This window comes from Pinus tabuliformis, chromosome 7 (genome assembly GCF_031772625.1).
Source record: "Pinus tabuliformis cultivar Carrire ecotype Pingquan chromosome 7, CPIR1, whole genome shotgun sequence".
NCBI classification, from domain to species: domain Eukaryota; kingdom Viridiplantae; phylum Streptophyta; class Pinopsida; order Pinales; family Pinaceae; genus Pinus; species Pinus tabuliformis.
Genome location: NC_142293.1, coordinates 1,777,526,439 through 1,777,598,527, shown reverse-complemented (window position 1 = coordinate 1,777,598,527; position 72,089 = coordinate 1,777,526,439).

The following is a 72,089-nucleotide window of genomic DNA, read 5'->3' as shown; positions in this document are numbered from 1 at the left end:
GGTTTTTTTCATGTGGTGTGCGGGCTTAGATAGGGTTTCCCACTCTCCCCTTTACTCTTCCTTATTATTATGGAAGGTTTTAGCAATCTGATTAAAAAGGCCCATGAGGAGGGAGAGTTGGGGGGTGTCCGAATTTCGGATATGACCACCCTCTCTCACCTATTGTTTGTAGATGATGTACTTATATTTCTAAAGGGATCCTTTCATGAATCATATTCTTTCAAGAACATATTATCTCTATTTTGAAAAGCTATAGGTATGGAACCAAATTATGAGAAGTCCACAATTATCATTGTGACATGCCTGCAAAATGAGACAAGATTTGCAGCTTAAAAATTTTCCTATGTGAGACAAGATCTGGATGCTGGATTAAAATATCTGGATTTCATATTGAAACTGAATGGATACTGTATAGCAGACTGGGCTTGACTCATTGCAAAAATTGAAAACAGAATCAACATCTGGAAGCAATGTTCACTTTCCAGAGCGGGTTAGCTCACCCGGATAAAATCGGTCCTCGAGGCGATCCCGGTTTACTGGATGTTGCTGGCTTGGATCCCCAAAGGCATCTTAAAAAGGATACAACAATTTTGCTATTGTTTTCTCTGGAGGGGTCAGAAAACAGGGCGGAATTTTTCTTGGGTAAGTTGGGACTGGATTGGAAAACCCAAAAAATTGGGGGGTTGGGGCATAAAAAACCTTCAACTTTTTGCTATGGCACTTGCGGCAAAAATGGGCTGGCACATCGTCAAATCTAGAAGCCTTATTTACTGCAAATATATTCACCCCCTAATATTCATGGTTTGGATCCGTAGTCCTACCAATATCTCAATTGGTGCTTCCATTATCTGGAAGGCGATATCCCAATCCCTTCCCCTCATAAAGAATGGGCTGGCATGGAAAATAGGGAAAGGTGATCAGGTGCGATTAGGCACGGATGCCTGGGGTGGTGTGGGAATGCACACATTCTACCAAGGGACCTATGTAATCACCTCTCCAGAGTTGGAATCACTCATATCGCTCAGATCGCAATTGCTGAACAGGATCAGTGGCTGCCTCAGCGCTGGATGGATCACAGGGCTTTAAACATTCTGGATAGATGGTTCGAGGACTGGAAATGGTACATTGGGGCCCTTGAGGAAGCCAATGTCAAGATAATTGATCAAGAATATGTTCTCCTTTGGGGCTTGGACCCCCATGGTAGATACACCCCGAAAGCTAGATATGCGATCGCAATGGAAACCCAGGAAAATCGCAACATTAGTTGGTGGTGGCGCCACCTCTGGAAATTAAAATCTCCCCCAAAATCCAGACTGTTCATGTGGTGCATACTCATGGAGAAGGCCCCAACTGAGTTAAACCTTATACACAGGGATTTTCACGGGCCATCAAGATGTTGTTTTTGCAAATTGCATGAGGAAGACACAAACCACTTGTTTCTTACATGTCCGGTGACGATACATTTCTGGTCATGTATTACTACTAGTCTGAATCTGCCGACAATTTGGTCTGGACTCAATGTTGGGGATGCTTGGCATAATTGGTGGACTGGGGCACAATCTCACAAAGCCAGGAACTTTCCCCTGATCATTTGTTGGGGTATATGGATCAACCGGAACAGAAATATCTTTCTGGATACCCTGATCAACTGGTACAATTCCTGTATAAAGTTGGTGGCCATTTACAATTTGATCCCAGATGACCCAGACAGAAAACCTCCTCGGGCCATCATTCCAGAATGCATCGACACCAGTTATCCTTGGGGATATTTTGATGGCTCGGCCCAAGCCGAGGGCTGTGGGGGGGGGGCTATATTGCACATCAATAACCTTGTGTCCTACAAAATACAAGTTGGCCTGGATAGGGGCACAAAAAATTATGCAAAACTCAACAATCTAAAACACCTTATCCTATTTGCGAGAGAACTAAATTTCCAAAAGATTCAGATATACAGGGATTCATAGCTTGTTATAAATTGGATAAACGATGTATATCATTGTCACTTGCACACACTCAGAGACATGTTAGATGATATCTTTACTTTAAAATCACAATTTTATTTTATTGCATGCTCAAATATATACAGGGAAAGGAATGAGATCGTTGATCGTCTTTCCAAAGCGGCAGCACAACTGAACAGAGGACAATGGAAATTCAGGAATACAGTGAGGGCATTTTCTACCATTTTTTCCACTAGTTATTCATGGAGATGAATGGACATCTCGCCAAGTGATCTTACAGATCATTCCTTTTTTTTGGGTTTTTGGTTCTATGTTTTTTTGCTACAGTTTTCTATTAACTATTGGGACTGTGACTTAGTATTTTGGTTTATTATGGCGGATATAATACCTGGAGTACTATGATGTAAATTTGTATATAGTTTACTCCCTAAATTTCTGAACTGCTCTTTAGTGAATGCATCTCATATATGCAACATTATACAACATGTAATTTTCTTAATATATTAATGAAAATTGAGCCTTCTTCCTTGGAAAAAAAAAAAAGATATAACTTCAAACTACAAGGGAAATTTTTTAACTTGGTCATTTATGGTCTGATGCTTTCCTTTAAGTTTTGGAAAATAACATAAGTTGGAAAGGGCATTGTAGGAAATTATATATATCTATATATATATATATATATATATATATATATAGATATAGATATATATCTATAAGATATAAAATATGATGGATGTGTATATTAAATACTTTGAGGTGTTTATTGTCCTAATGAGACTTCAAGGGTTGATGGTGTATATAGGTAGAAACAACTAATGATTAGAAATAGGCAGATGACTCAGTAAAGTAACTAAGGAAATGTGACCTATAATATTAAGGCAAACTTGAACTTATGGTAAAATAATGTTGGTAATATATTGACAGAAATGATACATATTTCTGTTGACATGAAAATGGCAGCATGTTACCAGTCAATGTTACCCTAGAAAAGTACTTAAGGAACTTGAATATGAATTTTATAGACACAATTAAGTCTAATCAAATGATTGATTAGAATGAACATATGCTTACAAAAATTAATATGTCAAGACAACTACATTGACATGATGTTTTGAGGCAGCTGATAAGCACATAATATGCAAGGGGGAAGGACCCTGTAGTTGGGGCACATGTGACCCCAAACACCTTAATCAATAATTTGGAGTATAAAAAGGGACGTAAACCTAAGAAGATATTTGTGAAAACTCATAGGTAAGGTATGTCAAAGCAGTACAATGGTAATATTTGATGTAATCTTTGATCTATTGCTAATTGAAAGCATGTTTGTATTACTCTAGGTTGTTCCCTAGAATTTTCATAGTCTAATGGGAAAAAAACATATCATTGGTTGCAAGCCATCATGGGGACAAGGTAAGGAAAATATTCCTTGAACTTATATATATATATATATATATATATATATATATATATATATATATATATATATATATATATATATATATATATATATATATATATATATATATATATATATATATATATATATATGATGATGATGATGATGATGATGATGATGATAACCAGTTTGATTACTTTGTGAGTGGTCTAATAAGATAATTAGCTACTCCAATGTTAGGGAAAAACATGTCAGTTATATTAAAATACTATATTGTTGGACGAGGTGAATAAAGTGTTGTGATTCAATATATGAGAAAATAACTATACTAGAGTAGCATAGTGAGTGTCAAACAATCAACATGCACATGAGCACTAAAGGGGGAAATCCGATGACTGTTCACGAAAGCAAAATTGTGTATAACTTAGATCAACAACATGTAAGACAAGATGATAAAGGGGCCAAAACTAAAAATTAGAATATTGGTTAACATTAAAATGAAATAGCAAAGCAACCCAAGATGGGCATAACTAAGTTACTTGGAAAAAGTAGACAACAATATAGCCATCCTGAATATGGAAAGAAAAGGGAGTTATCCTAAACTCTACTTATGCATGACTAATGCATATGTAACATTTGAATTAACATAGAAGCATAATAGTGCTACCTAGTATGTTAATGCACTAGTTGTAATTCATCATAATAAAGAAAAAAAGACCAATAAATGATTTCTACAATATTATTATAATATAAGTAGTGCAAATGGAATTAGTACTTCCATGATTTGAAATTTACATTGGAACCATGTGATGGGATCCTTGGCAACTGGCATAGCCATTGGGTAATTAAAAGGACTAATTTCTAATTATTGAAGAGCTGCAATGATGTTGCTAAGTCATAGAGTGTAGGTTGCTAACCCTTGTGGTGTTGTGAAGCATGTTGATGACCCTTCTTGGATAGATAAATAACCACTAATAGTGCTTGTAATAGAATTTGAAATGATTATATATATATATATATATATATATATATATATATATATATATATTCTTAAATAATAATTGATGGAAATTAATGACAACCTTGATTATTGTTAATGTAGGTCAAATAAGGCAGAGAGTTCCTGTTCGAAACTTTGTGTATCATCAAGTAAAGAGAAATCATGTTGCATAAGCAAGCTATCACCTAGGTTAAACTAAAGTGAAGGAACTTTAGCTCGGGAAAAGCAACTTGGGAAGATAATTTCATGTGTGAATCATATCCCAACATGTTTTGAAGGGTTAGAAGTAAACACCGAGGACAATGTTTTTCTCAAGAGTGGGAAGATGTAATAGCCCTCAATGAAAAGTGAATATATAATTTACTTTTACTGTAGTGACTTGGTAAACCATGGGCTCTATGGAAAGCCTAGTAGGAAATTTAATTGTTTATATTTATTTTAATTTTATTTAAAAGTCATTTATGGAAAGCCATGGAATTTACCAGGAAAAGACACTAAATGAAAATGTTTTCACTTACTAGACAGTTAGAGGAAAATTACTCCCTTTCCCTAGAGATAAATCATCTATGTTGGGGAAAGAAACCAAGAGGGTATGAGAGGAACCTAAGGAAACTAATAAGGGGGAGAGAAATAAATTAGTACCTTGAACATGATGTTGTTAAGAGAAGGCAGGACGATGCCAATTAGGGTATTCATGATCTGGATGGGGCCAATAGAATCCCTAAGTTAGACTTGTTGAGTCTATGAGTTGTTGGGTTGTGCTTATTAGAGTCTAAGATGCATTTGGACAAACCTTGTTAGGTCTGTATCAAATAATTGTTTTGGAAGAGGAAAACATGCTTGGGGGAAGAATTGGTGGTTGTCATTGTCATTGGTTGGGAGTGGTCTTCTCATATGTACATTTCCTAGCAGCCTGGCCTGAGAAAGATAAGTATATAATTTTTGGTTTCCAAAACTTAAGACACATTTTCTATATTTCTTTCAATGTGAAGCTTTATAAGTTTTTTAATGTCTAGTTATAAAGAAATGGAATGCCTCTTATAGAAAATTTGTGTAATTGTGATTAATGTTGATTGAAGAATTGAAATGTAAAAGGGAAATATTATTGTGTATTATGGAATGGAAGAAATATTTTTTGTTGAAATTGGTTAGTCCTAGTTCAACATATAGAAGTTCGGTAATAGAACAATCCAAATTTTTGTAATAATTTATACCTAAGCATTACAGTAGGGTGAATGGAAAACCCCAAAAAAGATTAGGTCCTGCCTACCCGTTGTAGCACTAGTGATATTTTTTAATAAAATGCAGTAAAGAACCTAACCCAAATTTCATAAAGAAATTTATGTATCAGAAAGAGGTGCAGAAATAGACAATATCTATTATTGAACAAGTATTATGCTAATTAGAAGGGTGGAATGTAAACCGAGAGAAATTGAAACTATAATATAATTGAACCATGTAAATGTTGAGCTAAAACATAATTAGATTTACAGTACCGAAAATAATAATAGAATAATCATATTACACAGAACATACATGGTATAATATAACTCAGATAAGAAATTATAGTGAACATCAAACCCCTGTCGTCCAACCTGATAGATTAACTACAATATACAATTATGTACCTTGATAATAGTTGCAAAAAATAGTGCATGATAAGCAACTTGAAGGGTTATGTGCCTAAAATAAAAACAACAATGAATGTTATGATGAAAACATCTCAGTAAATTCCAAAATAATACATCCCCAACTACAGTCATTCATGTTCCAAAAACCCTAAATAATTGACGTCATATAGTAAAAGGAGGCAGGAAGTACCAGTGTTAATACCCTAGGGTTAGGGTTTATAAGAATATAAAATACATGAATACTTTCATAATGCTTTTTCTGAATGAAATTCATTATATGCAACCGTAACAATTGCATCAAAATAAATTAAGCCATTCAACTATCAATAATAAGGTTCTAGTCCAAACCCCCCATGGGAGGAAATACAATTTTCCTAAAGACAAAAATAAATATCTTTCAATTCTTAGCAATATTGTGGCAAATAAACAAGGGCTACATGCTAGCCGCAACTCTTATAGTAAGAAAATTATCTTCAAAACCCTAAAGTAGTTCACGGCCCAACACTTGTCATTTAACTTGGAAAGAAAATAAGTGAAACTTCGACCAAACAAGGTATTAGTTTGGGAAACATAGAAAAAGAAAATAAACTTGTGTAAGGATTAAAATGCAGAATCATATAAGTCCTAGTAGCCATGAAGACATGAACATTTTCTCTTAAATTGGTATAGGAGAAAAAAACCCTAAACCATACAGAAAATACATAAGGAAGATAAAATTTAATCAATGTAAGGCCTAAATAGATTTGAATTAGGAAATTCGAAGGTGTTAGCACCTAAATCTGCCTTAGGCTGAGGGAAGGCAAAATTCAGGGTAACGACAAACCACGCTCAGTCTGGTAGCTAGCCCTACCAGAACAGGAGAGGGCTCTCTCCGGGTCACACTCAATGAAGAATAAAAAAATAGGGTCTGAGAATGACTTAAATTGGATACTGATTTTAGGCTAGTAAATAGATATGAAAAAGGTGATTTTTTGAATGACTGAATTTTCTGGGTTGTGTGGGACCAAAGGACCGCATGAGCTGGGAAATTAAATTGAAGACACAGAATAGTTCGTGAGGCAAGATAGGCAGGAAGTTTAGCAATCAGATTTAAATAATATGGAGTGGAAAGACTGCTGAGAAAGCTGAGAAGGGCATACGCATGAATCCTTTTCAGACAGAAGAAGAAACACAAAGGATGAATGTTTTCCAAGGCAGAGCAATAAATTTGGATTCTACCTTTCCTACTTAAAAAACATTCAACTGGAAATGAATATGAATGAACTGCAAAACATTACAAGTTACATATGAAACAGAGAAGAAACATATTTCTAAAACTCACACCACAGGAATCTCATAAATCAGAGCTGCATCATTTTTCATTAATCTCCAGGCCAAGCTGTACAATGAATAGCTAAGTTTTTTCTCCACACTATTCCCAGAAACTCCAACCCTTTACAAATGATTTTTCAATACAATAAATAACCTCAGAAGTGGGAAAGAAAATCGCTGAATATAGGGAGTCGTTTAATCATCATTAGTGAACTAAAGCTGAAGAGCCAACCGTTTGCCAGCGTTACATTTTCCACCCAAACGACCGATGGAGAGGTTTGGGGACTCAAAACTTGCCCAAATTTCTTGGCCAAGCACCATCAGTCATGATTTTTCATGCCAAATCCAAAAATGTAAATTTTTTGCAATTTAGAGCTCCCTAGCATAAGCGCGCACCACGTGCGTGGTGCATAGAGAAGTGGCGCGGTGCACTAGGCTTGAGGCGCGGCGCATAGAGCCTGTGCGTAGCAGTTTTTGCAGGTGACTTTTGGATGCCTTCCCTGTGTCCAAATTGGGCACAGGATAGCTCGTTCGAAATGTATTTGAGTCTACTTTCCAACCCAACTTGAATTTTTCAATTTGGAGTTCATTTTCCCTGTCAAAAATCAAATCTCCCAAGACTAGTAAAAGTGTGCCAAATGAGGCTGCCTCAAGGCAGAGTGTTGTTGCAGTCAACTTTTGAAGGTGTTCCTCAACTCCAAATTGAGCTCATGATAGCTCATTGGAAAGCTATTTGTGTCTAGTTATCATTTTATTCATCAAGAAAGTAATTTGGCTAGCCAAGCTATGAGAAAACTTTATTTTCCCAAGGTCACTTTAGAGGTGCATCAATTCTCCTGAGGCAATTGTATTTTTGACATTTATCTAAAACCATGACACCTGTGTAAAAAGTGAAGGAGGGTTTTCTTCCTTGGCATATTTTGGACAAAAACCTCTCTCATTTTCCCAAAATTCATCTTCTATTGCTCATAAACATCATTTGAGTGAATTATTGAGCCTTCCTCTCGCCTGCAAGTATTATTGAAGCACTTTGAGAACAACAATTTGCAAACCTTAGACCTAATGACCAAGTTGACTCTTTGCTTTATCAAGCGATAAAAAAAATACTGTAAATGATTTCAAGACAGTCTTAATGAACTTTAATAAACAGAGCTGAGCCAGCAGGATATGGCATAAGGGATAAATGAGTGACCAGGTCCTTCCGTCAGAATATGGCATGCTCCTAAATGGAATGCAGGTGATCAAGCAGAATGGGACACCTAAAAATGAAATGCAAAAAGATTTTTGATCTCTGAGGAGGACTGACAAGACCGACTCTAACATTGGCTCCAATGGGGGATGGTAGCTCCCTGGAGGTGCCAAGAACTGCAGATCTTTGGGAGAGCAGACAGTGCCTTCGTCCATTGGGCTATGGAGTCCATTATTCCGACAAACCAACATGACTCAATTTATTGACTGAAACTTGACTCAAACTGACTCAATGCAAACTGAAATGACTGAAAAACTTGACTCTAACAAACTAACTCAAAATACCAAGACCTGAACTTAAAACTTAAAGCTTGGTGGTAGTACATGACCACCTGTGTTTCTTACAAGACAATATATCCTCAAACTATATCAAAATTCCAATGTAACCAATCAAGAAGATGGCTTCTTGACTGATTCTTCCAATCAGATCTTCTGGTCAACAGTAGATACTTGTAACTGGGTCTCCAAAAAGCTAATTGACCATGATCTCCTTCATCACTGAATACTGCCATAATCACCTTCACTGCTGACTGCAACAGATTTGCCATTGGATCATGAAAAACATGAAGATTTGCTATTGCCACCTCCTGCTGAGAAAACAAGATGTCTTTTTCTTTTGATTATGATTTTCCTTCATAATGTACTTCAGAAAAAGTATGGTCCTGGTCCTCAAAAAATTCTGAACAAGTAGATGAGCAGATTTCCTCTTCAAAGAACACTTCAAAACATGAGACATATGAGGAAGAATCTGAAAGAGAATCCCAAATGATCTGATCTTCTGAAGTCTGAATATATGGTAGGTCATCTTCATATGATATGACAGCCAGATTCTCATTACATTCATCAATCATGAGAAAAGAAACTTCAGATGTTTCGTGAAACTCAAGCATGACATTTCTATCATCTACCAACGATTCATCCAGAGAAACTTTTTCAATTACTTGAACAAAGCTCTCACCTTGTTGTTCATGAGCGGACTGGATTACCTCTTTATGAAGACTGTGTTCTGATGACATGAGAACATTTGGATTCATAACTCTGTTTTCTTCATTCCAGGTGATTTTAACAGCAGAATTCTCTTTCATGGGAATTAGTACAAGGTTTTCTTGGTCATCACAATCTGAATTTGAAACTTGACTTCCCTGCATGCTGTCTTCTTCTATGGACAGATCTGAAACGACACTTTTTCTTTCATCATTTTCAGCCATATAGACCTCTTCAACCTGCTGATCTATAAAGCTGCTTACAGGATTGTCATCCTTTTCAGAAGAGGAAGAAGTTCCGCCCTCACCTTCTTGACCATGTGCACACTGCAGATCTGTGTTAACTTGAGCTGTAACATGACCGTGCAAGAGTTGATCTCTCTCGTCTTCTGATAGAGGAGATAATACTTTTTGTTTTCTCTTGCTCAAGTAGCGATTGTCTTCATTAATTTCTAGTGAAGGAGTGTACAAAGTTTCCTCATACTGCTGATCCATTTCATGTAATTCTTGTTGACTGTCAAGATGCAAAATTCCTTCATCTTCCACCGTACTAAAATCTTGATTCTGCTGCAAATTTTCATGATCGTCTTTATGCTGCTGAAGTGGTTTTTCATACAATGCTTCCATGATTTCTCTGTCCATTAAGTCATCACGCCCATAAAAATTCTCAAGATCTTCAATAAAACTATGAACATGGCTACAACAGTCTTGAACTAAAGCCAAGGATGGATACGATTCTTTATACCTTTCAAATAATATTTTATGAAAATATTTTAAACAATGAATAAAAGCAGGTGGCAAACTTTCATACCAAGATCGGGCTTCGTCTTCTAGAGTAGCCATAAACATTTTCATCAAACAGTCTTCAAGAAAATTGATCTTTAATTTATGCACATGAATGTGAAATTTCACCAGATGAAGAGCAGCGTCATTACCTTCCACATTTCTGAACATAGGCAAATTCTGAAGCCAATCCACCTTGGGCATTTTATTCGGGAAACCTGGGATGTGATCTCGGCTCATGGGAGCGTATCTTCTTGCAATCCGTTCCATCTTGAAAATCTCAAAGCTACTGATCTCTCTGCAGTGGAGTCACCATGAAGGATTGATTGTTGGATTCTTCAGTGAATGGAGTCGCCAGGTGAATGATTTCAGCCTTCTTATGTCTGATCGTTGTTCACCATCAACCATCAGATCTGAACTTGATAGATGTACTGGGGCAAGACAATCTTCAAGCAAACCATTTTCTTCCCTAGTGGAGTTGCCACTATGTTAGCACCTAAATCTGCCTTAGGCTGAAGGAAGGCAAAATTTAGGGTAACCACAAACCACGCTCAGTCTGGTAGATAGCCCTACCAGAACAGGAGAGGGCTCTCTCTGGGTCACACTTAGTGAAGAATAAACAAATAGGGTCTGAGAATGACTTAAATTGGATACTGATTTTAGGCTAGTAAATAGATATGAAAAAGGTGATTTTTTGAATGACTGAATTTTCTAGGCTGTGTGGGACCAAAGGACCGCATGAGCTGGGAAATTAAATCGAAGACACATAATAGTTTGTGAGGCAAGATAGGTAGGAAGTTTAGCAATCAGATTTAAATAATATGGAGTGGAAAGACTGCTGAGAAAGCTGAGAAGGGCATACGCATGAATCCTTTTCAGATAGAAGAAGAAACACAGAGGATGAATGTTTTCCAAGGCAGAGCAATAAATTTGGATTCTACCTTTCCTACTTAAAAAACATTCAACTGGAAATGAATATGAATGAACGGAAAAACATTACAAGTTACATATGAAACAGAGAAGAAACATATTGCTAAAACTCACGCCACAGGAATCTCATAAATCAAAGCTGCATCATTTTTCATTAATCTCCAGGCCAAGCTGTACAATGAATAGCTGAGTTTTTTCTCCACGCTATTCCCAGAAACTCCAACCCTTTACAAATGATTTTTCAATACAATAAATAACCTCAGAAGTGGGAAAGCAAATCGCTGAAGATAGGGAGTCGTTTAATCATCATTAGTGAATTGAAGCTGAAGAGCCAACCATTTGCCAGCGTTGCATATTCCACCCAAACGACTGATGGAGGGGTTTGGGGACTCAAAACTTGCCCAAATTTCTTGGCCAAGCACCATCAGTCATGATTTTTCATGCCAAATCCAAAAATATAATTTTTTTTGCAATTTAGAGCTCCCTAGCATAAGCGTGCGTCATGTGCGTGGCGCATAGAGAAGTGGCGCGGCGCACTGGGCTTGAGACGTGGCGCATAGAGCCTGTGTGTAGCAGTTTTTGCAAGACACTTTTGGAGGCCTTCCCGGTGTCCAAATTGGGCACAAGATAGCTCGTTGGAAAGGTATTTGAGTCTACGTTCCAACCCAACTATAATTTTTCAATTTTGAGTTCATTTTCCCTGTCAAAAATCAAATATCCCAAGACTGGTCAAAATGTGCCAAATGAGGCTGCCTCAAGGCAGAGTGTTGTTGCAGTCAACTTTTGAAGGTGTTCCTCAACTCCAAATTGAGCTCATGATAGCTCATTGGAAATATCTTTGTGTCTAGTTATCATTTTACTCATCAATAAAGTCATTTGGCTAACCAAGCTAGGAAAAAACTTGATTTTCCCAAGTTCACTTTAGAGGTGCACCAATTCTCCCGAGGCAATTGTATTTTTGACATTTCTCTAAAACCATGACACTTGTGTAAAAAGTGAAGGAGGTTTTTCTTCCTTGGCATATTTTGGACAAAAACATCTCTCATTTTTCCAAAATTCATCTTCTCTTGCTCAGAAACATCATTTGAGTGAATTATTGAGCCTTCCTCTGGCCTGCAAGTATTATTGAAGCACTTTGAGAACAACAATTTGCAAACCTTAGACCTAATGACCAAGTTGACTCTTTGCTTTATCAAGCAATAAAAAAAAGACTGTAAATGATTTCAAGACAGTCTTAATGAACATTAATAAACAGAGCTAAGCCAACAGGATATGGCATAAGGGATAAATATGTGACCAAGTCCTTCCGTCAGAATATGGCATGCTCCTAAATGGAATGCAGGTGATCAAGTAGAATGGGACACCTAAAAATGAAATGAAAAAAGAGTTTTTATCTCTGAGGAGGACTGACAAGACCGACTCTAACAGAAGGAATACCAGAATTAGGGTTTTTGCTACCTGGATACAACCTTTTTCTGTGTGTATAGGCCTCAAGCTACAAGAGACAAAAAGAAAATTAAAATTGTGAACCTTAAAAGTATCCAACCCTATTAAATTACTTAGCATGAATTACAGTAAGAGCTAACTAAACATAATTAAAAATGCTACCTTCTCTTCCCTAGATGATTGAAGCTTCAAGACCCCACCCTTGAGAAACCCTCAAGCGAGACCGCTCCTACCATAGTTTCAAATTTGGGGTTGATGTCCAGTAAACTAGAGGAAATTGTCAAGTTATTTCTGTAAAATAAATGAAGTTCAAATTAGTACAGGAATACCTAAGGGATTTAGTGTACTTGGGATTGACAAAGGATGATATACCACAGAAACCCCAAGCCAGTTAGGGTTTGTTGCAGATCTTTTCTAATAGACAGAAGCATGTAAATGAATGACAAGAAGGACAGGAAAAGGGCATAGTTACCCTTAACTTATTTGCTAAGCTTAGGACTGTCATATCTAAACTTTGACAAATCAATGGTGACATTTTTTTACAGGTGTACAAATCACCAGGTCTCGGGAAACAAGGCTATGCATGAAAACTAGCCTTCAAGAGAGTTCTACATTCCCAAGCATGAGTTATACAACCACCTCATCAGATAATACGATAGGTAGGGTTATAAAAAAACTTACGTATAAATTACAGACATGTCATGTCAAATGTTTAAGGGTCAAGCTTTATACATAGTCGAGACAATGACATATAACATTTTGGGATTGCGACCCAAGAGACCCATTCATATGCATAGAGAACAAAGAAACCAAAATCAAATTACTATATAATAAAATTACATCATAATCACAAAATTAAGAAAAGTCTAAGTTTGCTAAACAAAGTAAGGTTTAATCCTAACCTGTTATAGTTATGGTAATCTCTGATGTGCAAATTGGTAACAATAACAATAGTTAGTATTATAGAAAGTTAATTTTTTTATGGTGTGTGGATGTTACAATTTATATATAAATAAGAAAAAAATATTTAAAAGAATTAAAAAATAATAGAAAATTATTTATATAACTTTCAAATATATATATATATATATATAACACAATAAAACAAAGTATGCATCATTTATAATAATTTCATTTATTAAATAGGAAAAACTTAAAACATCATACCACTTCTTACTATTATCATAAGATATTTATTGAAATGATAATTCTCTATAATATATGTTATTTGGTTTGTTTAAATTTAATATACAACAACTTTACAACTCACATTTCATTATACATAATCCATTTTGTTTTCAATGTATTATATACATTAATGTAACACATCCATTCCTAATTCCCACCAATGCACAAAGTATAAGGAGGTGGTTACTATGCTGACTCAATATTTCGATCTTTTTTTACTTATTGAAAACCTTAAATATATAACATAGCTGTGTTACCCTCGTCAAGACAATTCCAATGATATAATTTTCGTCCAATCCGACCTCCGGATTGAAATTTATGACCATTTAAATCTTAGCAAGTTAGTACTGTCACCCCATCATTCTTCTATGTGGCACCCACATGATTGTCGTAGTTGGCCTCCTCACCACCACCTAGAAATATTTTATTAGCTACCAACACCTTCACATTGGCCACGTATACCCTGTCATGGATTATTACCCTCTTATATATATATAGATATATCCTTCATCATCCTCCATCCAACAATGCACGTTAAATGGCATGATCATTGGTGGTTGATGTAGCACCTTCTCAGAAGAGACCACCCTAGAATAAAGTGCTTGGAAGAAACACTAAGAGACAAAGTTATGAAATTATCGAGATTTTGAGGTTTTGATTTCCACGTCACCTTGAAGATAATTGACCTCATAAGAAACCTATCTTAGAGAAAAATCTTTTCTCAAAGAAAACTCATCTCGAACATTTCTCCGAGAGACCATGCTCCAATTTGGCAAGGTCGAGATTCTATCGACAAGTGACGGAAACTACATCTGCAAACTAACGAGAATACCTTTTGTCTTGGGTATTTGACGAGTTAGGGCATGCTGATAGAGTCTAAAGCAAGACAGATTGTGGGAACCCCATTTTCATCTCAAAACAAAATCTCAAAGGAAACTTTTCAGTCTCTGAACTGTTAGGATATTCTAACACATAGGAAATAGTTAAGCATAACTTGGTCTAGTGTAGAGTTAGGTAAAGTGTGTTTCTTTACTATGTACTTTTGTAATTTACAATCCGATGGTCACAATATGTTCTAGACATGAAGTGATCTGACGGCTTATTCTCTCCTCGGTATCACCGACACTTGATCCGTGGCTTAACACCCGATTGGTCCATGATCTCTATTTAAAGAGCATGGAGGGTCATTTGTAGGGTAACCGTTCATGAGAGAAGCTTATGTAAATTTTCATTTTTTTATTAATAAATTTCCTAAAGTGGCTGCGTTGGCTCAGGCCATGGACTGTTTCCCTCTGTGGACGATGAACCACACTGGTTGGTTCGAAACGTGTCGACAAAAGATTGATTATGTGATTTTGCCGAAGATTATCTAAACAACGGTTTTAACCATGTCAATAATAATGGTATATTGATCTGTGATCTATTTGTGAGCGATGTCCTTTAGTGTTATGTCTTAGGAACTTACCCTATAAATTCCTACATGGTATTAGAGCTATTTGAGGGCTGCATCCATTGGTGATCCAAATCGGAAGCCTGTACAATTGAATCCGACTGTCGTTTCCTAGATCTATTGTTTCTAATTGCTTTTGGGCTGAGAGGACTACTCTATTGTGTTAGGAGCATTTGTTCTAGTGAGGAACCCATTTCATTTCACGTGAAAAGGTTTCTGGTAGCCCTAGCTACGTCATTTTTAAGATCTGGAGGTATACATTTTTTTTTGCAGTTTTAGCTATTCATCTCTCTATTTATTTCGGTTCATTTAGCTCTCTATTTTTTATTACTAGATCTATACCTTTCATTTCTATGTATGCTCTTTTCCTCGCGACTCTGTGCGATCTGGGAAAATCAGAAACAAAAAGGAAGGATTTTTCTCATGCGTATGCTCTTTTGTGCCACGCCTTAGTGTGATCTTGGAAAATCAGAAACATTGAGGAAAATATTTAGTTTCCCGTGAAAGCTAACTTCAAGCCATAAGGTTTGTTTGTTTTTTTTTGCATGTTCGTGTTGGGTTGTGCTGTCTTTTTTTGCAGGCAAAAAGAGAATTTCCAAGTAAGCACGCACCCCAAAGCTTCAGTGACTAAAAAAAAAAAAAAACCCTCTTCCTCTTTTCCAAAAATTACTAACTTTTTAAACTAGCTCACTTGGTCCAAAGTTACTTTATGAATAGAGGTCTTGGGTTCAAGTCTTTCTTTTTGTTGAGCTACTTTTTAAAAAGCACATGTAACTTATGTTTTAAATTTACTTTATCTAAAAGTGTTCTCACCGATTATGAAAAATAAGTCACTTATATTTCTAAAGTATCTTTATCTTTTATTTCAGTTGCAATTTAGTGGGTAGCTCATAAAGTACTATTGTAAAAGTGACTTTCACTTATTCATAAAAGTGAGTCACATAAATCTTTTTTTAAAGTGAGATAATTAAATTAAGTTTGGAAAATGGGGAGGGGGGATTTTTTTTTTAAATATAACATTATCATTTATTTCCGCACATTCACGCATTTTGTCGGCATCTTCAACAACTTTTCTTCAAAAAGCCATAACTTCTTCATCTGGAAGTCGTTTTTAGAGCCGATTTTTTTTAATTAGCCTAATTTTTTGAGGTCTTTCCATTAGAACACTTAGTTTCAGCATCTACAACTTCAATTTCTGTTAAATGGAAAGCCCATGCCAAGTTATTCTTGACAGCACCAACTACTTCCAATAGTGGTCCTACATTGTGGATTTACTTAGAAGTGAAGGTATTTACAGAATAGCCTCAGGCCAAGAAACTAAACCTAAAGATGAAGATAAGGCAACCAAATGGGAAAATAGGTAAGATCAAGCACGTGGGTTAATAGGGATGTATATTTCTCCAGACGTTAGATTCAGTATTGCAAAACTTGATACCCCTAATGAAGCAATGAAACAACTTACTAAAGTTTTTGGAATTAAAAATGAGATTAGAGCCCATCAACTCAAAAATGAGTTGCTTACGTTGGAGCCCAATAATTTTTCTTCCATTGAAGGTTTTTTGTCCAAGTTCAAGACCCTTAGACTTCTCTTGGAAAGAGTTAAGTTAATAAAGAAGATGGTAGCCTTATCTATTCCATTCTTACTAAGTTGGGACCAGCGTACTCTGTGTTTGTTTCCACTTTCCATTCTACCAGAGAAGCATTTATTTCTCAAGGACAAGACTATAAGTCCCCCTCTTTTGATGCCTTTTGTGATTCTTTAACAAGAGAACAAGAAAAAATCTTACATCTTGGTCTTCTTAATCTTGGAAACTCTTCTAAGAAAACCTTAGCTGCCCAACAGCAACCAAATTCAAAGAATCCTAAGAAGAAATATCCTAAAAAAAATGGTCCTAAACCAAACAAGGGTCCTAAGAAATTTCAATCTCAAAATGAAAAATCATTTCAACAAAATGATAAGTAAAATAAAAACAAAGGGAAGAAGACTGATAGACATTACCACTTTTGTAATCAAGATGGCCACTTAGAATCCAAATGCTTTAAGAATATGGAAGCCTTGGAAGCAGTAATGAAGAAGCATAACATCCATTTGGAGCACTCTTCAAATTCAACTTCATCTTCAGGAATATAACTTTTTGCATGTGGTTGTCAAACATCTCGGTCTGGTTATGCACTAAATGTATCTTCTTCTTCTCATTTTCATGAGTGGCTCATTGATTCTGGAGCTTCTTATCACATGGACAAAAACAAAGCCATGTTTTCTTCAGTAAATGATTGTAACACCAAAAATATATATGTTGGTGATGATAGATCTCTTAGTGTTGTAGGGATTGGAACTGTTCATCTAGACAATGGTCAATTTAATGATGTATTATGTGTTCCAACCTTATCCTGCAACCATCTATATGTATATCAGATAACTCATTCAGGTGAAGGTAAAATTGTTGAATTTTCACCTCATGATGTTGTAATTAAGGACCTAAGAGATCCTAGACATATTTTAGCTACTGGAATTCCTGACGATTCTACAAGGTTGTATAAGTTTAACAACTTTGGGTCATCAAATCTTCCCTTGGTATTTGTTGCTCATATGATGAAGTGAGAAAACTTTGGCATGAGCGATTTGGTCACTTAAACTATCGCTCCATTCAGAATCTATGTAAAGAAAATATGGTGACAGGTCTTCTAATGATATCTTGTGGAGATGGTGGTTGTTCTGGATGTGTACTTAGAAAACATCATCGGGATAGTTTTGAAAAACATGCCTCTTGGAATGCCTCAGCCCCTTTACAGCTTGTGCATAGTGATTTATGTGGTCCACTTCCAATTGTTTCATTCTCTAGCTACAAGTATTTCTTAACTTTCATTGATGATTTCTCCAGACGCACTTGGGTATACTTCTTAAAACTCAAGAGTGAAGTATTGAACATGTTCTTGGCCTTTAAAGCCTTCGTTGAAAAACAATCTGGACATCAAATTCTTAAGCTAAGATCTGATAATGGCGGAGAATATGTTAACAACAAATTCATCAACTTTTTCACTGAGAATGAAATTCAAATGCAACATACTATTCCATATACTCCACAACAAAATGATGTAGCTGAAAGGAAGAATTGCACCTTAAAGGAAATGACTAATTGTATGCTTCAATCTAAAGGACTTAGTCTTAATTTTTGGGCAGAAGCAATTAACTGTGCAAATTACATAGTAAATCACAATCCTACTAAGGTTTTAAGGAATATCACTCCAGAAGAAGCATGGAGCTCAATTAAACTAGATGTAAGTCACTTTCATGTTTTTCGAAGTGAAGCATGGGCCCATATTCCAGATGAGAAACATAAAGCTTTAGAACCTAAGAGTGAAAAATATATTTGTGTTGGATATTCTGAAGATGTCAAAGGATATAAACTTATTCCACTTAAGTCCAAAAATGTTATCATTAGAAGAGATGTAAAGTTTGCTGAAAATATATTGGCCTACTAGCATAGTTCGATGGATGTGCCACCTCTCTCTATCCCTTCTACTTCTGAAAATATTTCTTCTTCAGATGATGATAGCGAGGATGACAATCCTCCCTCACCTTCTTAGGATCCTCCTTCAGCTCCTCAACTTCCAAAATGGGTTTGTGCTACTCGGGATGCAGCAGGTGCTCTTTCCGGTGATCCTACAGATCAGCAACGTACACGTTCTCAGTTTGATAGAGCCTCTTCTTTACTGGCTCAAGCTTCAATGAATTATGATCTTGACACCTTTGCAAAAGCTTCAGGCAATCCAGATTGGGACACAACTATGAATGAAGAATATAGTTCATTATTTGCAAATGATACATGGGATCTTGTTCATCTTCCAAAGGGACGAAAACTTGTTAGATGCAAATGAGTTTACAGAACCAAGTATGGACCAGATGGGAAAGTTAATAAACGTAAAGCTCATCTTGTTGCTAAGGGTTTTTCACAAGTTGAAGGCATTGACTATACTGAACCTTCTCCCCTATTGGAAAAATGAAATCTATCCGCCTTGTTCTTTCCCTTGTTGCCTCTTTCAAATGGGAAGTCCATCAGATAGATGTTAAATCTACCTTCTTGCATGGGGACTTGCATGAAGAAATCTATATGGAACAACCTACTAGCTTTATACAAATAGACTCCAGCCTTGTATGTTGGCTTAAGAAATCCCTTTATGGTCTCAAGCAAGCCCCTCGGGCTTGGTATGCCAAAATGGATAGCTTTCTTTTAGATACTGGATTTTCTAGGTGTCATTCTGACAATATTGTCTACACCAAGAAAGTGGGCAAGTCTCTTATCATTCTTGTTCTTTATGTTGATGATCTTATCCTTACTAGTAGTGATCCCAACCTTATAAACCATGTGAAGTCCAGCCTTAAAAAGAAGTTTGAAATGACAGACTTAGGACACTTGCACTATTTTCTTGCTCTTCAAGTCTTGCAATCCAAGGAAGCTATTTCCCTTTCCCAGTCCAAGTATGTATGTGATATTTTACACCATTTTCATATGGAAGACTATAAGCCAACCCCTTCTCCCTTTCAGTCTAGAGCCAAACTTTTAGTCACTTGTACTTTCCCTGAATTTAATTCTACCTTATACTGTCAACTTGTAGGAAAAATTTTGTATTTGACCTATACTCGTCGTGACCTTTCCTTTGTTGTTGGCCTTATTGCTCGGTTTATGCAAAACCCACTGGAAAGTCATTGGAAATAAGCTAAAAGAATACTTCGTTATGTTCAGTTTGGGATTCATTATAGTACAGAAGCATCTCCTCTCTTGGTTGGTTTCACTGATTCTGATTGGGTTGATGACCCTGATGATAGAAAGTCCACTACCGGTTATGTATTCACTCTTGGTTGTGGACCTATTACATGGGTTTGCAAGAAACAAAGTGCCATCCCTCTTTCTTCAGCAGAAGCAGAGTATCGTGGCACTGTAGAAACTTGTAAGGAAGCCCTATGGCTTTGTCAGATCCTGTCAGAGTTTGGTTTTCAGTAGCAGCGTCGAACTACACTTTGGTGTGATAATCAAAGTGCCATTCAACTATGCAAAGATCCAGTCCAACATCAACACAACAAACACATTGAACTACACATGCACTTCATCATAAAGCTAATTCATGACCATGTTCTTGAAGTGCAATATTGTTCAACAGATGATCAAGTTGCAAACATATTTATAAAGGTTATCACAGAGGCTAAGTTTACTAAACTTCAATTTATGGTTGGAGTTCAGGAAGTTGTCACTAAGGGGGGATAGGCTCTAATGCCTCCTTCCTTCTCCTATTATGTCATATTTGTACATCCTTCAATCCTATCCCAAGTTGTTCTTAAGGCAGGATGTTAGGATATTCCGACACATAGGAAATAGTTAAGTATAACTTGGTCTAGTGTAGAGTTAGGTAAAGTGTGTTTCTTTACTATGTACTTTTGTAACTTACAATCCGACGGTCACGATATATTCTAGACATGAAGTGATCTGACGGTTCATTCTCTCCTTGGTATTACTGACACTTGATCTGTGGCTTAACACCCGATTGGTCCATGATCTCTATTTAAAGATCATGGAGGTTCATTTGTAGGGTAACCATTCATGAGAGAAGCTTATGTAAATTTTCATTATTTTATTAATAATTTGCCTGAAGTGGCCGTGTTGGCTCAAGCCGTGCACTGTTTCCCTCTTTGAGGGTTTTAACCACGTCAAGAATACTAGTGTATTGATCTGTGATCTGTTTGTGAGAAATGTCCTTTGGTGTTCTGTTTGAGGAACTTACCCTGAAAATTCCTACATGAACAACCTCTTGGAGGTTTTGTCTTAGAAGAAACCAAATGGAGACACCCATGTCTTGATTTCCAAAACATCGAGATCTAAGCTTCCAAGATCTCAATCACTAGTGATGGATCATATGAGCTAGAATCTTAAAGGTGTCGAGGTTAATACCAAAAGTAATATTCCTGCATAATTTAACCATTGCATCTATAGAGGCTTAATATATCCCTAGGCTACAGTGGTTTTGCAAACGTTTTGAGCTTGCTCCAAGACTTGGCCCTTCGCCCTTAAGGTTTTATATGGCCCGTTGAGGAGCTATCTCTCTGAAGCTTTCAACGGTACTCTATACATCCCCTTCAACATTTGTATATATATGTATGTATGTATGCATGTATGTATGTGTAACTTATGCTATCCTTCTTGAGCTTATCAATAATGAAGCAATGTCAACATAATGAATAAGACAAGGATTTTTCATTCAATTCCAATGAGCACATTGAGCAATTATCCAACCATAGAAAATCAAAGATCAGTAAGCATATTAGGTTAATATTAATTGAAAAATATCCAGTCCAATTTATCTCAGAGATATCTTGATCTCTCGAGCTAACAAATAACATGTAATAAACCCATGCCAACAAACAAGAAACCATATAGTGCCCAAAGTCCTATAGGAAATCAACATCTCACATGTGAACAAGAAGGCTCATTCTAGATCTGACTTACAGGCACAACCACATATTGGAGCATCAACCTAACATCATAACAGGCCTATAGCCAACACAACACTCATGTAATTGATAAATGTAAGTGCTAGTGCTCCTCAATCATTAGTATGATAATAGCCCTTTGTAATTAACAAAGGAAATATGGTAATAACATCTATAATTTATGTTCTTATTCTTCCTCCTGCACACATCCATTTAGTAAGGAAATTATTTGTATTTTTACATTCTTTAGCATCAACCTATACATTTACCATTCAATAAGATACACAAGAATTCATCATTCCCTTACACTACATGAAATCACAGTCCATACATTCAAATAGAATTTAAATAATGCAGTAAGCATTCATACATAATCCACTTGAAGATAGAGTATAAGAAACACTTATCTTATAATTTGAGGAGGTTGATGATTGAGATTGGGACTTCAACTCTCCACCCAACCACACACAACTACAGCCAATTCTCACTTGCAATTGTCACCCTTGAGTTAGATTCTAGAGACTAAGGTAGCTTTCTCAAGGGATTGAATAACAATTGTTGGTTGAAATAGGGGCTCTAGATATCCCCCCACCTCCTTCTACTAACCAAATTGAATTCATCTAAACACACAGGAAATCAAGAGGCTTGTTACCTCCACCCTCTAGTTGTTCAATAACCAGTACACTTTAGGGATTCTAGAGGCTTCACCTCCATCGTGAAAACTTGTAACACAGTGGTTCCACCCACTAAAGGGAATCCAAAACCCACTACCAAAACCAAATGGAACCAAGCAAAGGATACTCCATAACTTCCCTCACTAGGAATCCAAGGGCTCAATCTCTACCCTGAGTTGTCAAGGGGCTCTAGAGAAAGCCATTTCCAACCTCGAGCCCCCCAGGTGTCCTATGATTTACCCTCACCTAGAGGAAATTACTCGCATAATCTTGTTGCTCAACCGAAATATGAGTGGGTTCTCTAAGAGCTTTAAAAGAATCAAGAAATATCCATGTTATTGTGATTGTCTCCACACTGTTGTAGAGGTCACCATTACTTTTTGGACCAATGTATGCACATGGTCTCCTCTCATCTATCTAGGAAGTGTGTTTTATTTGTCATTCGTGTTGTATATCATCCTTCCAGTGATGTGAATTCTCTTTTTGTTCACCATGTTCCTAAATGGATGTTGTTTTTTTTCTAGTGGTCGTGCCTCCCCCTATGTGTGGTTCTTCTCCTCATTTTTCTAGTTTCCCGCACTAGCTATCACTCAATAATTTTTTTCCTTTTTATGTCTTGTTAATTTTCCAAGCAAGCATGGTCTGCATCTTTTTCGTGTCGCTCCATTTAATTCAGACGACCAGCTTATTTAAGAACATAACAACCAACCTTTAATGTTTGTTAACACAATCCATATTTTTCCTACAACAAGAAACCTAAGAATCCCCAACAAGTAACCATCCTCACTCTTTGGAATATGTGTCCCTTTACTCAACCCATTTTCTAATTTAAAAATCAAAATACATGAAATATCTACATTGCATTCATAAGATGAAAAATAATTGAGGGCTATAAAAAACCCCTCTCCCTTGGGGGAACACCATCCTTGGTGTTATTTTTGCATATAAAACATAGAACATGCTAAAAAAAAAATTGTCTATGGAGATTTATTTACACAATTCTTTACAACATTTACAATGTTCTATGTATTTTCTTCAACCATCGAACAAAATCTATGATAAACATCAATTTATAATTCATCCATACCCTAGTGGTCCTTCTGAAGCAATATTTTGATGTTTTATATGTGTTTAATCCAACTTGGACTTGTTATTTTCCTTGGAGTGTTGTGTGGCTCCACTATCCATTGCTACAATCCTTGCACTCCTTATTCCTTCAGTGAACAGTTACCGACTCATTATTTTTGGGCACACTCTCAATATGTTGTTGGCTCCGATCAGTGGTGCTAATGACCAAAAGCAAATTTATTCCCCGTCATTTGCTTCTTTACTTCCTAGTTCCTTAGGGAATCTAGTTACACCCCCCTTCCATGCAGTCACTCACCTTCCAAGTTCAGGCATCCCCTTCTCTTCTTCCCAGTTCCTTAGGCGATCCATTCCCTCGAAAGGTTTCCTTGCATTGGAAGGGTCCCTCAACCAAGCCATATCCCTACCTCAAGGACATCATATTGGTCATAGCGTGCATTTATGGAAATGCATTGGCACAATTGGCACTAGTGTCCCACAATGGCCTTGTCCCAGAAATATTTTCACCAACATACTGCTACATGTTTTTCATTCCTTCAATTTTGTTGCTATTAACCTTGTAGCCAATTCCAACCACCCAAACTAGGAAATATTCAATGCTTTCCTACATCAAAGCACATAAATTTCCATTACATTCACCATAAGGAATGATAATAAATTCATATTATACCTCATTGGTAACTTATCAGTGAGGTTACATTTTCCATTCTACTTTGGTTCCTACTATAACAAGTCAAATTAACGCATATATCAAATCATCATGTAGAAAAATATCACAATTGTTTAGCTTAAAACCCAAACTTCATAAATCATAACCTTAAGATTATGTTCATAATTTAGAAATTCAAAACTAAATGAAATATTGATACTTATCTTAATATTTTCTAAGTTGCTTTTTTTACCATCAACGGAAAGGTTTTCAGACCCAACAAGCACCAAATGGCCTTCTCTCTTCTCGTAAACACACTCAATTGGTTGCCAAACTTGGAAAGAACCCATTTTCTTCTCTTCTCTTTGACCTCGTACACACATTGGCTCGGTTGCCAAACTGACTAGCACCTACTGCCTTCCCTTCTCTTTGACTTCCATTTGCTAGATTGATTACCATAAAAGTAAGGGTATTGATCCTGGTGTATATTGGTGGCCACCCGCCTATTCCACTTCGAACTCCAACATTGTTTCCTTTCATTTTTCTATTTTTTAATACAATTTCCTAGTTCAATAGTCTTATATTTTTGGCATTTTTCAGGCTTTGAACTTCCAAAACCATTTTGAGGCCCTAAATGGTGCTTTTTGGGGAAATGGGAAAATGGGAGGCTTTGACTAACATTTTCAGTCAAAAATTATTTTCCTCAGAAAAACGTTTCTAACAAGATTTTGTGTGCACCAAACATATTTCACATGCCAATGCTATGATCCTAGGAAGTTAACATTCCAACTAACCACATCATGGCCCATACCTTTTGGCAGTTCATCTCCTAGGGTTAGGTTTTTGGATGCTTAGGGTTTCTAACTATTTATTCATGATTAAAAGGCCTTTGAGCCTCATTTTATGATAGTTAAGAAGGCATGTATCCATCACATCTCTTCTCATAGATAAGCTACCACCACCTCAACTAGTTATTTTCCATTCTATATGTAAACAACTTTCAACGTTTTCTATTTATTAACTGAATTTATGTTTCATTGTATCTCTAAATTTTTGTTTAAATATATATTACATTTCATTCCTTCATAAATCTAGATCAGTGTTATCAAAATGGTTATCTCTTTATCTGTTTTTTTGTGCATGTCCCTAATGAGGTCGGGGTATAAGGAGTTCGAACTTGAATTGGTTGAGCCCTTTCAAGATTGGCCTCGCTGACCTTGATGACCTCCCATGGTGGAAGTAAAGAAACATGAGGGAGCAGGAGATATTTTCAAAAAAATCTCGAAGAATACCTCGAGCGACAAAGGAACGAGATGATGGATAACTTTTCCCAGATCCTTTGGTGGATACCAGTGGGAAAAGTAGTTTCATCTAACGGTCACTTTGGAGGCGTGAACCCCTTATGGTACAAGTCAAATTTGAAATTCCTATATTTGAAGGCCAGGTAGATGCAGGTGATCTCAATAGATGGTTAAATATGTTGGAAGCATATTTCTTGGTCTATAATTTTTCTGATAGGGCAAATATTACATTTTCAATCCTTAAGGACAACCCCATGTCAAGGACTAGTGGGAAACATATTATGGGAAAAGGGATGAGGAGGAATCCTCCCTATTGTAAACCAAACCCACTTGGGATTGTTTCTAAGATGTCATTAAGGAAAAATATTATCCTGTTGGGAGCTATGAAGACAAGTACATTAATGGTCCACATTACGATAGGAAAGGGACCAATAAGCATCAGAGCCCACAAATATCTTCCATACCCTATGCACAAAGATAGGCATCAAGGAATCTAAGCAAAATATGGTATTCAAGTATCATGGTTGTCTACACAAATTAATCGAGGAAGAAATGGAGTTCCTATCCTTCTCCTCGCTTGGCCCAACATAACGATATGTTTTCAAGATCAAGCAGAAATTTAAACAAAAGAAGTGAGACATTGGATCTACAAATATGAAGGGGAGAAATGGCACCTCAAAGCCATAGAACAAAGGACATATCCAAGGTGGAATGACCCAAGAAAACCCATCAAAGGTACAAGCAAAGAATAGCAATGGGAAGACAAAGAATGACGCAATAAAGTGGTGTGAGTTCCACAAGATCCCCACTCATAACACAAATGAGTGTTGGGAAAAGAAGTCACTAGTGGCTGAGCTAAAATATTTAGGTTCAAATGCATGTTTCGACTCTTAGCCAGAAGCTAACAAGGGAAAATAGATCATTGATTCAGATCCTAGTGCCACTATTTCCACCATCAAGGTCAAGAAGATCGTGCTTGAAGATCCAGAGGAGGGTCAGTGTCTCTTTGTCTCACAAATCTAAGTGAAGGGTTCTTTGTTGCAGTGCATTGTCGATAGTGAGAGTCAAAAGAACCTCATCACAATAGAGGTCATTGAACATTTGGTCATGCTAACAATACCACACCTACAATGATACACCATAAGGTGGATCCACCAAGTGTGAGATTTTTGCATCAACTAGCAGTGTCACCTTCGTTACAATCTCAAGCCTTTCATGGATGAGGTACTATGTGATTTTTCTCAGCTTGAAGTTTGATATGTTTTATGAGGCCAACCATATGTGTTGAAATGTCATGCTGTATATGAGTCTAGACCTCATATTGATATTATTACTTTGGGAAAAAACCTGTATAGGATATGGGAGGTAGCCTTGCCTACCTCCATTTATTTGATATTAGATAAGTAATGGAGTAAGGTCATCTCCTAGACCGATAAAAAAAATTCGTCCTAATTCACTCTCAATGTAAGGGGAAGATTGTGGTCAAATCCATGGCCCCCAGAAAGGGTTCCTCCGCGCAACAAAAGAAATTTGATAAGGTCATGGAAGAGTACAGGGACATCTTCTCCTCAACCACATGGATATCTTTGCACTGTTAGGTTAAGCATTCGATCAATATGACTCTCAAAGCACCTCTACCTAATGGTTCGATCTACCAGCTCTCTCTGCTAGAAAACGAGGAAATCAAGGAAGATCTAGGATTTGCTACAAAAATGGCACACCTAACCAAGTTCCTCACCTTATGGAAGCCCAATTGTACTCGCGCAGAAGAAATATGTGACTTGGAGACTCTGGATTAATTATCAGGCACTGAATAAAATCATTGTAAGGAATAGATACCTGATTCCACTGATTGATGACCTTCTTGACCAACTAAAATGGGCTAAGTACTTCAACAAGTTTTATTTGAAGTTTATATATCATCAAGTTCCAATAGAATCCACATATGTATGGAAGAAAAGCTTCAAGTCAAAGGATGGTCTCTTTGAGTGGTTGGTCATGACCTTCGGGTTAACAAATTCCCCTGCAAGTTTTACGAGGCTAATGGATGGTATATTCTAAAACTTCACCAACTCCTTCATCATTGTATATCTAGATGATATCCTCTTCTTCAATAAGAGTTGGGTAGAGCATTTGCAACATATTTGGTAGACCCTTCAAACCCTGTGGAAACACAAAATATGTGTGAACTTGGAGAAACACTCCTTTGGCATGGATCAAGTCTAATATCTGGGCTACATAATTAATGAAAAAGGCATGCATGTGGATCCAACTAATATCTGTTATGAAACCATCTCACAAAATAGAAGAAAAGATAGATGAATGCCTTCAAAATCAGCCTCTTCGAGGGGGAAGCCTCCTTTACATTACACAAATGAACAATTCTTGGATGATAGAAATGACAAGACCTCCTTTCTATATATATAGGAGTCTAAGGGGTCATAATATAATTAGAGCCGACATAACAATAATAATGTAAGGGCAAAATAATAACAATAGTGGGCTTCTATAGGGCATAATAATAACAGTATGGGGACTACATGAGCACAAAAATATAATAAGGGGGTTATACTAATAACAATAAGGGGTTACACTAGTAGTATAGGGACCTAACATGCCCTTCTCCTTCAAAAAGTGTTGTCCTCAACACTTGAGTAGTTCTTGATGCTTCTGTATAAAATGCTAATCCTCCCATGTGGAATCTTTAGCGGGTAAGTTCTTCCACTTGATGAGATACTCTGAAATTGATCAATTGCGTAGCTATCGGGTTCTTGTTTCTATGACTACTCCAGGGTCCAACATGATTTTTCCTTCATATTGGAACTATATCCAAATCATTCAGGATTGGCTATCCCCAACAACTCTAACACATCTTCACAACTTACTGGGCCTTGGTAATTTCCATGAAAGATTCATGTTGGGGTTCTCTCATATCACTTGGCAACTTATTCAAGTTACAAAGGGTGGAGTGAAAGAAAAAATGATTTGGTGTGAGTCACAACAAAAGGCATTCATTGAGATAAAGCACCTTTTCTCTTCACTAGTCCTCACATTACCAAACCTGCAACAACCATTTAAGGTTGAGACAGATGCCTCTAATTATGTTATTGGTTTAGTTGTCACTGAATAAGGACATTGAGTGGCCTATCACAACTCTCTAATACTATTCATAAATACCCCACCTACTATAAGGATATGTATTCAATCATGCAAGCTTTCCGATATTGAAAAATTACATTTTCGGGAAGGAGACGATCATCCACATAGATAATTGACCTCTTTAGTTTATGCAGACATGAGGAAAGTTGCAGAATGATAACCATAAGAAATGGTCCACATATATGCAAAAATTCCATTTGAACATCAAATATAAGAAGGGTAGCACTAATAACATTACAGATTGCCTCAGTCAACCCCTAATTGTGGTGTTGACCACTGTTCCAGACACGAGGAATGTTGTAGAATGATAACCATAAGAAATGGTCCACATATACGTGAAAATTCCATTTGAACATTAAATATAAGAAGGGTAGCACTAATAACATTGCATATTGCCTCATTCAACGCCCAAATGTGGTGTTGACCATTGTTCTCAACTATTATGGGTAGGAGACTTTTGTATGGTCACAACTATACAAAAATGGTCCATAATTCACCACCACATACCAGATGTTGATGGATGGCAATAAAGTTATAGAATTCCACCTCCAAGATGCATTACTATGCTACCTATGACACCTTGTTTTCCCTTCAAGTGAGAGTTCCAAGCCATGGGAGGTGCACAACAATCAGGTTGCAGGACACCTTGGTGTGGAGAAGATAGTGGCAGTACTACAAAATTATTTTTTATTTTCCAAAACTATGACAGGATGTTGGAAAATATGTAAGATCCTACACCACTTGTGTCATCACCAAGCCAACCATTAAGAAGCAAGGCTTGTACATTCATTTTCCTACTCCTAGTTAGCCTTGGGAATCCATCTCCATGGACTATATTTCTAGCCTTCCTTCTACCAACAATGTTAATGAATATGTAATAGATTTTCCAAGATGACCATATTGGCTTCCAACAAGAAGAGCATCACAGCTGAAGGCACTGCTAAAGTATTCTTTGAATGAGTGTGGATACATTTTGGGATCCCACAGACCATTATATCATATCAGGGTAACATGTTCCTAAGCACATTCTAGTCAAGCCTTTGGTCATTGTTTGGCACCAAGCTCACTAAGTGAACTACATTCCACCCTAGACTACTGGCCAGACAGAGGTTGTCAACAAGACAATAGTGCACATACTACACATGTACAACTCTAAGAATCGATGAACATGGGATGAGAGTCTTACCTATGTGTAGCATAGCTATAACAAAGCTCTCCATAACTCGACTAGCCACAACCCTTTCTAACTGGTCTTTGGATTTCAACCATTGTGTCCCATTGATGTTGCAATACCTCTTGTAACTACATACTAGGGAAAATCTGCACATGTTTAGTTCAAAGATGATAAAGCCACCAAGTTTCTTGAACAATTTTGACCACATCCACTAGTAGGTTCATGATATCTTGGATAAGTCTAATGAAAATAACAAACAACGTCATGATCAACATTGGGTGCCATATAAGTTTCAAGTGGGTGACAATGTTTGGTTGCATTTGCCGAAGGAACGCCTTGCCAGAGCCCATTAGAAGCTTTGATCCTCTTATATTGGCCTTAAACCATCACCAAGGTTATGGATGACAATGATTTTGAGCTAGGTATCCCCCCATATCTTGGTCTGCACCTAGTATTCAATGTGGACTGCCTTCGACCATACTTTCCACCATTCTTGGACACATCAAACATTTTTGAGTAGCTAGAACCAATAGAGTTCAACCTATATTGCATTGAATAGGCCATAGCTAATTAGTTCATGGACACATAAATTAAGAACACACGCCAACAGAGGATCCATCTATATCAGGTTTTTAAAGCCCACTAACTCTTGCACCACAACAAGTGGTTCTATAGGGACCAAGTTTAACAGATGTGTCTCCACCTCATGAAGGAACTCAATGCAATGTGTAACATTGCTTCCTAAGGGGGAGGACTGATCCAAATTGATATTGGTGATCACCCACCTATTCCACTTCTATCCCCATCACTCTTTCCTTCAATTTTCCTAGTTTCCAGTAGAGTTTCCTATTTTGACAATTTTCTATTTTTGGTAGTTTTTTAGGTCCTAATCTTCCAGAGCCATTTGGGGGCCTTAAACTGTGTTTTTTGGGGAAACAAGAAAACACAAGCATTGACTCCCTTTAGTAGTCGAAATGTTTTGTTCTCGGATAGACCTATCTAACGGGCTATCACGCAGACCAAACAAAGATCGTATGCCAAAGTTATGACCCAGTGAAGTTGAAGCTCCATCTAACCACATTGAGGCACATACCATTTAATGCTTCATCTCCTATGATTAAGTTTTTGGATGTTTAGGGTTTCTCACTATTTCTTCATGATGAAAAGGCTTCGAGCATCATTTTAACATAGTTCAAAAGGCATGTAGTCGTCATATATATTCTCAGATATAAACTACCATTGCATTAGCTAGTTTGCTTCCACACTATGATCAATATATATATATATATATATATATATATATATATATATATATATATATATATATATATATATATATATATATATATATAAGCCCATTCACTACCCCACGAGAATGGGCACTACTAAACCAGGTAGTCTTCTGTCGACATAATACTATAATCAAATAAGCTCATTTTCTACCCATGAGCATGGCACTACCAAACTAGGTAGTATTCTATCAACACAATACTATCATCGAGAATCCAGAGCTAATCCCCCTCCACTTGACATTGTACACAACATAAGGGCCAGGTAGTCCCATACCTGTCTATCCCAACACATTCTACAACACATACACATATACATGTGGTACAATACAACATATACACATATACAACACAAAATATACACATGGCGGTAACACAAAATGCATAACACTATAACCAATTGGAAGCCCACAATCTCATATCATTGAGAATCCATAGACTATACTATCGCTATTCATATAAATCAAGGATCTAAAGCACACAAGGCCTCCACCAAATATCGGAATATAGAGGACCTTGTTCCTTCACCTAAATGTTACATTTTTCCATTCTTGGCCCAGCATGTCACATATCACACTACTTTAATTTTGCTTATATATCCCACAATATTCCATGTCCATGGTATTAACATGGGTATAGTATGAAAATCATAATCACATGATATTAAAATGATAACCAACTCAGGCTACTTTTTTGGAATGGATTCCTCACATAATCATGAATCACAACATTCCATCCATTCATATGCTAATTTCATAAGCATAATCAATCATTGTTTCAAAATAATGATATAGAAAATAACCTATCAATCATAACATCATCATATACATTTATTCAATCATCAACATGATCATGAACACAACACAATCACATTTGTCCACAAATTAAAGGTTAAGAGAACTTCCTTTATCCATGCAAAGAACACATAGCATTGAGAACAAAAATTCCCAACTAGGCCAATGTGTTTTTTTACCTCAAGCCCATTTATTTTACCTTTCCTTTCTGCTACAATCAACATTGTCAATTGGTATCATTTCTGCTACAATGAAAAACATTTTCATGAAATTCATATTTCTTGTTGACATTGTTCACACCCAGGAACATCATTCCAACAAAATTTCTGACAATGGCCTTTCCTACCTACTTTCCCAACAATATTCCATGTTTCTTTGCAACCCATTAATTAACCTCACCTGTTACTCAAATTAGCTTCCTTGTTACCTTTTCCATGGTTGTATTGTCAATGTCCATTTATTCCTATGGACCCAACCAGCCCAACTGGCTGCCATATTTTCCTTCTTGCATTCAGCTACCCTTTATTCATGCATTGGGCTTCATTGAGGTCTTATATTTTTTGTTGGGTTCCACTCAACTCTTCTTGAGATCCGTTAGTTTCATATTTCCCCAACAATTTCATAAGACCCCCAAAACACAAAAGGCATGAAAAAAAGAAAATGAAGGAACCATAGAAGTCCAAACAACAATACAAAACTGTAAACAAAGTGGCATGGTGATGAACCAATCAAAAATAAAAAATTAAATATCAGACATAAAATCAATAGAAGAAAACAAGACGTTGAATTTTCAACGACCACAACCGCTCAATCCCATGAGTTATAGTTTTTTCAATATTTTATGAATAAAAGCCTTAGTCTTATCCTCCTTTAAGATTTCATGGAAACCCTTTTAAACCTGTTATTCCCCTCCAATTTCTCTTAGGAGGATTCCTTCAATACTTATCAGAGGGTCTTGAGGGAAATCCCACCTCCTATTCCTTCTCTTGCAACATTAGACTTTGCTTTCTCAAATGCTTGAGAGCTCTTGCAAGCTACTCTTCCATTGTTGTGCTAAATCTTCCATTATGTTACCATGTACACATAATTGTTGGTACATTAGTAAATATAAACAATCATACCAGTTACTGTTATGTAAAAAATTAGTTAAATTAGGTTATTATTTAATTTTCAGTTAAATTAGATGAAAGGGAACGATCATAAGATCATGCCCTTTCCCCAAAGGGTGTCCATGGCGATATATAAGCCAGGCACCCGCAATTGTAATATCATCATCTGTAATTTCATCTTTTAATAAAATATTTATACATATTTTCTGCGTATCAGAAGTTTTTTTACTTCATCTGGTATCAGAGCAGGTCGATTCTCTAGCTGTACATCCGCTGACTCTGTTGTCCGCTGTATAGACCGTATTGCTCCGCTGCTCCTGTCCGCTGGCCATCCGCACATATTCATCACTGTTCCGCTGTCCGCCATTTCGCTGCATTGTATCGTGCCACAACACGTCCATCTCTGCCCACCGTAGCTTCCACAACCCATGCTATTCAAGCATCATAGTCTGCAGTCTTCGGCACCTGTACGCAGTCTACAGCACACCCTGCCCCTGTTCTGCCATCCGCTATCCGTCGCATCTGCAGAGTGCATCCGATCCAAATCTGGTACGCACGCTGAAAATTGCCCAGGTTCTGCGGTAATATCCGCTGGAGGCATTGGTCGTAACGCTTGGGGTGAATGTAACATATATCATATATAACATATGTCATATCATATATCATATATAACATATATTATATATCATACATTTAAATATTACATATATAATTAAACGTTTATATATATATATATATATATATATATATATATATATATATATAAAGTTAATTTAATTAATTAAAATAATTTTAATTAATTAAAAAGTTATATATATATATATATATATATATATATATATATATATATATATATAATTTAATTAATTAAATTTATTTTAATTAATTAAAAGTTATATGTATAAAATTTATTTTAGCTAATTTTTTTTAAAAAAAAGAGAGAAAAAATAATTTAGCTGGCAAATATATATACACCCCCGCAAACCCGCTCAATGTCAACAATGACAATGGCAGATTTCCAAAAAAAATTGTTGGATGCGGAGCATAAGATAAATAACAACCACGACGAGGTCAATAAAAGACTAAATGAATTCGAGATCAAGCTTGGGGAGCAAGCTGATGAAATAAAAAATCTTCACGATACGACAAATCGAATAGAAATAAATATGGAAAATTACCATGTCCAGACAGAAGCAGGGATCAGAGAGGTCTTAACAATGCTGAAAATTCTATGTAAAAGGTCGAATTGTACACCCGAACAACTACTAAAAGAAGGTGAAGAGAATCAAGAACACATCTCGTCAGATTCAACTAAGTCCACAGACTCTCATGACAAAGTTGAATCCCCAAAAAAATCAGTGACACCCCACCAAGAAGCGAGTAACACAGCCTTTACAAACAAGCAACTCTAGGATAACTTTACCAATCAACACCCTTTTTCGCTCAACCAGTAGCAACATACCAGCGAAGGGCAAAGGTCAAGATGCCTAAATTTGATGGAAACGAAAAAAACAATGTTGCATGAATAAATGAAGCAGAAGAATACTTTGAGATATATGACATCACTGACGATGATGAAAAGCTCATACATGCATCCATGAAAATGGAGGGAGAAGCATATAACTGGTATATGTGGTGGAAAAAGACAACACATGTCATTAGCTGGAGGAAATTTAAAGATGCGTTCTTCAAAAGATTCCAAGGTGTAAAGGAAGAAGAGTTCTTTTCAAAACTCATCAAACTACGACAAAAAGGAAGTGTGGACGAATACACTCAAGAATGGGAGACCTTAGTAACACAAGTACCTGGGTTATCAGGATCTCGTCTAATTCAATCATACATCTCGGGACTCAAAACCCATTTACAAGCAGAACTTGAGATGCATGACATTACATCTATAGAAGTAGCAAGACGAAAAGCAAAAACAACCGAAAAGAAATCCGAACCAATATTTTGGTCAAAAGCGGAAAAAGCTTATGCAAGACGAAGGATACCCCAGTATGTGGACTCAAATAATACAAGATATGTTCCACCACATCGTCGTGAAGATGAAAAATCTAATTTGGAAATGCAAAGGATAAAAGAGGGTAAATGTAAACGGTATGGTGAGAAGTGGGACCCCAAACATAGATGTGCTAAAGGAAAAGAACCAAAGGACCTATATAATTTTGAAGCAACCAATGATTCAAACAATGAAGATTATGACATAGAAGACACAGAAGACGCCCCAGAATTCTCGCCAGAATTAGATGATGGAAGTATTCCACAAGTGTCATTATCAGCTATGATAGGTATATCACAACCTCAGACTTTAAAGTTAAAAGGACACATAAAGAAGAACAACGTAGTGCTTCTCGTCGACTCTGGAAGCACACACAATTTTTTAGATGCAACCGTGGCAAGGAGACTCAATATTTTTTCATTCCCCTTACCAAACATGAAAGTGATGGTAGCTAATGGTAAGAAGATTGAAAAGGTAGGGAAATGCCATAAGGTCAATTTGGAGATTCAAGACTTTAATCTAGAGTCTCCATTCTTCACAGTACCGTTAGGAGGAGTAGATGTAGTCTTAGGTATCCAATGGTTACGAACTTTAGGTACTTATGCCGCCAACCATCAAGTACAATTTATAAAATTCAAATGGGGAGGTCAGAAGTACAAGCTACACGGATTCCAAGCACCCGAAAATCAAGTTGTATCATCATCTCAGATGATGAAGCTGAGTCGAAGAAGAGCACCTGCTTATGCAATACAATGTCACCAATTAGAAATGTTATCTGCAAATATGACCAGAGAAGAGTCACCAGAGATACAAGATCTGATTCGGAAGCATGAAAAAGTATTTCAAGACCTGCCTATGAAGATGCCACCTAATAGGGAAATTGAGCATACAATAGAAGTCAAGGTAAGATCAGACTCCGTCAACATCAAGCCATACCGATATTTGCATCACCAAAAAACGGAAATTGAGAGATTGATCCAAGACCTTTTAAAGTGTGGGACCTTGATCATCTTGGAATATATAATCAAGTGGAAGGACTTACCGAAGAAGACGCTTCTTGGGAGAATGAAGCATTTTGTCAACAACATCTGTCATTGCGTATGCTTTGAGGACAAAGCATTCTTTCGGGAGGAAGGCAATGTTATGTAAAAAATTAGTTAAATTAGGTTATTAGTTAATTTTCAGTTAAATTAGATGAAAGGGCACGATGATAAGATCATTCCCTTTCCCAAAAGGGTGTCCATGGCGATATATAAGCCAGGCACCCGCAATTGTAATATCATCATCTGTAATTTCATCTTTTAATAAAATATTTATACATATTTTCTACATATCAGAAGTTTTTTTACTTCAGTTACCTTGCCCTGTTGTACCTATTACATTGCCCTGCAATTGCATGCATGTATCAATTTACATATTAGTCACATGTCTCAAAATCAAGGACATAAATACGCATATTTTATATCTCAACATAAATGATCAAAAACTATAGTTGTTACATGCACATGAAAATATTAGCTCATTTATAACCATGCTTTCAGAAGATTTAAATTCTTTGTCAATTTCAACTATAATTGGAAGCCAGTTACCATGCCAAAAACAACATCATAAATTTCACAATCTCTGTATCGAGACGAAAAAAAGAAATTTAAATTTAGCCTTTATACCAAGGCTATTAATCAAAGCATCGAAAATTATCAGCCCTACTTATTATCATCCTATTAATTTAACTCCAACAAGTATCTTGTAAAGTTTACCAACATACACAATAATATTTTCCACCATGCCCTCATTATCTAAGTTATATGACTTAGTGAGGGAAATATCATCATGTGAATGTTCTATGTGCCTCATAAGTCAAGATGGACTCTAATACTATAGTCTCACTCTCTAGAAAAGCTACAATTCCTTGATCTACAAGCTATACACAATACGCTTGCCTTTGAACTCGTCCAACCTAGGTATTGAACATTGATTCTCCCTCCCAAAGTGAGATAACATCCCTTACATGCTTCAGCTATCCATTATTATATGTTGCATCCCACTCCTTAAACAAGGAATAAATTACTACGAAGAACTAACCTTCATAAGGTAAAACCATAACATAAACTTATGAAAAACAATCAAACTTAGCTGAGGTTCTTGGCCCCTTACAACATATAGACCATGGGATCTCCACATCCCAAACAACATATAATGCATATGCCTATCATTCACTCAGTTAGGTTGTGTTATGCAGAATGCAAATCCACCAGTGATTTCCCCAAATCCCTTATATCACATAGTCATTCTCATGCATGCAAGATCACATAACTCAATCAATAGTGATGGTATTCTACAAATAACCATACTCACCACCTTGTAGGAAATACAATAATATTAAAGAAAATGGAAAGTCTTCGAGGTCGCAACCACTATCTATCTAGACCTTCAAGATGCTAGCCAATAAGCACATGCATTTCCAAGGGATTTATCAAAATAACATGTTGAACATCATCGCAATTAGTATGTCATTCAGACTAAGTCGTGAGTAGGATATCATCGTACTCACATCTAGTTATCCCACTTAGAGTATAGATCCACCCTAGATTTAGGGATTCATGCATTAATACCATGCCACATAATTAAATCACGAAATTAATCAACTCAGACCAACTTTTAACACCTAAACATTAGCTTACTTAATATTCTAAAAATGATTATGAGACCCACTTATGGGAATTTTGTTGTTACTTTCCAATGATAGATCCCATCTAGTATGATTGTTGAACCTGGATGCTTTAATACCACTATGTAACAAACCCCCTCCTAATTCCCACCAAAACATAGGTTATAAAGAGGTGGTTACTATGTTGACCCAAGATCCATGGTAGCATTATAGAAATGGGGTCTAAAAATTTTGAATTTTTTTGACATATTCAAAACATTAAAAATATAACGTAGTTGCACTTGTCTCATCGAGATGATTCCAGTGATATAAATGTTGTCCCAATCTGACCTTTAGATTGAAAGATATGACCACTTAAAGCTTAGTAAACGAGAAGTGCCATGTCATCAATCTTCCATGTGGACGCCCATGTGATCCCCAAGTTGCGCCCACGTGGTTACCTTAGTCATTCTCCTCACCACCACCTAGAAATGTTGTATTAGCTTCCAACCCATTCATACTAGCCACGTATAACTCATTGGGGGTTATTACCTGCTTATATGTATATATATATATCTATATATATATATATATATATATATATATATATATATATATATATATATATATATATATATATATATATATATATATATATATATATCTTCCTCCACTGTGTTGCATCTAATTGTCCATGTTAAATGACATGACCGATGGTGGTTGATCAATAACACAACCTCTTTTTGGAGGAGACCACCTCGAAATAAACCCCTTGTAAGAAACTCTTGGAGACTAAGTTATGAAATCACTGATATTTTGAGGTTACAATGTCCACGTCACCCCAGAGAAAACCAACCTCGGAAGAAACCTATCTCAAAGAAAAAACATTTTCTCGAAGAAAACTCATCTAATACATTTCTCTGAGAGACCATGCTCCAATTCGCCAAGACTTAGATTTTCCCTGCAAGTGATGGAAGGTGCATCTATTACTTAATAGTGATAATTTATATCTCAGGTGTTTGACGAGTCATGGCACAATGACAAATTCTAAAGCACAATAGATGATGGGAAACCCTTTTCCATCTCGGAACAAACTCTCGAAGGAAACTTTCCCATCTTGGAATAAACTCTCAGAGGGTTTGTCTTAGAAGAAACAAAAGGGAGATTCCCATGTCTTGGGTTCCAAAACACTGAGATCCGAGATTCTGAGATCTCTATCACTAGTGATGGGTCATATGAGCTAAATTCTTAAATTTATCGGGGGTAATACTAGTGGGACTACACCTGCATAAGTTAATCATTTTGTTTATAGAGGCTTAGTCTACACCTTAGCTACATTGGTTCTTCGAATGTTTTGAGCCTACTCAAAATCTCGACTCGTCACCCTTAAGGTTTTATATGGACCACTAAGGAGCTATATCTCCAAAGTTTTCAATGGTACTCTGTCAGCACCATTCACACCCGCGCGCCCCCCCCCCCCCTCTCTCTATTATGTATATATGCCTTACTCTATCTTTCCTAGGCTTAGAAATAATGAAATAATGTCGACATAATGAACAAGATACAAACTTGTCCATTCAATTTCAATTAGGTCATTGAGAAATTATTGACCCATAGCAACTCATAGGTAAGTCAACCTCTTAGGTTAACAATAATTGGCAGAGATCTAATCCATTTTACTCAGAGATATCTTGATCTCTCTGACTAATAAATAACATGTAATAAACCCATGCCAGCAAATAGGAAGCCATGCAATGCCTAAATTCCTGTAGGAAATCATCATTCCATCAACATATCACAAGTAAACTGGAAGGATCATTCCAAATTTGACTTACAGGAACTACCACACCTTGGAGAATCAACCTAACATCATCACAGGCATGTATCCAACACAAAATTTATGTAATTCATAAATGCAAGAGTAGGTGCCCCTCAATCATTAGTATGATAATATCTTGTTGTAATTAATAGGTGAAATAAGGTAATCACATCTATAATTTATGTACTTATTCTCCCTCCTACACACAACTATTTAGTAGGGAAATTCTTTATATTTGACATTTATTAGCATATGCCTATACATTTACCATTCAACAGGATACATAGGACATCATCATTCCATTACACTGTGAGAAATCACAGTCCATACTTTCAAATAGGATTTAAATAACATAGTAAACAATCATGTATAATCGAATTGCACATAGAGTATAAGAAACACTTATCTTATAATTTGGAGAAGTTGGTGAGTGAGATTGGGACTTCAACCCTCCACCCAACCATAGACAACTGTGACCAATTCTCACTTTCAGTTGCCACCCCTAAGAAGCTTGATTCTAGAGACCGTGGTAACTTTCTCAAGGGATTGAATACCAACTTCTAATTGAAATAGGGGCTCTAAATATCCTCCCGCATACACCCACCAAGAAAATAGAAGTAAACTAAACACATCGTGAATTGAGAGTCATGTTTCCTCCACCCTCAAGCTCTTCAACAACGAGTATACTTTAAGGAGTCTAGAGGCTTCACCTCCACCCTGAAAATCTATAATACAATGGTTACCCATTGAAGGGAATCTAGAAGACATTGCCAAAACCAAGTGGAACCAAGCGTAGGAGACTCTATAACTTCCCTCACTATGAATATAGGGCTCAATCTCTTCCCCAAGCTATCAAGGGACTCTAAAGAACAAAATCTCTATCGTCCAGCCCCCAAGAGCATCATGAGATTTACCCTCACCTAGAGTAAATTCCTCGCGTACTCATGTTTCTCAATTGAAATATGAATAGCTTCTCTGAGAACTATAAAATGATTGGGACCTCTCTACGCTACTGTGAACCTATCCACACTACTATAAAGGTCACCATTACTTTTCAGACTAAGGTATGCACACTGTCTCCACTCTCCTATCTAGGAAGTGTGTTTTCCTTGTAGTTCTTGTTGTCTATCCTTCGTCTTTTGATGTGAATTATCTTCTTGTTCACCATGTTCCTAAATGTGTGCTATTCTTTCTTTTCTTTTATTTATTTATTTATTTTAATTTAATTTTATGTTATTTATTTATTTATTTATTATTATTATTATTATTTAATTATTTAATTTTTAATTTTATTTATTTATTTATTTTTTATTTATTTATTTATTTTTTTTCCCGGTGATCATGCCTCCCCCTATGTGTGGTATTTTCTCCTCATTTTTCCAAGTACCTGTGCTGCCCATAACTCATTAATTTTTGTCCTTTTTCTTTCTTGATAATTTTCAAGCAATTATGGTTTGCTCCTTTTCCCTTTGCCCCATTTAATTTAGAAAACCGACTTATTTAAAACCAGCCTAGATCCATCTTAACTCCAGATCTATTAAGCACCAAGAGGGATCAAATCTCTCAAGGTGCAAATCTCTTTTTTGAGTGCAAAACTTGAGGAAAGGTTTGCACCTCAAGATATTTGATCCCTCTTGACACTTGATAGATCTGGAGTTAAGATGGATCTAAGCTAGTTTCAGTCGTGTGCATCCAAAGAAAATATGATTAATTTTATCAAAAATATATAAAATCATCTGATATTAATATAATCATTTTAAATATGCTAAATATGTCTCAAATTAATCTGGTCATTTTAATTTTAAACTTGCTTAGTTACCAACATCTACACTGAAATCAATGCATCTAGTGCAAGTAATAAAATAGGATTATAAACCAACATCTACACTGAAATCAATGCATCTAGTGCAAGCAATCAAATAGGATTAGAAATCACCATCTACAATGAAATCAATGCATTTAGTGCAAGCAATAAAATAGGATTAGAAATCATCTACATTGAAATCAATGCATCTAGTACAAGCAATAAAATATTATTAGAAATCAACATCTCCATAGAAATCATTGCATCTAGTGCAAGCAATCAAATGGGATTAGAAATCACCATCTACATTGAAATCAATGCATTTAGTGAAAGTAATCAAATAGGATTAGAAATCATCTACATTGAAATCAATGCATCTAGTGCAAGCAATCAAATATCATTAGAAATAAACATCTACACTAAAATCAATGCATTTAGTGAAAGCAATGAAATAGGATTAGAAAGCACCATCTAAATCAAAATCAATGCATCTAGTGCAATAAATCTTCTTCCCTCTCTCCCCCCTCCATCTATATCTATATCTCCCTCCATCTCTCCTTCTTTGTCTCTCTATTTCAACCCCCCAAACACACCCACTCTCTCACTCCATATCTATCAATCTCTTTGTCCCTCCCTTTCTCTCTCTCCATCTCTCTCTTCTTCCCTTTCTTCAATTTCCATCTATATCTATATCTATATCTCCCTTTGTCTCTCTATATCACCCCCAAAACATACACTCTCTTCCTCCAATATACCTATATATCCCTCTCTCCTCCTCTCCCTCTCTTTCTCTCTCTTCACCTTCTCTCCCTCTCCCCTTCTTCTAACTCTCTTCCCTCTTGTTGTCCTCTTTCCCTCTCTCTCTCCACCTTTATCTCTCTAATTCTTTCTTCTTACCTCCCTCTCTCCCCTTCCAATTCCATCTTTATTTACCTCCCTCTCTCCATTCTCTCTCTCTCTCTCTCTCTCTCCAACTATGTCACTATACCCCTCCCACTCTCCTTCTCTCTCCTTCCCTCCCCCCCTTCTCTCTATCTCTCTTTATTTGTCTCTTTATCTCACCCCTAAACATACACTCTCTCTCTCCATCTCTCCATTGCAACTCCCTCTCTCCACTTCTCACTCTCTGTGTCTTTCTTCTTTCTGTCTCCTCCTCTCTTGCAAGTCCTCTCTCTCCCTTTCTCTCCTACCTTCCTCTCTCTTCCCCCATCTCTCTCTCTCTCTCTCTCTTCCCCCATCTCTCTTTCTCTCTCTCTCTCTCTCTCTCTCTCTCTCTCTCTCTTCCCTCCAATCCTCTCACTATCTCCCTCCCTCTCTCCTTCTCTCTCTCCCCCCTCCATATTTGTGTCTCTCTCTCCCTCTCTTACCCTTCTCTACCTCTCACACTCATCTCCCCATCTCTCTCTTTATTCCTCCTCTCCCCTATCCTTAAGTTTATCTTCATTTCTCTCTTGTCACTCCTTATCTCTCCACCTTTATCACTCTATGTCTCTGTTCTTCCCTCTCATATATATCTAGAGTTAATATATATCATGATATATTATAATATAACAAATTTAATATTGTATTAATCCAAAGTTATTAAATTTAATAATATTAATATTATAATATATTAATATGAATAATAGATTTAATAATAATAATAATAATAATAATAATAATAATAATCTTTTAATATTAATATTAGGGTTAATAATATTTTTTTTGCATGGTATTAATAATAATTTGGCCCATAGGTTTCACCTAAATAAAACCTCTTTTTTGAGTGTTAGTAAGTATAAAGAGGTTTATGGAGTAAATATAAAAATAGGTTTTATTTATTTACCATACCTCTTTTATAAATATGGTATTTGGCCCATGGTATTATTAATTATTTGTCCCATGGTATTTGGCCCATAGGCTTCACTTAAATAAAACATATTTTTTTATTTTTTGTAAATATAAAGAGGTTTATGGAATAAATATAAAAGAATATTTATTTTATTTACCATACCTTGGGAGTAAATATTTAAAATAAATAAATAAATAAATATATATATATATATATATATATATATATATATATATATATATATATATATATATATATATATATTTATTTATTTATTTATTTACCATACATATTTTTGGAGTGTTCGTAAACCTCTTTATATTTTAAATGTATATTGTGTTTATACATACTAATAATTAGATTGATTTTTAAATAGGGTACATTAGATTAAAAATGTTTTGTGTAGGTTTTTACGTGACTTCCAGGGCTTACACCCGATAACCCAGTAACCAAGACTTCCCGGGATGTCACCGCACTTAACTGTGGGGTTTTTAGCACAATCAAGCCCACTTGGCTTGCTACCCCATTTGCAAAACCTTAGCAAGTAGTGTGCCTCATGAACCATTCAAGTAGAGTTCCCTTCACTCTTTTGATGGGAATTGAATTCCAAAAAATGATATCCAATATAATGCACTGCTAAAACCCCTCAATACTTAAAAACCTTAATATTATTGTACATATTTTGAAATTAACTATCTCATTGATTTCTTTTTCATTAAGGTTTCAATACTTTTGGAGTTAAATTTTAAAATAATTTTTGCACATATTTTGAAATTAACTATCTCATCAATTTCTTCTTCATCGGCGTTTCCGTTAAAGTTAATGGAGAAATGTATTCTTGGAGAGAGTCACTTCATTAGTTACATGTGAGACTTAGATTAGGAATTTGTTCCTATTTTCTAGGTGGTTGTTCTAACCTCCTTATTTGCTTGTATTCTATTTATTCATGATGGTTAATGGTACATTTGTAGAGCATTCTAGGAGAGGCAGTCTTCAAGTGAAGCCCTCACTGGAGAGCTGCTCAGTTTATTGAATATATTATCTGTCTTCAATTTTTAACATGGTACCAAAGCTCTAGGGGTGAGTGAGGTAAAGCCAGAGTGCTTTGGTGATTAAGTTTGGTGATAGAGATTGAGTGTGGCCCTTAGTGGCAAATTTTTTCTTGGTGGCAGAGAAAGTATGGAGAATTTTTTTTTCTCTGCTTGATCAACACTCATTTTGGCTCAAGAAATGTGTTTTTAGGTGTTGTTAAACGCCCTTCCTGGAGAGAAAGTCGTGTTTTTTGGCTTTCCCTTAGTGTGATTTTCTTCAGTGTGTGCCATCAACATTGATTTGCATTGAAAAACTATGTTTCACTGTCCATGTAGAGTTTGACCAAATTTTTGGCTACGTGGGGATTGAACCTACTGAATGGTGTTGCGTTAACCTTGGATCTACTGTGACCAAGTTGAAGGTCGCATGTGCGGGCATTGCAGTAGTGGCATGGAGATCATGCATCTGACTGCATGGATCTAGAGCGAAGTGGCTGAGAGTGCCCACTCACAGTATGCAGTGGTGATAGCTTGATTCAATGGCGGCATGGTGGATCCATTTGTGTGGTGTGGAGGCTGCTGGGAGGCCGAGCCGTGGAGCAATGGAGGTGGAGATCGTGTGGCTAGAGTGAAGGGACTGGAACCAACTGCCTTCGTGAAGTCGGAATGAACGGTTGGTTTTGGTTCCAGTTCCAACATTTTTTATTCCATTTTCTATGCATATTTTTCATGTTTAATTCCATCAGGGCCGCTACACTAGTTTCTCTATTATCATTGTTTTTTCACTGTTAAAGCCAAAATGGAAACTTCTTTGTGGTGAATGCCAACTGGGGAGACTCTTGTGGTGAACTCCTTTGTTTTCTTAGCGTATGTGGGGGTCAGAGTGAAGGAACTAGTTCGGAACTGCGACACGGAGAGGATCTGTACATGATTCTATGATGTGCTTGGGTGATCAGGATTAGTGAGTCTAGTGTTTGTCGTGGCATTGATCGAGGAGGAAAAGAGCCCACCTGTGTTGTGTGTGTGGCAGTCAGCATGAGATTTGACAATGGTGTTGACATTGTTGAGGAAGATATCAATCATTAGAGTTGTGCGACGGGAAGCCAAGTGCGGCTTGTTTGGCTCATAAGCCTATGTGGCTCAATTAATCAAGGCACCTATGGGGAGGAGTGACTGCAAGTGGTAATATTTCTCCTTTGAATATTGTTAAAGGGGTTTTAAATATCTTTGAGAGAAAAGTGTTTGGGGTGCATTCAAAAAAGGGGTTACATTTTTTTTAAGAGAAAATTCTGGGGTTGTATTTTTTTTTTTTAATTTATATTTTTCAATAGAGAGCACCCATTTTTTTTAGATTTCTCCTTGGATCCAGAGACAGATCCATGTTTTAATTGTTGGAGGTCAAATTTTTTATTTTTTGAGGGAGAACTGTCAAGATGAATCACCAGATAGCAAAGGCATATATGAATGAGAGAAATAAGCTCGGTGGATCCAATTACTCTAATTGCAAATTTAAGTTGCAGACCTTGTTGGAGGGGAAAAATGCATGGGTGATTGCAAGTGTTGATGAGTTGAAGCCAACCCTAGCTACAGGTAGAACAACAACAATAATCCAGGACTGGGAAAAGAGGGAGAACAAAGCAAAAGTGTTGTTAAAATTTTCAGTGAAAGACTGTATTATCTCTCACATCCATGAATTTAAATCAGGAAACGACATCTAGAAAACCCTCAAGGACCTATACAAGATCAACAATAGAAATCGCTTGTTGTTTTTGAAAAGAAAGATTCTCTCCATTAAAATGGAGGAGAATGAATCAGTGGTTGCATTCATCTCTCGAATCAAGGACCTCAGAGATAAGTTGGGCGACATAGGAGAGATAGCGTCAAACATTGAACTCATCGCGATCACCATGAATGGTATGACTAATGACTGTCAGATGTTTATCACAGGCTTGAATGCGAGAGAGAAAGCCCCCAATTTTGAAGAATTGATAGGGATCTTGATGCAAGAGGAAGAGAGGTGGATGACTCTAAAACCCCAGAGTTTAGATCTTGCTTTAATGGCGAAGAAGAAGCCCTTCAGAGGGAAGTCAAATGCAGGACAGAAAGGTGGAAGTACAACACAAAGAAAACAACCTCAAGGTATGTCCTCAAACAAAAGTGATTCAGGACCCAAATGTTTTTATGGTGGTAGAGTTGGTCACATAGCTAAAAACTACCAGAGGAATAATTTTGATGAAGGTCGCCATAGACATAAGAAGCATGCAGGACACTTTGCTGATGAAGATCAGAATTAGAATCTCAAATTGTTTGTATATGATTATGTTTTCTTTACTGAGGATGATGAAGCAGGAACTTGGTTTGTTGACTCAGGAGCTTCCACTTACATGATAGCTAACAGACATTGGTTTGAGAATTTTAAAGAAACCAATAGTGGTGCAAATATCTACCTTGGTGTTGCAGAGGGTACCAAATCAAGGGGTATGGTAATGTTCTTGTCATTTTCCTTATGGAAATATTAGACATATTCAAAAAGTAATGTATGTACCTGGAATAAAAAAGAATCCAATCTTTGTTTCTATGATAACATGTCAGAACCTTAAGGTAGAGTTTTTTAAGTCTCATTGTGTTATTAAAGATATGTTGGGTCGTATGAAGCCAAATTCAACAGGTATTCATGTGGGATGATTGTATAAGCTGAATGTAAGAAGCACACCACACAAAGCCTTGGCCTCATTAGTTATGACTGCAAAAGACTTATGGCATCAAAGATTTGATCATATCAATTTTAATGACCTGTTGCTACTTCAAAAATGAGGTATGGTCAATGGTCTTCCTGCTTTAAATAATGTTCATGTTGATTGTGAATCATGTGCTCTTGGGTATATGCATAGGGATGAGTTTCCTACAAATGTAGATAGAAAGAAGAGAGATATACTAGAGCTTGTGCAAATTGATTTGTGTGGGTCAACGCAAAGGAGGTCATTGGGAGGTGCCTATTATTTCCTATTATTTGTTGATGATTGCACATGATTTACTTGGGTATATTTTCTCAGAAAAAAGAGCCATACTTCTAAATATTTTAAAGAGTTCAGAAGAATGATTGAAAAATAGACAAGAAAGTTCATCAAAATTCTCTGCTCGGATCAAGGGGGAGAATACAAGAAGGGTTGTTTCATCAAATATTGCAAGGACCACAAGATAGTTCAGTAGTTCACAGTACCCCACACTCCTCAACAGAACGGGGTTGCAGAGAGGAATAACAGAACCCTTGTGGAGAATGCTTGAAACGTGTTAAAAGGTAAACAAATACTACAGTGTATTTGAAGAATATGATTCCAACAAAAAGCCTTGATTTTAAAACTCCATTCAAAGCTTTATTAGGTTTTAAGGCTGCAATTAATCATTTAAGAGTTTTTGGCTCCAAATCTTTTGCTCATGTTTGAAAAGAGGATAGGAAGAAACTTGATTCAAAGGCCATTAAATGCATTTTTGTTGGGTACTGCACAAAGTTTAAAGCTTATAAATTGTTTAATCCCTCTACTCATAAAGTGTTTACAAGTAGAGATGTAATATTCCATGAGCAGGTTGATGATGGAAACCATGATAGAAGCAATGAAAAATGCCACATGCCTTTGCTGATGGAAGATGGAAGCGATGAAAAGGACAACCATGAGTAGCAACAGCAACAGAAAAAGGAAGATGTGGAAGGTACAGATGCAGGTAGCAGGTAAATTCCACCAAGGGATGATCATAACAGATTTGAAGCCAGTCCACCACTTAGGAGATCAGGTAGGCAAATTCAGTTGCCAACAAGCTATAGGGATCATGATCTTATAACTAGTATGTTAAATGTTGTTGAACCCTCTAATTATAAAGAAGCAAGTCAATATAGTGAATGGAGGGCAGCCATGGAAGAGGAATATGATTAATACCTAAAAACAAAACCTGGGATCTAATTGAACTACTTGAAGGAAAACAACCAATAGGTTGTAAATGGTTATACAAGCCTAAATTGAAAGCAGATGGGAGCATAGACAAATATAAAGCTAGGTTTGTTGCAAAGGGGTACTCACAGTAAGAAGGCATGGACTATGAGGAAACCTTTGCCCCTACAGCTAAATTAAACACAATTATAATGTTAATTGTTTTAGCTACCAAACATCATTGGATGATATACCAGCTAGATGTGAAATCTACATTCTTAAATGGGGAATTAAAAGAAGAAGAGTATTTAATGCGACTTGAAGGGTTTGCTAAATAGGGGGAGGAACAGTTAGTCTGTAGATTGAAGAAAGCATTATATGGATTAAAACAAGCACCTGAGTCTTGGTATGATAAAACTTGATTATTTTTCCCTACAACATAATTACAAAAGAATCAAGAATGACCCTAATTTGTACACTATGTTTGATGAAAAGGGGCAAATTGTTTTGATTTCTTTATATGTAGATGGTCTTATCATTATAGGATATGTTGATGTACTCATTAAAGAAATATAAGAGTGTCTGTCACAGGTTTTTGAGATGAAAGACCTCAGAAAGTTACACTATTGTTTGGGTCTTGAAGTCTGGAGGGATTTTGGCTAGACTTTTCTATCTCAGGGAAAGTATGTTAAGAGTTTATTGAAAAAGTTTAGAATGGATCAGTGCAAAGCAACATCAGTGCATTTATAATAGAATATCAAACTTCATGATAATGGTGGTTCTAAGGAGGTCGATGCAACACTATATAGACAACTGGTTGGGAGGCTAATTTACTTGACTACAACTAGGCCGGATTTGGCTTTTGTAGTCAATGTATTGAGACAATTCATGGTAAAGCCTCTTGAGAATCGTTGGCATGCAAAGAATGACATCTTAAGTTATCTTCAAGGAATGTTAGACTTTGGTATTAAATATACTGATTCGTTTGATGTTAGATTGACAAGTTTCTTAGACTCAGATTGGGCCAGAAATCTAGATGGTCAACAATCCATAACAAGATATGCATTCAACATTAGGTCTGGGGTCATTGCATGGAGCACTAAGAAGCAGAACATTGTATCCTTGTCTTTAGCAAAAGTAGAGTATCAAGTAATGTGCACAGCAACATGTGAGGTAGTTCGTTTGAGAAGACTTCTCTAGGATGTTGGAGGAGAACAAAAATATGCAACTATTATCAGATGTGATAGCCAAAGCTCAATCAAACTTGCAAATAATCCAGTGTTTCATAAAAACACAAAGCATATTGATATGCAGTTTCACTTTGTTAGGGAGAAGGTTCAGTCAAAGGAAATCCATATTGAATATTGTAGTACTTGTGATAATGTTGCAGATATTTTTACTAAGCCTCTTGGAAGAATTAAATTTGATTTATTTAGGGAGATGTTAGGAGTGCTAGTGAACCCTTTCTCCATTAAGAAGGAGAGTTAAAGTTTATGGATAAATGTATTCTTGAGAGATTTAGTTCATTAGTTATGTGTGAGACTTAGATTAGGAATTTGTACTTCCGATTTTCTAGGTGGTTGTTCTAACCTCCCTATTTGCTTGTATTCTATTTATTCATGATGATTAAAGATACATTTATAAAGCATTCTATCATAGGCAGTCTCCAGGTGAAGCTCTCACCTGAGCTGCTCAATTTATTGAATATATTATTTGTCTTCAGCTTTTAACATTACAATATATTTGAAATTATATTTTATTTTCATTTAAGATTATGAATAGTGTGAAAATGTAATTGTAATCACAAGTTATTGTTTTTGCATATTTTTGTACACTATTCATAGTTATATTATTTAATTTAGGACACTTATATCTTTTTTGCAATTGAATTTCCATGGCATAATGATTCTATTTTAAGCTAAGCTCAATCCTTAGTGAAATTGATATTAATTTTATAGATAAAACTTGAGATTGTGATGAATTTAAGGTCTTTTGAATCAAATTATTCATTTTTTTGTCAGCATGGAATGATAAATCTTATTATGGATGGATTGGAGGCATATATATATATATATATATATATATATATATATATATATATATATATATATATATATATATATATATATATATATATATATATATATATATTCTCCTCAAATTTGGTTTCATCAATTAGACCCTTTCAATTAATACATTTGGGGTAGAAATCTCAAAAATCAATGCTAAGAGGATTTATATGGCAATTTTCTAATTCATGCTTATTAATTCAACTTTTTATAACAATAAAAATCGAGACAAAACCCCCCCTATAATATCCTACAAAAATATATTCACAGTTTGAGGAATGAAGCTAATATTCACTTACTATGAGACTTTAATGATAGAATCAAAACTAACCAAGCTATTGTTCTAAGAAATTATTTCAGGGCCTAATATTTTATGGAAAGATGAGAACTTTTTATTAGCTAGTAGATACAAAAGAAACATTATAGTCCTAATTGAGAATTATTTGATAACTATTTAATCAAGTATTATCATTCTCAAGGCCTTATAATTTTCAATGTTGTAATGAAGTGGCCAGAGTCCAACCAAATGACTTGTATTCATGGGCTCAGTAGTAGTGTCAATGATTATGTAATATCTTATATACCTATTTCCAACCAAATAGTTAATTTTGACCTCTTATATCAACATGAGCTTAACTTTGATTATAGTCCTGTAAACCTAACTCTAAACTTTGTCATGCATAAAATTATTATACAAGAAAATTTTGCTCATCAAAAGCACTGACTCTTTTTATAAAGATAAATATAATCTCTTCTTAAAATATGTAAATTGGGATTTAAACATCCTAACTCATAATGAGAACATAAAAGCCCTATATCTTAGTTTTACTTCAACTCTTTATATTTCTATTAACAAATTGTCTATTGAGGTGTCATATAAAAAGAATAATAAAACTACCAACACTCGGAATAATCATGAATGTAATTAGTAGAAAAGTCATTGGGGATGCATTTAATGAATCTTTAATACTTTATATGATAAATAAATACAAATCCCTTATTAAAAGGAAGAAAAGTACTATGTAAATAGAAAACAAGAGAACTAGTGCACTTTTTCAGATTCGATCTTATGAAGTTCAAAAGGAAAATAATAATTTTTAAAATAAAATAAAATAATGTAATTCATTGGAGTGAATGAATTCCTCCCTTAAGAATCTGTATGAATCACCTAACACCATGGACACCATTTCAAACATCCATATTGAGGGTGAAATATTTTCTCTAAAAGCAATAGAGCTTGTGGTTAAGCAATTTACCACTGGGAAAGCTAAGGACATTCAAGGCCACTACACTAAAATGTTTGAAACAAATATATATCCATGTTAAGAATGGAACTAGCAAGCGTCAAGGGGGGTCAAATCTCTATAGGTGCAAACCCTTTTAGAGTGCGAAATAATTTAAAAAAAAATGCATTCCGCACATCCATTGACAGATCTTAATAAATCGTTAGTGGTTCTCTCTCTCTATATATAATTTTTCATTTTTTATATTTTTTGTTATTAATATAGTTTTAAGTATATGTCAATATATTTAATATTGCATATTAAAATATTTTATTGATGTCTCACATTGAATTTTTTTATTATTAATAATATTTTTAAATGTCACATATTAATTTTATATTAAGAATTGAATGAATTACACATCTCCCTTGTATTATTCTTATTAAAAAGTACTTATATCTTTAATTTTAAACTTGTCTACAGGTGGTAGCACAATTGGAAAAAAACATGTTGGCAAGCCCTTGTATATCCAAGTGATTGGAAATGATTGGACATCAAAATATTTTATTTATGATTGAGGGTACTATATATATATATATATATATATATATATATATAGATATAGATATAGATATAGATATAGATATAGATATAGATATAGATATAGATATATATATATATATATATATATATATATATATATATATATATATATATATATATAGATATATATATATATATATATATATATATATATATATATAAACTTTCAATTACTTTTTCTCTTTGAAAATTGAATATTTTACTATATTCAATAGCTTATTTAAAGCCATTGTTGAAATATTTTTGAAAATTATAAGATTTAAACATCTTACCATGAGTGATTTTTTTTACCATATTGAATTGTACTATTTATGATTGAGGGTGAGTAAAATATTTTTACCACATTGAGTTCTAATATCAACAATAAATTGAGTGATTATTGATGTTTTATAATGCTTTTAATTGAAATTGACTAAACATGCATATTAATTTTTGTCTTTTATTATAGGTGACATTATTTTTCTATTGAGAGAATATTTTATTTTTATTTTAAGAGAGACAATTATCAACTCCACATAAAATCACACATCCTCCTCATACTGGACTATAGAATGTGCCTCTCAATCCAATCAATGTGTTTATCCTCATCCTTCACATTCATAAGCTCTGAAATTTAGTAGTGAAGTAGGGATTTCGTAAACCATTGATGCAAAGGTTGACATTACCTAATTTTACCTATGGGGATAAAAAACTTCCTTTTAGTTATAGAACCATTATGATTAGATTCATTTAGCCTTATGATATACTACAATAAGGTTGTATGAAAACTTTATTTCCAAGTTTCTGACCACTGAGAACCAGTTGGAAGGAATTAACTACAATATTGGAGTCTAGCAAGGGTGTTCATTGTCCCCTACCCTTTTTGGTATATTCATTGATAATTTAAAAGAGTGTTTAGTCATCACTCTTCTTCTTTATGATGAAGATAAAGTTATTTTGAAAATGAGTCCTTTTGAATTTGGCAGGAAACTAAGAATCTTCCAAGGATTATATTAACTAATAATCTTCCAAGGATTATATTCCAAGATGGATATGATTATTAATGTTGACAAAACAAAAGTCATGACAATTGAATCCAAAAAGATCACATATGATATTTTTTCATATGAAAAAAATAACTTGTAGAAAGTGCCTCCCTAAAAATATATATGAATTGATATCAACCACAAGCTCAATTGGAATTAATGAATTGAGAAGAGATTTAATTAAGAGTGGAAATCTTATTATGGACTTGAAAATCATTATAAATAAGGATACCTTTCATTATGGGATTAAAGAAACCCCTCTTTGAGACTCACACTACTTCTATTATGTTAAATGGATGTGAGGTTTGGGGGTGCATTATCTCTAAAGGGTCATGGATAAATATAGAACAATTCCAAAAGTAATTCATAACTTGTAACCTCCAAATTAAAGGAAACTCACCATATCCTATCCTCATCATCGAATAAAGCATTTTCCCTATTGATAACGTGGTTATTACCAAGTATCTAATGCATATGAAGAGGTTAAACCACATGGTTAACAAGAGGTTTCTTAAAATTTCTTCATCCTATACCAAAACCAAATTTGTCTTAAGTGAGGATGGGATAGGATGTAACCTCCAAATTAAAGGATTCACCATATCGTATCCTCAACATCGAAGCAATAATTTTCCCTATTGATAACGTGGTTATTACCAAGTATCTAATGCATACAAAGAGGTTAAACCACATGGTTAACAAGAGGATTCTTAAAATTTCTCCATCCTCTACCAAAACCATATTTGGCTTAAGTGAGGTTGGGATAGGATGTTCGATGTTAGCAAGACCATTGCGAGATAAAGGAAAAGACCATTTTGAAAACTAAGGAAAATACTAAAAATATTATTAGCACGAATTCTAAAAATAAATTGTGCTCTCATAAGGAGTTAGAGGATAAATGGAAATTAAAATATTATAAGGAGGCCATAAACCCAAATATTGAAAAAGTTTATCTCTTTCTTGGCTAGTATAAAGAATAAAGTAAAAATAGCTAAAATAAGATCAAATTTTCATGAGCTCCATAATGAAACTTAGCTCTAAATTTCAAAATATTTTTCCACACTACCAACCTTCTTCATCGTAGCAAAACTATGGTGATATTGGAACACCAATGTTAATGGTTTTCAAGCATAGAAATAAGATCCTAAACAAGTCCAAGTAATATATTACCTTTGATAAACCATTTTTTGTTTGAGGATGTCAATATTATCTTCATCATTGTTAGTTCCTACCAAGGCAAGAGTGAACATTATTAGTTCATTGACCAATGCAACCTATAATGTTTAACTTTGAAAATTAAATATTTATTTATCAATATTGTTAAGAAAATTGTTTTTCAAATGTTTAATTGGACCATGACATGAAGGTCTTATTGCAACCTTTGCAAAAGATAATGAAATGTGGATAATGTGGATAACTTCCTCACATATTTTATGGCATAATTTATAGATATGGTTGCAATATTCATGCACTAATTTTAAATATTTGTGTAGTGATCTTTTATTTTTAAGCTTTGAAGGAAGGAAATTACATATTTTCCATCACTTACTCCCTCCCATAATTTAACCAGATATTTGCATAAAGAATGAATAGGAAAAATATGTAAATATACCATAAGTTACTTCTCACCATTATTTATGTTTTCCTTAGCACTTATGTCGAAGTAAAATTTAAAATGTGTAGACTTACTAGTGTTTACTATCCATCAACATTTATGCAATTCCATAGGCCTCAGCTAAGCAATTATCTATCCACTTCACATCTCAATTCATTAGTTCCTCCCAAAGCAAGACTATAGGATTCCATTTGCCTACTAACATTATTAATTTAGCTACATTGACCAATGAAGATTATAATTTTTGAGGCAATTTTTCTCATAAAATAATTTTTAACTTGAGTAGCAGGGACTAAGCTGCCCTCCAACACTTTATTTCACTTGAATAGTAACATAATTCATTGTTAATGCCCAATTTTGTTTAAATAATTTAAATATATGAATTGTTTAGTTTTATTAAATGTGTTTTCACATGGTAAAAGAGTATTTGTGAAAAGAAGTTACTTAAGATGTTTAATAGTACTATTTATAATGGTTAATACCATGTGTTTTCTCTTAAAAAGTCAGATAATAAAATCCATAGGGATAAAGTACATACATGTTTATATATTTTCTTAACCAATATATACATTCAAATACTAAATCATAAGGCAACGAACTTGGAATGATTTGACCTCAGATTAATCAATATGGATTGTCTTCGAGCTGCGAGTGTTATGCAAAAGATTAGCCAACCCTAGGGTTTGGAAACCTGCACAAACCCTGACATTACAAGAGGAGCGGATGAAACGACAGATAGCCGATAGTAGGAAAAGACATGCAAGTTGCAGATGGCAGGGGAGAGATCCCCTCCTACTGGAATATAACAACTGGAGAGTCAAGTGGGAAAGCCAACAAACAACCAAGTTTCCAAGAAGCGAAAGGCCCAATAATGGCCCTGTCCTCAGAACGAGATGGCAGGAAAGAAGTAGAGGGGAGTGTCTGCCATGTGCAACAGAGAAAACCAGATTCGTAATACGTCTTAACAAACTGGAGAGATACCGTAAGTACATGAAGGACCAAACGATGATATGAAGGACCTGATCAAATGGATCCAACAAAAATGGAAACCAAAATGCCATGTAGAACTCAAGCTGGGATCCAGAGGTTTTTAAACATGTAATCTTCTCAAACCTGTAAGATAAGGAAAGAGTTTTTTAAAATGGTCCGTATTTTCATTATAATGTAGGATTGTTCATGAAATATTAGGAAGAATGCTACAACCCTGATAAAGAGAAATTATGGGTAGCCCTTCTCTGGGTACGACTCTTTGGTCTTCCAATGGATTTCTGGGATTCAAAAATACTAGAAGGAATAGGAAATTCAATAGGAGGATTTGTCAAAATCTCAGAAACCACAAGAAGGGGACGCTATACCTCATATACTAGAATATGCATGTATATCAATATTTCAGAGCCCATCCCTGAATCAATAGAGCTGGAATATCATGAAGAAATCAGGCAACAGACCTTAGACTATGAGCATATCTTGTTCTGATGATGATGGTGCCATGAATATGGCCACTTATTCAAAGAATGCTCGTTGAACCAAGAAGAATGGCTAGATCTAAAAGAGAATCAAATGAAACCCCCACAGGAGGTGAATGAGGGGTTCCAAGAGGTCAAGCACAAAATGAAGACCCTGAAAGGACATAAAAACCCAGGAAACAACAACCAAAAGAAACAGACCAGTAAAAATAGATATGAGGTATTGCAAGAAGAAGAAGAAATAGAAAATGAGACAAAAATAATGGATTATCAGGAAAAAGAAAAAGAAAGTGGCCCGAGCAAATAAAAAACAACCCCAAAGAGGAAATCACAAATAGATATGACAGAAAAAGAAGAGCGGGAACAAACCGATCTCACCATAATGAAACTAGATACAGTCAGGGGGGAGGATTTAAGTATGAAAGAGGAAGTTTTGAAAAAATTGTTAAATGAATGGAGGAATTTGGATGAAATATTCATCCCAGAGGACCAAAAGAAACTATACAAGGAAACCTTTCAGCAATATAAGGCTAACCAAGGACAAAGACAAGTAGAGATAGTAGGGAACTGGGCATGCAACAAGAAAATTCATAGGAACAACAAAATAGAAGTAAAGAAGGGAAGAAAAGAGGGAGGAGAAATCTACAGGAGTCAATCCAAATAATGGGAGAGATATTGGTAAACACTGGAAGGGTAGTACCACTATCAGCGGTATTCCAACAACTTAATAAAGTTACCCAATGATATTACTATCATGGAATGTAAGGAGCCTTAACAGCCGAGGAAAACAAAGATACCTATAGGATTGGTTGGGAAAGGAAAAGCCTGAAATAGTTCTCCTCTAGGAAACAAAGATAACATGAGCGAAATTAGAGGAGATCCTACAGAAAATGAAACCAAGATATGAAGTAGTAGCATTAGATGCGAAAGGAAGTGCAGGGGGCATAGCCATCCTATGGAACCCGACAGAGGTAAAGGAAGAATACTAGATAGGAATGCAGATAATCCTTACAGGTTGCTTTCGAAATATAGGGACTAAAGAATGGATCATAATATCAGCAGTATATGGGTCGCATACTCCTACAGAGAAGGAAAACTTTATACAAAGCATAAGGACACTAAGCCAAATGCATGATGAAAAACTTTGGTTGATAGCAGGGGATTTCAATTTGATAACCTCTATGGAGGGAAAAAAGGAGGGTTAAGAAGAGAAAAACCTAAAACGGAACAATTTAGGGATCTGCAAGAAGAGATCCACCTTGTAGTTATCCCTACCATTAATGGAACTTACACTTGGAATACCCGAAGAGGAGGAAACTGCCAAATTGCGTCACGGTTAGATAGTTTCTTGGCAACTGAAAACTTAATAAGTTGTTGGCAGTGATGGACCCGCCAACATTTAGGGGATCACCCCGGTATGAAGCCCAAACTAGACCTCACACCATTTATGTGGGAATCCCATCTAGGATGATGGTTTGATTGCCATTATCTTAATGATTTGCCTCAACTCTTGCTTGTCAACATAGGAGAGTGGTCTGCTTTGTCTTCAAGAAGTGAGGTTGCCATGCCTGGTGACTGTAAGTGTCACTTGTGTCAATGGTTCTCTCACTATAGAGGGAGAGGGTTAGAGTGAGTCCCAAGTCGGTTGAGAGAAGTCCAAACTCTGTTAGGAACACACAGCACAACAGGACATGCATAGCTTATGGCGGAACAGTCCACATAGATGTGGCAACCACAACACACAAGAGAAGATAACACGTATAACACTCAATGAACTAGTCCACACGAGTGCAACGATTGTTATAGCAAGTTTCATGTGAAAGGTCTGTATGATGTATGGGAGAGTAGTCTACATGGGCGAGACAACGTTAACAGCATATACAACACATTTTCATTAACATATGTGTATTACAACAAGTGAATTAGTTCAAGTGTTAAACATAGGGTCAAGAAATATGCATTACAAGTGTTAAAGATTAGTCTTACAAAATATACAATACATGTGTGACAACGTGCTTGCCTATTAGCAGGTTTCTAGATTGAGTTAAAGTTCCAAGACACATCGTTACACCATCCATCACTAACCCCGTGTGAGGGGTGTTGGAGCCACTGCATACTCCTCAAAGAAAAGATCACATACTCTCTTGGCTATGTGGGAGGTGTTACACAGTAATTTGTCACCATTGGTCACCGTCCCTGTTACCCCTTTCCGTACTTTGGAGGACTCATTCCGGGACCTGTGAGCAGTGACATAACTTAAAAACACTTGCAATATGTTCCCCTAAGTATGGACTTCATGTGCCCTGAAGACACCTCCTGCAAAATATCCCTGAAAAGTGCCCTTTTTCCATTAGCGCGGGTCCACAGTGTACTACCCGCGCCAATGAAGGAGATCCTCAAAAGAAGGCGCGCCTATTGGCGCTCTGTCTTAGAGTAACACCCGTGCCAACCAAGTTTGGAAAATATTTTTAACAAACGCGCGCCCGGATGTTTTTTCCCTTCAAGTCATGAAGTCTTTTGAGGATAAAGCTAATCTTCTAGATGTCGAGATTCATCATCTATCCCTTACATCTATCCACAGCGGCTTTTTGGAGATAATGCCAATCCATAATGGGTGTCTTGATTCATTGTATCTTCTTCCCCTTCTCCATCTATAAAAGTCTGTCCTCATGCATTTGACAAGAGAGGTTTTTGAGTAGTGGTGATAGTGCTAGTAGTGATAACGCTTATCTTGAGCGATAGTAAGAGTCTTGGAGCATAGGGAGGTTATGCTACCAAAAGTATGAGCTGTGTATTCATAATCAAAGAGAGAGAAAGGTCTATTGCAAGACATATGTAGCTGCTCGCCCAGCCAGAGGAGAGATTCAACGTCAGAACTTTGGTTGTATTTTTCTCTGTTGACTATTCATTAATAAACGACTATCGTTATGGTTCCGATCTTATTGTTCATTATGATAATGTTTGATCTATGTCTTTTCTGACCGATATATAGTTGTATTTAGTGGATTTTATGCTTGTATTCGCTTCGTTCTTTGCATGTGCAGGTATCCATTTGCGGAGATCGTGAGGATCGTGACCTGCCGGAGCAAGGGAACGAGAGTATCAACTCGTCTACGACACTAGCGTTGGACTCCAGGTTGGTTCTCATAATCCACTTTCAATTTGCAACTAGGAACTTGCATGGTAGCGTTAATTGATTGTTGCTAGACCCATTTTGGGCTAGTGGGATCGCCTCTGTCTGCAGAGGGGATTTACCTCTCCAACAATTTGGCGACTCCGCTGGGGACAGCTATTTGTTGTTTGATTCATAAACCTTGGACGGAGCCTGAAGAACGGCCAGGTAGCCTTCGAAACGCTATTGCTTTGCATTAGCGGAGTAGATCAACGCCACTTCAGTCAATCTCCGGTTTGGTTTACGAACCGAACAGCTTGGAGTTTGTCATGCACCTTGATCTCTCTTGTTTGCTTGCTTAGATGAGTTTTCTGAGCTGGATTTTTATGCTTGGTCTGCCTGTCTGTATATTTGATCTGTCTGGTTTCTGTTAGTCAAGCCGTGAACTGTTGGTTTTTATTTTTTTTAGTCGGCAAATTTGATTAGCGTGTTTTTAGGCCTGACAGTCGCACCAGTTGGCGCAGGTTGCACATTGACAGACCACGCCAATCCTTAGTTACTGCAGTTTTCTTCCTGACAGTCGCGCCAACCCTATGAACTTGTTCATTTTGCTTGTTTACAACCTCCCAAGCTTGGGTTTCCTGTTTTGTTCAATCATTTGAATGTATCATAGTCTTTTTGACTGGTTTTGAGTCTTTTTCTGGCAAATTATTAATTTGATTTCCTTTGATCATTACTTGGAGGTTTGTCTCGATCTTTTCACAATTTTGCATCTTTTTGCTTTTGTTTTTGCAAAAAAAATTCCCCCTCATTCGCCGGGGGGCGGGCTAAATTGTGTATGAGTGTTAATCACCTTTGAGTGTTTTTAGTTTATGATCTTTGGAACTCTCACCCGTTTTTCTTGGTTTGCACTTGATTGGTTCTTAGATTACATTAGAATCATCGTGTGTTTGAGAATTCTCTTGCATAGATCACACTTGCATAATTAGAATTCTCATTTTCAGGATATGAATGAAAAGTGTGCATAGATTACATTTGCATACTTTGACTGTTTGCCAGTTTCTGTTTCGGTCTTCTCTTGACCCAGTCAACTTTTTGGATACTCTTTTGCATCTATTTGGTGGTTGTTGAAGCTTGTTTTTGGGTTATTCGAGCAATTTAGTTCTTTTTGCTTGATTTCCATATGGCTTCGTTTTGAGCCTAGATCACATGGCTCATTGAGATTTTGGAGTTTTTCTTGGTTTGAAGGATTGCCTTTCTTTTCAAAGACTTGATTGTGTCCATTGAGTGAAATTTGCTTTTTTGCTCTCTGTTATTGTTTCTCAAAATTTACATAGTGCCTTTTGCCAATAAAAGAAAAATGAACAATCTCTTTTGCGTTATATTAGTTAATGGAAATTAAAGTTTTTCGTTGTTGTTAGTGATTAATGACTTTAAAGAAAAGTTTCTTTTATTTCCATTAGCTGCATTAGAGTTATCATTGTTTGTTTTATGATCATTTTGTTCGATTGAAAGATCTCAACTCTCTCGTAGTTAGCATTCATCGAATGAAATGATATATTTTGGCATATAGTTTGCATCTAGGAAATTTTGAGATATTACATACGGTAAGGCCTGAAAATCGAAACCTAATCAAAGATCAACCATAAAATGAACTGAATGAATCTAACAACGCATTGGAACTTAACGCATACATTCTAGAGGTCTAGGCTAGAGACGTGTTCCGACGTCGTTAAACCTAGTCACTATTGTTTCACATTACGGTTGGGTGATTCCTCCTTTTGTGACTCGATAGTGGTCTAGCACGGATTTGTGCTCCCACGTACCGTCGAGTATATGTGGAGACCCCACTAGGTTATCATCCTTTATCCACAGGAAGCCGTGTCTGCCGCCTTACAAGCCGTAATGCACTGAACACAGCATTCGGGAAGATTGACTGTCGTACGGGAAGTCCTTGGTTTTCATCTGATTGCCAAGGTGTATAAGCAGTTTTACGGATTGTTTGGTAAACCTTTTGCCTAGTTCTCCAGAGTAGTCACTTTTGATCCTTTTCGGACTCCTTAAAAGAAAAGGTGCCAGTGAGCGTCTTGTCACTTCGTGCTCATTAAACATTCGAAGGAGACTAGAGTCACCTTTTTGTCCTTTTCTCGACTCTTAAAACATGAAAAGGTCAAGTTAAGTCCGTGTGTCTTAAAATTTATTCGGCCACGATTCACATTTACCCAGTTAGATCTTGTTTGCGTTAGCTTGAGTAAGGTTCTTTCTTGTTTTCAATGGCATCCTTCCCCGAGTCTACCAGCCAAGGTGTTCCCCCGGATGGAAACCCTAGTCCATTTCCTTCTTTTGGAAATGTCGGTGCTCCGTATATGGCAACTTTGTCTTTGCCTGGGTTAACCGTCGGTTTGCCCGTATGGTTGTTTTCAACCTCGGTTTGTCCTCCTGTTCCACCGTCTCCTCCACCCGAACAACATCATGTTGATTCCAAGGTGGAACTCTCCCCTTCTTCGCCTATTTCTGCGTCCTCATCTTCTACTTCGCCTGGCGAAAGTCTGGATTCAAGTAACCAGGTGGCTAAGAAGAAGAAGAAGAAGACGAAGAAGAAGAAGACTCCTAAGCGAGAGGTTAAAAGTACGACTCAAGTCAAGCCACCTTCTGCTCCTCCGCGGAAGGTCAAGTTTCCTTGTCGATTATGCAAGGAGGACCATCTTCTTCGCGATTGTCCTGGCATCCCCAGGGTCTTAGAAGTGTGGTCTCGCGATTTGGCCCGCCCCTCATCGTCCTCTGAAGCTCACGATGATGCTACATTCTCGATTGGAAATGGTAAGGAAAAAGGGAAGATTCGAATCCCCTGTAGACTTTGTGAAGTCAATCATCCCCTTCACCTTTGTCCTCTCATGGATAAAGCCTTCGTTGTCTTGGAAAGTCTCACAACTCCTTCACCCCAACTACCCGTTGGCTATCAACGTCTCTCTGCAACTGCAGATCGTCCCCCTGCTGACAAAGAGATTGCTTCAAATTCTTCTCTTGTCCAGGCCCCTCTTCCTGAACCCGGCTATTCCCAGCCTGTTCCAGACCAACCATTGGTTGGAAAGAGTGTTGACTCGAGTCCACCGCTCGCTCACTCTATTTCGGAAGAGCATCACGCCCATGTTCTTCTCGTCTCTTCAGATTCTCCTGAGTCCCGAAATGACTCTCCTAACCCAGCTGCTCTCGAAGGTTCTCCTTCGGTTCCTTTAGCACATGGGGGCAATCATACGATTCCCCCACCAAGTAGTCTGGTCGCTTCCTTTGATTGGAATCGCCTAATCGTCGGTCGCCTTCCATCCCATATGCCTTTCCAGATCACAATACATGCCTGTGCTAAGGCAGTACCTGGCACTATTTTGGATGAAGGGGCGTCTGTCAGTCTTAGGTTGTACACTACTTGGCAAGCTTTAGGTTCCCCGCAGCTTGGGCCAGTCACTCAGAACCTGTTGGCCTTCGACGGAGGAGCCTGTCCATCTCTAGGAGTTCTCCCGAAGTTCCCTATTACTTTGGGGGGCAAAACCGTCTATATAGACGTCTTGGTTACCCAAGGTGTTTTAGACTTTAGTCTTCTCCTTGGTCGCGACTATGTTTATGCCATGGGGGCCCTCATTTCTTCTCTTTTCCTTGTGGTTTGCTTTTCGCACGATGGAAGAATTGTGGCTATCGATCAAATGTCGCCCCCTCCTAGTTGTCATCCATCAGTTGCACCTACCCCACCACCAATCAACTACGTGGCCACTTGTCCCATGCCTGGATCCAGTGATGCTGCCATCGTGCATAGTGTCTTGGGGGCATTGGGCCCTGACTTCCAAGATGTTTCCCTTCCACCGGGAGTGGCAATCTTGGAGGCCCTAACTTTTTATCCCTTATGATGAAGTTCTGGTCGGAGCATAGTTCGTTTTCCTATGTCAAGCTCCTTAAAAAATGAAACTAGGCTTGGGTGGAGCATAGTTCTTTTCCGGTGTCAAGCTCCTTAAAAAATGAACCTAAGTTTGGTTGGAGCATAGTTCCTTTCCTATGTCAAGCTCCTTAAAAAATGAACCTAGGCTTGGTCGGAGCATAGTTCCTGATCTTGTGTCAAGCTCATTAAAAAATGAAACAAGGGTTATGAGGATAGTTATTTTCCTGTGTCAACCTCATTAAAAAATGAAACATTTCCTCCTTTCCAAATCGAGTCTTTGATTAAGATCTCGTAAAATACAAGTCGAGTCTTTCCTAGATCTCGAAAGTGAACCTTCATTCCATCCACTTTGTTGAATGTAATGAAGCTTGGGGGGCATGTACCTCGATTTGCGTCATTATGCTGAGGGCATGCGAACTTATAACAAGCATAGTTTTTCGTTTCAAGCTTGTGTAAACATGAAACCGAATGTAAGCAGAGTTCTCCATGGTTCAAGCTTGTGTAAAAATGAACCCATACCTGATTTACATCTTGTGATTGCCTTTTATCTGCTAATTCTGTTAGATGAGCCTTGGTTGTTTCATTCCATTGTCACCATCTCTTTGGCTGATCATATGCTTTCACTTGGTTGTTTTTCCTTTCCTGAGGAACCGCAGCGATGAGTGGTTTTATTAGCCAGCCTCTTGACCATTACACGTTTTGAGTAGTTCCACCATTATCAGAACCAGTTGCTACCCTTTATACCACTTGTTCCTCTAGGACGAGTCTCCTTTTAAGCTCTTTTCTGACTCGTAAAAGATGAAAAGATAGCCGAGTATTTTTCCCTTTTTGACTCGTTAAAGAGAATAAAAATGGAGGTCTGCTTTCAGCTCTTTTCCAACTGTTTAAAGACGAAAAGATTGCCGAGTTACTCCTCTTGACTCATTAAACGTTAATAAGAGGCGGTCGTTTTAAGTTCTTTTTGTTGACCGTTAAAACATAAAAAAGATTACTGGGTTTTTGTCGTTTCATACTCGTTAATGGTTACGAAACGACGTGGTTTTGATCGCTTTTTTACTTTTTTAGGTCGAAATCACTATTTATGAAAAGTACTCCTCGATCGTAATGGTCGGGCGGTTCTTTCGAGCATTGTTTTATACTTTTTCGGGCTCGAGAGACACAACTTTACGAAAAAGGACACCCTTGGAGTTTTCTTTTTTGCTGTCTTTTCAAACTCTCTAAACTTGAAAAGCCGTCGAGTTCTTCCTTTGTCAGACTCGTTAAAACCTGATGACATCGGATTCTGTCGAAATGACGCACCACAAGCATATGCTATCCCCATCAAGCTTGTTAAAAATAATTGGGGTACTCGCCAAAAATGGCAGGGGAAAATGGAACCATAATTATTGTCGTGTCGGCAGTATGTCGCTCTTGAACATGGCACTTGTTTGCTTTCGTGTCTGGGTGGGGATATCTCATCTCATTTTTCACTTGCCTCCGTGGATTTGGATAATCCTGTTTGACCTCTCATCTGCTCATTGCCTCGTCACCATGACCTCTGATCCATTGATGTCAAATACTGCCAATTCCACTATCGTGCCGCCGATATGTTCAAGAGAAGTTGACCTCTGCAGAAAAACAACCTCCCTCTGATAGCTCACATAATCCTGATTCACAACATTATCTCTCTGTCTCGTGTCGATGATGTGGGAGACATTATGGCCCACCTTCGATCAAGGTCACTTCCTGTCGACTTCAGCTCATTATCCAGGAAGCTGATCTAGAGACTCCCTTCCAGTGCCTTGGAGCCTGCATGCCTCAATGGCAGGTTCTTCGTGTTCGACGTGAGGTTTTCATCATTGGCCTCTGATCGAATGATTCTACGGGTGTTTGACGCCAGATCACTAATTCGCACGCCGTAGATTGTACCTATAGTACCTTGAGGGCCATTGTCATTATTGGTGGTACCTCTCGCGCCTGTTAACAATTTTCATTATTGACTGGTAATCAGACGATGTTCATGCATGTTCGACTTCAGCTCATATATTCGCATGCTTGAACTTGTATTGTTGTTCGAGTCGAGATGGAGCGCAAGACCCTGGATTTTGTCTGTTGTAATCCAGGCGTGATTCTTGTTACATGACTCATTCACTGGATGGCTGCGACCATACCTGAGTCTATTCATTGATCCTAACCAGATGGCTGCGCCCATACTATGGATCTAGATTATTATGTACTCTCTTATGGATGGCTGCGACCATACCACATATATCATGTACTTGAGCTATCAGTTGTATCTCTCGATGCAGATTCTCGGCGGCAGCTACATGTGTTCTTGTAAATCATTTCACCCCTCTCTCTCTCTCGGGCCTCATGCTTTAGGGGGCATCTGTTACATAGTAATTTGTCACCATTGGTCACCGTCCCTGTTACCCCTTTCCGTACTTTGGAGGACTCATTCCGGGACCTGTGAGCAGTGACATAACTTAAAAACACTTGCAATATGTTCCCCTAAGTATGGACTTCATGTGCCCTGAAGACACCTCCTGCAAAATATCCCTGAAAAGTGCCCTTTTTCCATTAGCGCGGGTCCACAGTGTACTACCTGCGCCAATGAAGGAGATCCTCAAAAGAAGGCGCGCCTATTGGCGCTCTGTCTTAGAGTAACACCCGCGCCAACCAAGTTTGGAAAATATTTTTAACAAACGCGCGCCCGGATGTTTTTTCCCTTCAAGTCATGAAGTCTTTTGAGGATAAAGCTAATCTTCTAGATGTCGAGATTCATCATCTATCCCTTACATCTATCCACAGCGGCTTTTTGGAGATAATGCCAATCCATAATGGGTGTCTTGATTCATTGTATCTTCTTCCCCTTCTCCATCTATAAAAGTCTGTCCTCATGCATTTGACAAGAGAGGTTTTTGAGTAGTGGTGATAGTGCTAGTAGTGATAATGCTTATCTTGAGTGATAGTAAGAGTATTGGAGCATAGGGAGGTTATGCTGCCAGAAGTCTGAGCTGTGTATTCATAATCAAAGAGAGAGAAAGGTCTATTGCAAGACATATGTAGCTGCTCGCCCAGCCAGAGGAGAGATTCAACGTTAGAACTTTGGTTGTATTTTTCTCTGTTGATTATTCATTAATAAACGACTATCGTTATGGTTTCGATCTTATTGTTCATTATGATAATGTTTGATCTATGTCTTTTCTGACCGATATATAGTTGTATTTAGTGGATTTTATGCTTGTATTCACTTCGTTCTTTGCATGTGCAGGTATCCATTCGCGGAGATCGTGAGGATCGTGACCTGCCGGAGCAAGGGAACGAGAGTATCAACTCGTCTACGACACTAGCGTTGGACTCCAGGTTGGTTCTCATAATCCACTTTCAATTTGCAACTAGGAACTTGCATGGTAGCGTTAATTGATTGTTGCTAGACCCATTTTGGGCTAGTGGGATCGCCTCTGTCCGCAGAGGGGATTTACCTCTCCAACAGGAGGAGCTGAGTTGAAAAGTCCTTTACATGTACAAATGAGGGGGTATTTATAGCCAAGGGCGAAATTGACCCTTGTGGCTGTTCGACTACCCTCATGATTGTTGAACTTTACATGACTCTTTGTACAACTGGTCTCTTGGACTTCCACGTTACATTACACTGATTTGACAACATGACCCATAGTGGAGATGTGGACAACATGACTCATGACATAACTCAACATGATAGTGCTGGTACATGTGTGTTGTTGTTGGAGTGCATGTCGAGCTGTAGTGTTGCTAGGTGATGGATGTCTTCATGGTGTGTCAGAGCTTCACCTCCGCATGGCAAAGTGTGCAAAGTCTTCGATGGTCATTGGTTTGCTTGATGTTGCTTTGGCACATTGCTCCTTGCTTGTATGTTGTAAGGCTTCACAAGCTCATTTGTTCGCGAAAGGTGCATGTTCATCCGTTCATCCATCCATGAGCACATCTTGCATGTTTGCTCATCCCTCAGTCTGTGAACACATCTTTGCATGATCATCTGTTCGAGAGCACATATCTTCACATGTATCATTCATTCATCCATTGGTGAACCTGTCCTTCTGCATGTTCTCCCTTCATTCATCCCATTCATCGTTGCGCCATGTTTTTTGGTGTACCTGTACCTACAGTCACTCATGACAAGATGACATCAAATCCAAAAACCTCCTAGTCTACCATGACACATGATCATTTCGGATGCAAGTGACTGAGAGAGGCAACAAGATTTCGAGGCGAGATGATGGCTCTGGGTACTACAGATGAAAATTGTGCAAGTCACTGGGTGATGAAGATGGGCGATCCAAGTCAACAGTGACTGTCTGCAATGTTTAGCTCGGCTGGAAGGCAAAACTGCGCAAATTTTGGGAGGAAAAATCTAGGTTGCAGGAAGGCAAGGTAGACAAAATCTACACATTTTCTAGAATGAGCAGGCAGCAAGGGTTTCACAGCAAAATTTGCACAATTTTCTAGAGGAACAAGACGAGCTGCATGGAGGATCATCAGGTAGAAATTGTGCAGTATTTTGGAGGAACTGGAAGGGATCATAGCAGCCAAAACTACGTAATTCCTAGAGGGAACTAGCAGCTAGCTTCTCGGTCACTGGCAGTAAAAATTGTGGAATTCCCAAGGGAAACTAGCAGTCAGCTGCCTGGAGCTTGGCAACAAAAACTACGCAATTCTCAGAGGGAATTGTCAGTCTGCTGCTGGGAGTTGCTAGTGAGAGAAACTGCACTAAGGTTGGGAGGCTGGCCTACTGATCATCTCTACACAATTTATGAGCTGAGCGATTGTTGGGAAGCAGAAGGCCTGCTCATGAAAACTACACAATTTCTTGGATGAGCAGCGGGTCAACTATCGGGAAGGTTGACTGAGAAAACTATGCAATTTTCTGAGGGAGACAGGGACACGCACTAGGTGTTTGTCTGACCTATCTACGCAATTTCCTCAATTAGAAGAGTGGGTAAGGTCAATAGCCTCTACGCAATTTTTTGAGGGGAGTTGGTCCCAGGGTGGCTATCGGGTCCGACTCTCTGGGTGGCCAGCATGAAGGTTGAGTGAAATTCTTGCGAGGGGAGAAACTTAAGAAGACTTGCTTGGTGCTTCTGCGATGTTCTGGGTGACAATCGATCGAGTCAATGGTGGGGTTATGGTCCGGCTGTTAGAGGGGAGTCTGGTCATCAAAACTTCAGTAAAATGACTAAGTGTTTGAACGAGCGAAATATGTAAATGTGATCTTACAAACACACACCCTCATGACTTAACGACGAGATGACTCAAACCAACTAGACACACATGTTCAACATGACTGATAGACGGTGCAAGCGACAAGCGCGACACTTGTGATTGGTCGTTGATCGATCGTGACGACGCTTGCACAATAGTGAATGTGACTCTGTGTGTGAGTGCGACAAATGTTTTCATAGCGAACATAACATGTACACATGAAGTGAAGACCTTGAGAATGACCAGAACATGGTCGCAAGCAAGACATTGACATCACATGCAAAAGCTTGGGTGGAAATAACAAGAAAGGTGGCTGCAAAGGCTCACACGAGCTCACGGTGTGAACTCGAGTGTATGAAAACATCAAGTGAAACTCTCAACGGAGGCTTCGAATTTGGGTGCAGACCAAAATTTTGGAGGGTCGTTGTAGCTGCAACAACACTTGGCGACACACTAGTAGAACTCCAACTTCTCTATTTTGGTTCATTGATAGCATAGGGCCTTGGTCTTTCACGGAGTATTGAAACGTTGTGTGGGTTACTTTGTCTTCCCCACTTACCCCATGTACATACATGGTTCACCTTTTTCCAACTCAGTTAAACATGATCAAAAGATCAGCTTGATCGCAAGGTTTCGAATTCGGGAAGGGTAGTTTAGCTCGCGAGTTGAATATTTTCAGAGTATAAGTTTTCATCTCTGGTTTTTCTCCACTGTGAGAAGGCTTGGATAGTACCCCGATGAAGTCACGCAGGAACACACGCATTTCTCCACTTCCAGCGAGCCGGGTCAATACCCCGGTGGAGTTGCATGCTTCACCTCTCTGCAAAGGAATCCTTTCTCTTCTTTCGCCTTTGTATTTTTCAAGAGGACTATGCATAGGAACTTATTTATTTTTGGGGCGGAAGAGGGATCTCGACTTATTAAGAGCAGAAGAGGTTGTTCCTTTAGAGAAGCATGTCAGACCTCTAACATAGGTTTGCTCGTTTAGATTTTCTCCTTCTCTATTTCTACTAGTTGGATGAGCTTAAACACACATAGGAGAAGGCCAAGTACAAGCATGGGGATTCCTAGTGTGCACACAATTTCATGGTTGGACTAAAACTTCCCCTATAGATAGTTAATATTTTCTGTCAAGACTTCATCGATCGAAGGTTATAACCAAGCACAGAGAAGATGGACACAAGATTGGCCAAGTGTTGTAGTGTCACAAGTCTATTCAAATTTCAGCCACATACTCTATTCAAAATCCATAATGTAGTATTTGGAAGCACCTATTTCTGGAATAAAAATAATAATATATCGAGCAAAAAAAATGAACGTAAATAAAAATAGCAAGCAAAACAAACAAAGCAAAGCAGAAGCAGAAGTAAAAGCGAAAGCAAAGTGAGTAAGCAAACACACAAGCAAACAAACAAACAAACATGCAAAGCAAGAAAGCAAACAAGCATGCAAGCAAGAAAACTGAAACCAAACACTACTCCTACTCCTAAGCTAACGATGCATGGGCCTGATCACGTGAAGTGATATTTCCAATGCATCTACCGACGCATTGGTTGACCCATGTTGGTGAAGGCTTGGTCCACGAGCAACCTAGTTGCGCGAAACAACAAATGTGAAAGATACAACAATGAAAACATACACACTCTAAGCTTACAAGCGTCCACAGAACAAAAATGAGTGAAATCGCATGTCATGCACTCTGTGGACTTTCCATGGTGTTGTGCTACACTGCGTGTAGATGTTGAGTGTATGCATTCCCTTGACTGTGTTGTGCAAGCAAATGTGAGAAAGGTAGACCACTTACGTTGTGCAAGTGTGCTTGTTGTGTAAGATTCCTCCAATGCATGAGTGATGGTATCATGTAGTTCGAGTGGAGGAAGTAAAATATGAGTGTTAGATTGATCTTGAGTGCATACAGATGAGTGACAAGGAGCCTTGAGTGTTTGAACAAATTCCTGATCAGAAGTGAAACTGATCTCGGGACAATGAGGGCCTAACATAACCATCATCTCAGGTTGAAGTGCCTCGATAGTCTGTGGGGTTTCGACTTCATTAACAGGTGGATCTTCATAGATCACGACAACCAACATCAGAAAATTCAGGATGTTGGTCGGCATCCTCATCGTTTGATGAATCACACAGAGGGGTAGATTAGAAGGAAGGATTTTTTCCCTCTGCATTTTCAGAAAGAGCAGATGAAAGATCAAGTGTATTTTCAATGAATGATTGGTCCTTTCCATTATTGGATGAAGGGCTGACATACGGTGTGTCTTGTGAAATATCAACAATGGGTGCATCCATGGACGGAGATACACATGAAGAATCAGGGATGGCAGGATCAACAAGTATGCCAGAAAAAACAGAGAAGGTATGGATAGACAGAGTTGGTCCCTTGCTGCCGGTGGATGTTCAAGCTCCCCATCATGCTCTTCATGAATGCCTACGCATGTTGGTTGTGCAACACCAACTCTGTCGATAGATCAATCCTAATTCAAAACAAGTGTAGAGTCTGAAATGGAAGAACACAAGACAGTGTCATCCGGAGGATGATCAAAATACGAAGACGAAGGTTGAGGTACAAAATAGATGTGACGAGGTATGGGACTCACAACCAGATCTATGTGAAAATCGGAAGTAGAAATCTCATGGGGTCGTGACGGTTCAAAAAATGTGTGTTCATGCTCTCTGACATCACTCTACAGTGGTGGAGTTGTTTGATGAGGGGACGGAGGACATTCACTTGTAATAACAACCATGTCCATTTGTGATTGCATAGCTCCATCATTGAAGAATGTTGAGCAGGGTTTAGCTTGAAGTTCTTCTTGGGATGAGTAGATTTATTAAGACAGTACTCGAATTGGTCCCAAAGATAAAAAAAATTCATCTGGATCTTCGGAGCTTGAAACTGCAAATTACAGAAGCGCTACCAAAAATCCATAGGTGATTCATGTGGAGCCTTCCATTGTTGTTGTCATTTTTGGTCAAGATTTTCTAGATCAAAATGATAGAAAGTATCTTCAATGAGATCACAAAAGTGCTCAAGAGAGTGCACATTGTCAGCTGGTAGGCTGCACAGCCACCAATGTGGAGATTCGCGAAGTGTGTATGCAAGCAACAAACTGGGCTATTCGTCAAAACATCCATCTTCCTCATGAAGCATGGAAATAAATTCATGTAAGAAATAAGGTCAAGCCACTTCACCTTCACCATCATACGTATAAGTGGACAAGTAATCGAAAAACTCCTCGTGATGGTAACATCTCCGTGATTCAAAAAACAACGCGAAGGGAGAAGAGTGCAAGAATCCATGATAGATATGCAAAGGTTCAAAACAGGATGAGAGGACACAGCTTGTCATCTGGCTCTCCTTCTAGTGCCAGAAATGTTGACGGTGCTGGACCCACCAACATTCAGGGGATCACCCAGGTATGAAGTCCCAACTAGACTTCACACCATTTGGTGTGGGAGTCCCATCCGTTATGATGGTCTGGTTGCCATTATCTTAATGATTTTCCTCAACTCTTGCTTGTTAGCACAAGAGAGTGGTCTGGTTTGTCTTTGAGAAGTGAGGTTCGTGTGCCTGGTGAGTGTAAGTGTCACTTGTGTCAATGGTTCTATCACTATAGATGGAGAGGGTGAGAGTGAGTCCCAAGTCAGTTGGGAGAAGTCCCAACCCTACTAGGAACACACAATACAACAGGACATGCACAACTTCCAACGGAATAGTC